Source organism: Sander vitreus, chromosome 5 (genome assembly GCF_031162955.1).
Source record: "Sander vitreus isolate 19-12246 chromosome 5, sanVit1, whole genome shotgun sequence".
Lineage (NCBI taxonomy): Eukaryota > Metazoa > Chordata > Actinopteri > Perciformes > Percidae > Sander > Sander vitreus.
The window spans coordinates 25,011,065-25,083,153 of NC_135859.1; the positions used below are offsets into that span (position 1 = coordinate 25,011,065).

At 38.8% G+C, this 72,089-nt stretch overlaps 1 protein-coding gene across 1 annotated transcript; it reads left to right on the forward strand.

The window, feature by feature from the left end:
- Positions 1-830: 830 nt before the first annotated feature.
- On the forward strand, positions 831-36,975 carry tmem8b (transmembrane protein 8B). The gene is given in 15 exon segments (XM_078249869.1): positions 831-915; positions 6,028-6,217; positions 6,793-7,000; positions 10,086-10,219; positions 11,064-11,332; positions 13,850-13,926; positions 13,961-14,035; positions 14,038-14,226; positions 21,417-21,513; positions 22,179-22,302; positions 25,208-25,350; positions 26,574-26,752; positions 27,387-27,533; positions 32,299-32,415; positions 36,310-36,975. Coding segments are annotated over 15 exon segments (2,370 nt in total). The 3' UTR covers positions 36,646-36,975.
- The last annotated feature ends 35,114 nt before the right edge of the window (positions 36,976-72,089 follow it).

Genomic DNA, 72,089 nt, shown 5'->3' on the forward strand with positions numbered 1-72,089 from the left:
AAGGTGACAAATATACAAACAATTGACTATAAATCATTGTTTTAACTCCAAATAAGGGCATATTTTAAAAGAAAAATGTTCAATATGTTATAGTGTAGTGAAATTAGGCTACTCAAAATGTGGGGTCAGTTCAACTGTTATTAAACAGTAACAGAAATCCAAGTCCAACTATCTAAGAATGAATTTGGAAGTGCTGGTGCGGTATAAAAAGTATTGCACCAATCACAGATACAGGATCATAGGTAACATAATGAAAATACAAAGACACAGCTTACTGATTGAAACGTAATAATTGATAGAAATCCTCTAAACAAAAGTTTTGTTGCAAAGGCAATACGCTGCAATGCAGAAGAAGCTGCAAATTCAATAAGATAAACAGTCGTATTTCTCAGGACACAGATGAGTCCAGAGGGGCTGCACAGGATCAGACCAGGTCAGATGCTTTTTACTCCCCCCCCCCACCCCCAACTTTCTATCCCGGCTCCTGGGTGAAGATGCAGTCTCCGGGGTGAAGCTGCCGCCTCTGTACTCCCCCACTCGGCCCTGTGTGCTGTGTGGTGGCCCGGACACCGAAGTGACGAGCCTTGTGGTGCAATGTAGGCTACGTCTACACCGTCCCCAGACTGACAGGGCCGGAGGTCCAATGAAATAAGTCGACATATTGAGGTTGTCAAATCAAAGCCAAAGGGAGGCGCTGTCCCGTCGTCGTCTGAATTACGTCATGCACAAACAGCTGGTCGTTGGCAAAAATCTGAAAAAATGTAGACCAGCACAGCGACTGAGAACTGCACCCGGGCTGTAGCCCTCCACTAAATATTTTGCTTTTAACAATGTGGCAACTGGAGCGTCTGGGCTCAGGATGTAGCCCTCCGAGGCTCCTCTTGCTTGTTTACACCTATCTGTGCGCTCTTGGAGGTGAGTGGTTTCCATTCAGTGAGAGTGTTGCTTTGATTCACGGGGAGCTGTTCCTTTTGTCGGGGGTGCTGAAATTCTCCCAGAGAGCAGCAGCGGCAGCAGCATCGGATCCCGTTTGTGGTTTGAATCTTTTGAGTCTTCTAAACATTCACAGCTGCTGCTTTTAGTCTCGGCCACCAAACAAAACCGTTTTCATGAACACAGACTGGCTTCAGTTACGTGACGCATGGGGAAGGTTGCAGCTAATTATGTCACGCAACACATTGACAGATGCTCCTATAGGTTGCACGTTACGATACTGAGGGCTGAATGTGGCCACAAGAAAACACATCAGGCTGGACGCTTTCATTGTTGTTGCCTTTGGTTGTTTGTTTATTTGTTTGTCTATGTTTTGCTTTGTTAAAGAAGGCAAAGACAATATGATCGGATTCATCGGACAATTGGTCAATGTTTAAGTTACTTGTTATTTCTAATGTTAATTTGGGCCTAATTGTAAAAAATAACAGATTTACTTAATAATCTTGCAACATTAAAGTGATACCTTTGAAATTCTTTAAATTTCAACTCATTTTATCATATGTGACCCAACAAGTTTTTCTCTTTCTGCATATTTATTGCCTTTAAAAAAGAAAACAAATCTTATGTAGACAGACATGAAGGGTGTTTTTCTCCTGTTTTTTGGTGTCCAACCACCAAGATGTCTTTGCAGCTTCAAGACAGAGGCAAACAAAGACCTCAGCGCTCAAATGTGAGACAACAATGAATCCATCCCTACAGCACACGCTGTACTGGTTGTTTAAGGATGTTGCAGTCCCATGACAGACTTGTTGCTGTTTCTCTCCAGTGGTTTTTGTAAATCACTGGACTTTGTTAAAGTCATGTCTCTCTTTACCCTTTTTGCGTGGATTACTGGGGTTATTTTTTTAGTATCACAGTGAGGAGGATCAAAGTGATATTTGACAATTGGGTCATGAATGCAGAATTCAGTGTTTAGCTTGTTTATTTAAATGCTCATTGTCTCGATGATCAGCTGGAAGTCAGTTTATCCTGTTGGGATATTGTGTTTGACCAAGAGTTGGAATTGATGGTCAGTTTGCGCCAAATTCTGTCTTTTAATCATTGTTCTTACAGATGGTTCTCCTTCTTTTATCTGTCTTTACTCCTACAAAATGATGCTAAAAGAGGAGGAATTTTGAGAAGCAGCCTTTACGCTGTTCCAAAAAATAAGGTTTAAAGACTATCCTGCTAAGCATTCAAGGATAAATCTCTAGTTGAGATGACAAAAAGCAGGATTATGCTTGTATTAAGCCTCTAACAGAGTAAAACAGTGGTTGGGAGGCGCTCATTGAAGATTACTGAATTCTGAACCGTGCTGTAAGAACAACTGTAAGCATTCTGCTGCCTTTATCTTTAAATGTCTTTATTTAGCTGGCAAACAAACAAGCATATCTAAATATTTTGCCGTGTTCCCACCTTCACATTGAGTGCAGTTACAGCGTGTGGCTGCTGGATTGTCACTGAGACAATTCCATCGCAGGTTCTTTTTTTCACATAGAAGGGGTTTAGAGATAGATTATTAAAGTTTATTATTCTAATTTTCTATAATAATACATAGCATGTTGGTTTTAGTCATGTACTTAATTTGTCAAAACAACCTAAGATGCTGACATGTTTGAGATGTAGTCTGTCAAGGCTAGTTACAAGTGTAACTGTAGCCACCTTTTTGTTCCTTACACATTACAAAACATTAGGAATCATAATTGTGACATGTGAAATCTGGCAAATACAAGGTTGTGGCAATTACCATTTTAATGCTATTTCAGAATATTGACCATTTACAGTCCATTGACATAAATAACAAGTAAAAGAAGTGTTTTTGCACACCTGTATACAGGCAGGTGTGTAGAAGAATAAATGATGACTAAAAATAATCTGCTGCACCCTGTCAACACTTGTGGTAAATGTAATAAATAGCTACGTTTTGGTACAGTGACCTTTGTCAGGCATTTCAACATACCAAAGTGTAGCTCGTTAGACCACTGGTTTCCAAAGTTTTCAATATGAAGCAAAGTCTACTTACTACTCAAACGTCTTTTAGTTGTGAGCAGTTCAATCCAAGAATGTTTTTTTTCCTTACTGAAATACCTGAATAATTTCTCTATTAATTAATCTGCTGATGAGGTAAAAAAAACAAAACTATATTGGATAAGTGTGAAAAAATAAACATAATTGTATGTAGCATGAATTAGATTTTCTTAGTAACCCCCCTTCATCCTCTCTTCAGTCATCTCACAACCTCTCTTGGAGATCCTGGTGGGGAAGCACTGATTTAGAGATTGTGTTAAAGCTTATTTTTTATGTAAAAATAGGGACTTCATCGTAAATGGGGTTATTTTGCCTGAAGAATGTGGCAATGCACAATTCATCTTAATTAAAGACTTTTGAATAGTGTAATCACAATTAACAACACGTCTAATATCCAGATGTGCCAAATTGTGGACTTTTTCCTCTCTAACATCTGTCCAATCAACAAGTAATCAACTGGTTACAGTATGTTATTAACTTTTAGTGGTCTTAGCTGTGAACTGAAGCTGGAAGAAGAAGTCTGTTCCTTTCTAATCAGACAAGGTGAACATACGGTGAGTTTACTGAAGACTCGAGCACTGTTAGTGCCACACTCTACCAGCACACTCAGTCTGTGACATGGAACCAGTTTCTCCTCAGCCTCAGTTACATAATAATACATTTTATTTAAAGGCGCCTTTCTCGGCACTCAAGGACACCATAGCCATGTAATGAAAGGGCAAAGAACATTGGTTCACCGTTTTAAATTTTTGTTTTATATCAGAAAATATTGGACGTAGAAATAAGTGCTGAAAATGTGTAGAAGAAAAATTAAAAAATGTAAAACGTTGGAAAAAGCAAAATGGGATTACATTTTAGCTCTTGACAGCAAGATTGCTTCATTCTTCTGAGTTTCTGCCTCCCTATTCTGCGTCTTTAGTATTCAAGGTTGCTTCCATAGGTGAGAGCCAGCGCGAGCTGGTAATAGTGTGGGGGAGAGAAGCAGAGCAGAGCAATTTTTCTCTTTTTCCTAACATACATTGTAACACACTGCACATTCAAGTAAACCGTTTTTCATTTTGCATCCACGCCTCAGCGCCTTGTCACTGTAGAGGGTCATATGTTTTTTGTTTTACTCTGTGTCATCATTAAGGTAAAAAGCAGAAGCAATAGCAAACCATGCAGCTGCAAATGACAGCATTATAATACTATAGTACAGGGAGCTCGCTAAAACTCTTAAATTAATTGGGCTCATGCTGTTTTAGAGGCACAGGCTTTGGTTGCATCCTCAAAACAGTTTTGTGAGATTTTACTGTTTTTGTACAAATTGCAGGTGAAATAAATTATCCCCACAACAAAACAAAAACGGTGAACGACATCACCACAGGTATTCCAAGTACAGATGGTAAAAAAGCTTGATATGCATAAACACAAAAGGAGTGTGCTACAAATGTAAAACATTCTCCTCCAGTAACACATCAAGACTTCACATTATTCTAATGAAACCACTGTCTTCGTTCATATCCACTTATGTTTGTATTTATGATAACACTTATCTAAGAGATGCATTACGTTCTAGTATAGCAATTAACTGACTCACACTCCATTTCCCCCTGATTTTGGCCACCCACTGGGTGTAGCTCGATGACTCATGTAGGTGTAATATGGCAGATTACACCTGTCACTTGTTCTGCTGCTTTTATATGCAGAGCCTTTGGTGGATGTAATCCAAAGATTTGACATTATGCAGGACGTGAGTGAGCCTGCATACAAACATCTCCCTCAGATGCTTTTAAAGGAGTTAAAGTCTGTGATCACATATTTAGATGATCTAGCTCTCTACAGTTTGTTGGGTTCAAGGAGAAGCTTGTCATTATGGACTTAAGACACGCTAGCTAGCAGCGTGGCTAGAGATGGCAATGTTGATCTGTCTTTCGGTCAAAGTTGTTTCCGTAGTGGTTCCCCCAGGCTGGAACAAGTGCACCTGGAATACACAACAATCAAAACAATCAAAAATATCAACAAAAGTTGCACCCAACATTGAATAGTTTGCTTTGGGGGCATTGAGAATAGAAGCTGATGTGGCTAAAATGTGACCTGCCTTCAATGACTCACTGTATAAATGGAAATAACATACCTTTTCCGCATTCTGCTTCCTGAAGCAATTTTTAAGCAACGAAAATGAGATGTTATCAGTTCAGAAAGGAAACATGGGTGGAAGCAATGCAAGCACAACAGGGGGAATGCACGGTACATTTATATCAATCTCAGTCAAATACTGAAGATAGCACACAGGATATAAGGATTTAACAACCAAAAACAAAGAGAGCAGTGATAAACTGTATTTTCTCCTTTCTTTTTTTGACTCGCAGAAATGTCCCCTGCATTGGTTACTGTCCAGATGGTTTTTCCATTGTTTGCTTATCAAGACCAGGTGTGTCATATCCTGATTACAAGTCAATACACATCATGCATGTTGATCTGTCTTTCGGTGGATCACTCCGCCACTTTGGTTCCGAATTGAAATCTCTCGACAACTACTGGTCTGGATGGGTTGCCATTCAATTTTGTACAGAAAACAATAGTCCCCAGAGGATGAATTCTAATAGCTTTGATAATCTCATTACTTTTTTTCTAGCTCAACCAGTAGGTCAAAGTTTTCCTCCTGTGAAATATCTCAACATCTACTAGATGAATTGGCACAAAATCTGGTACAGATACTCATGGTTCCCAAGAGATGAATCGTAATTACATTGATGATCCAACTTTTTATCTAACGCCATCTTCAGGTCAGAATTTCAATTAGTCTTATACTTTGGTTTATGACTACATTCCTGCAAAACTCTTCCGAAATGTTTGTGTAGTGCAAATTAGCAAAAATGGTAGCACGCTAATGCACTAAACTAAGATGGTAAACATCAGTGCGCTAACACATGGTGAACTCAAAGAAGAGCTGTGCAATTCTGTAAATATGGATATCCCATATGTTCCTTAAATCTATCCTCACAAATATTCAGGGACGCTTTCCTTTGGTTCTGTTCCCTACAGATTGCCTTTTTGTGACAGAATACTTCACCCGTACGCCTCGTAAGCTGAATGCTTTCAACTCCTTCGCCAGTGTGGAACTGTTCCACTTCAATGTGCCTGACGACACCATGATGGCCGTATGGAACCTCATCACCTTCAAGGAGCAAGGGGGCACGTTTGGAGACAGCTGCCCAAACCGCAATGTGACTGTGTAAGACAAGGACTTTATCCCAACATATTTTTCTCTTTCTGGAGTTGCTTGAGTTTAGCTTAAACCTTTCTTTTGTTCAAGTAAGACACTTAGAGGCTGAATTCTGCTCCTTCTCTAGGGTATAAATAGATAACAATAAGCATCTTATACATGTTACCTTTTGGGCAAAGGGTTATAGCAGCTGGTTCAACCTGAGCAATGTCATCTATTACTGGCAGCCTCGACATATGGAGGGAACTGCTGTCAAAGCATTAGCTGCAATTAACTTTTAATTTTACCTGTCTATATTGATCATATTGGTAAGCATGAGAGCTGGTATCTCAGGTGACTCTACTGTGTCCCTGTGATGTTGTGATTGACGTAGGCATGGTTATCACATTCAAATATGTAGTGCTGGATATGAATATTAATGTTTTGGATTTTAATTTTTCATATTTTAAAAATAAAGATGCCATCTGTGCTCATGCTGTCAGCTGTTCATATGCATGTGTTTTAGACGTATATGGCAGATGCCCCTGTCGTTTGTGGAAATATTAGGCCTAACAGTGATTGAATTTTGTCTTTGTGATTAACAGGTATTTCAGGTCTGGGGCTCCTCCAGTAATCAATCCCCTGTACACCCGCTTCCCTCGGGATACAGTCGTCCCAGGATCCTTTGCTGTGACTCTTACCTGGACTCTTCCAAACCGTACAACAGGAGCATTCAACGTGACCAGCCCGCTCCCTGGAGACTGGTTCCTGGCCGCACATTTACCCAAGGATGAAGGCAAGATCTCAGTGAAGGTGAGCCTGAACATTTATCACAAATAAACATAATTGTTTCATATTAGAATTTTAATCACAAAGTTGTGTTTTTGTCAACGTAGTTGGTGCTAACATTGGTCACTTTGTTGATTCTGCACTCCACCTCCCAGACATCCACTTATAAACAAACAGTGGACAAAACTGTCTTCTGTAGATGGTTCTCTTTTGTTTGTCTGTTCAGCCATGAGTCACTTTTATTGTTTAGGTTAACCACCAGATTCATCCTTTAACAAGAGTCTAGAGCCATGCTAGCAGCTCTGTGAGACCATACATTGGCATGGTGATGCTTTGAGCTAAATGCTAACATGAGCGTGCTATCATGCTCACAGTGTCAATGCTTACATGCAGGTATAATGTTCATTATTGTCGTTTGGCTGATGGTTGATGCGGATGTTGTTAGCTTTGCAGGTATTTAGTCAAATTAGAAACATGATATAGGCCGAAGTTATTTCACGAATGTTTGTACCAAGTTATATGGCAATCCATCCAATAGTTGTCAAGACATTTCACTCAAAACCACAAATGTCAACCTCCTGGTGGCACCTGTGGAGTTTTGTGTCAATCTATCTGGTAGTAGGATTTATCCTCTAGGTATCATGCATGTTTGGACCAAATTCCATGGCAATCTAACAGCTGTTAAGATATTACCAAAAAATGTCAACCTCATGCTAGCATTAGAGGAAAAGTCAGGGGATAACCAAAGTTCTTGAAATTCTTCCTCCTGAGGAACATCGATGTCTGTACAGAATTTGATTACAGTCCATCCAATAGTTGCTGAGATGTCAGTCCGGAACAAAGTGATGGACCGACCGTCCGACCAACATTGTCATCCCTAGAATCAGAGCTAGTGTGGAGATACAATCTCAACAAGCATCAGCCTTCCATGCAAATGCAGCAAATGAAAAGCTTCAGTCACTGATGTTATACATCACTCACCAATTGAGACTGGTAAAACGAAAGCAAATGTAAGTGTCATGTAGGATAATTTAAATGAGATCTACTGTACATCTAAAATATTTTCTTCATGGTAACTTAACTCCCTTTCATGATCTAAAAAAAATCTAATAAAAATGATGTAAGTGTTGTGATTAGTATTCCTGCGTGTGCTGCAGAGCTTAAAGAGGCAGAACAGTGTCAGAGTCTTTCTTCATCTCATCATGTTCTCCTATTTGGCCACATAAAAACACCTGCTGATTTCCTTTTCAGGCAATGTATTTGTCACTGGCATGGTGTTCAAAGTTGTTTCCGTAGTGGTTCCCCCAGGCTGGAACAAGTGCACCTGTAATACACAACAATCAAAACAATCAAAAATATCAACAAAAGTTGCACCCAACATTGAATAGTTTGCTTTGGGGGCACTGAGAATAGAAGCTGATGTGGCTAAAATGTGACCTGCCTTCAATGACTCACTGTATAAATGGAAATAACATACCTTTTCCACATTCTGCTTCCTGAAGCAATTTTTAAGCAACGAAAATGAGATGTTATCAGTTCAGAAAGGAAACATGGGTGGAAGCAATGCAAGCAGAACAGGGGGAATGCACGGTACATTTATATCAATCTCAGTCAAATACTGAAGATAGCACACAGGATATAAGGATTTAACAACCAAAAACAAAGAGAGCAGTGATAAACTGTATTTTCTCCTTTCTTTTTTTGACTCGCTGAAATGTCCCCTGCATTGGTTACTGTCCAGATGGTTTTTCCATTGTTTGCTTATCAAGACCAGGTGTGTCATATCCTGATTACAAGTCAATACACATCATGCAGATAGAGAAATACGGGAAATGAATGGGAAGTGATAAGAGAAATAATTTATATAAAATGTTTACCCATGCATCCAACTGTCTTTGTACTTTTAGACGTTTGTTAGTACGACTACATTAAAGTGTAGGGCAATAATACTGACTATATAAAATATAAAGACCAAACACAGAAAGTTATTTTAGCTGACAAAGGCTAATGGCATATTATGCCATATAAACTGTAATACATCCTATGTGAGCCTTAACATTTTATTGAGAGGTGTTCCTTTCTATCTCATTTTATTGTGCAACAATACTACTATAACACTAACGCTACTAACTACATACTCAAAAATGACCATAGAGTTCAATAAAGCTATACATACCCTCTCAAATGTTGCATTTATTGCAGCACTATTGTGGTGGATTGCATTAGATTGTTCAGGTGAACCTAATAAAGTGGAAGCTCAGTGTATACCCAAGAGATTTCCCTAAAATTGCATAGTCTCAGTGGTTCATTCTGACTGAAAGAGCTGAAGTAATGCAATTAGTCAGGGTTTCAATGTTTTTTTAGTGCTATGGCCTAAATCGGGTTTTAGAGGCTTTAAAATCTTGCCAAGACTGAAAAATAAATTAATGCCTATATCTTTTTTGGCATGAAAATGGTCAAATTTAAAGCTATTGAACACCATCAAAAGATGTGTGCACTTGTAGTGTAAAATCATTGGCCTTAAAAACCCCATATTGGTTGAGCCTTAATTAAAACACAACTTGCTCTACAAGACACATGTGCAGGTCCAACTGACAGGCTGTAATAAATCAAAGGGTCACCTCGGCAGCTCCCGGACTAATGACATGCCACAGTAATTGTGGCTCAAGCAGGCGGGGTCAGTGATCGGCTGACAGGAATGAAGGGCCTCATTTGGCATTCACACCTGTCCTTTCGAATCAGGTGCAAAAGGTGTCCCTGTTCCTTTTTAAAACAAATTTTAACAGCAGATCATGTGTAGAAACAATGCACGGCCTCCTGGCTCTGAGTCGTTCTGGCTGCCCGGCTCATCTCACAGAGTAATGTATATCAAGCATTAATGGTTCAGAACAACATGAGTGAAATAGTGTGTGCATGTTATGCTGTGTGGCAGGCAGAGGGAGGACAAAGTGATATTAATCCAGGAGGCTGACAAGCTTTATATACACAGTCCATTAGGAATTTTCAGCCAGTCTGAATGATATCTAATCTCCTCCTTAACAGCTTTTTAAAATATTGGTGAGTTAACCACTTAAATACCATTTAAACAACTGCTGTGTTATCTTTGTAGGGTCTGTCTGAAGAATGCCAGTATCTGTTTCAACCTCAGCTCATTGTCCAGAGGCTTATTGGGATTTCAGTGCTTTATCCTGGATACTTCATCGACCAGATGATCCCCGTCCATAACAGATCTGCACTTTATAAGTAAGTCTTCTAACTGAGCTTCCAAAAACCAAAAGTAAGGATGGGTTGGCTTTGAAATCAAGCACCTAATTGTAGACTATCTACTGTAAGAGAGTGGAGTATTCTTAAGCTTAAAGCTTATCTTGCATTTTCATTTTAAAAAGATGCCATTTCAAAGTGTGTGTTTATAGTCTGAGCATCTTTATTAACTATCTTCTCTAAAAGTCACCTCAGTCTTGTTAGCAGAGGAATATCAATTTTCAAGGTTTATGTTCTGTTATCCATGATCTTCTGAAGGCGCAGGCGCCTAAAGGAAGGAGAGTCAGTATTATGAGTTCTGCATGAAAAGAAATGATGTGAAGGGTGTTGAAATATGAGTATATTGTTTAAATATTATATTATTTACGATATAGTTACACCTAAAGTAAGTTGTTGGATGTGTTTTGTGTTTGATGTGTGTATGTACTGTATGAAAATAATATACATTTTTGATTTAAAGCACCAGTCTTTGCAGAATATCAGTATTCTTATTTAAGAACAGGCTAGCTATTACTTATGAAGTTGCTGCAAAGGTATGGGTTTACCTGCTCAAAAAAACCAGCAAATTATGTGTTACATTACCATAAAAATAATTCATTTAGAACAGTTTTTGTGTCTAATAAACATTAACTTGAATACATGTTATATACAGTACTGCTCTAAATTCTTCTTACTGATATAGTGTATAGATTAGCTTGGTATTATAACAGCCTGAAACATGTGTCTGTGTGTGTTTTGCTCTGTGTGTGTGTGTGTGTGTGTGTGTGTGTGTGTGTGTGTGTGTGTGTGTGTGTGTGTGTGTGTGTGTGTGTGTGTGTGTGTGCAGAGTGTTCATCCCCAATTATATATCAAAGGTGAAAGTTCAGCTGGTAAACTGCAGCACCAAGAACAAGAGTGGCGACAGTTGTCCCGTGGTGCTGAAGATAAGAGCGCGAGCTCCGCCGGTGCATAACTCAAGTGCCCTCGACTGCAGGGAGTGTAACCCTTGTGAATTAGAAACTCTCGTACCTGCCTGGGAACAATGGTACTACATCCTGGTGGAGAGATATCAAAGTAACTGCAACGTATACTTTCGCATCGGGGTGCAGGTCACAGGTGAGTGTGTTTTATGGGCAAAATGTGATTAATAAATCTTATGAAATTTATCTCTGGGTTGTTGTGATTTTCCGTTGGTTCAGAGCTCAATTTACTTTTCAAGACATACTTTACTTAATAAAGCAGCAACATGCATTCATTCTTTATATTAGAAAAATAAACAACATACGACTAGAAAACACTGAGATACTGATATGAAGAGAATACCCTCTCTCATCCATTCACCTTATCCTTAAAAGTCTTTAAAAAAATTCAAACTGAATCATTGCATTCAGCTTCACCCTTTTCCTCTGACCTTAGTACTGGCTCCCCAATATATATTTCAGATTATAGATAATATAATCCAACCATTTACACAATCCTTAGCTATAACAGAGACAGTATAGACCTGTATCTGCATACAGATGCAATAATAGTAGGCTAGATAAGACTTTTTTACATATCGCATCAAAAGAAGCAGAAATTCAATTTCAATGAGTTCCTGTGTCTTCTGAGTGGGTTATTCTGTTCATTGCTTAACTTTACAATCACTATAATGGCAAAAAAAAATCATCAGTAGGTTGTGCATTTTTTTTTATTGTTGTTTTATTACTGTTAAAGTCAAGCACGGTATTTGAGCCCACTGGTATTCTTGTCTTCTTGGTTTAATGAGAAAGTAACTTGCAATGTTTGTTTTATTTGTCCCATCAGGGGTTTGTGCAGACTGTTTGGTAAAATGTACTGAGTATTTTGCCAATTTAACAAAATAATTTAATTATCTATGAGAGGTGTTAGATACTTCTTTTCTCTCATCATTTTAAAATGAATTGTGATAATGTTCATTGCTACAACATGTGAGCTGTTTTCTTCCAGGGTTGTTCATCATTTGTCTTCCTGTTGCTTTTGATGTGCAATTCAAGATGATACCGGGGTGTTTTTCTTTTTTTTATATAAACCTGAGAACTCATAAATTAGGCCAAATAAAAGCCCAAAGTAGATCTCTGCAGCATATCATATCCAACATCCAAAATTATACTGTACAGTCAAAGTATAAAGGATTGTCGCTTTCTTTTGAACGGGCGCTCTTAAAAAAAAAGATTGATTCTGAGGTGTAATTTTGTCTATGGATCCACCCAAAAATCTCCGAATGTCTTTTTAAACGTATCCAGGATGCTCATGCTTCTGTGGCAGAAATTCATTTTGAAGATGTGTTTTGATGGGAAAAGGGAGGCCAGACACAGTCGGACCATTAAGAGGCTTGTTCAAATAAAGACCAGAGCCCAAACTGAGGGGATCCATATGGGATTTCTAAGAGGCCAGTGATACCATGCATAAGTGCTACATGCTGTTCTGGTGTTGTGGACAGCTGAGATATTTTTTATGCTCACTCCACAGGGATGGCTCACAAATCTGTGGGAAGTTCCCTCCCATGTAGCGATCCCCTCTCTCTGTTGGACACTGTACAGTGCACTTTGTCACTATGGCAACACAGACACTAATTATTCACACTCTGTCTCTCCCCCTGCCTGCCAGGCAGATCTTACTTGACCTTTTGTGGATTTAAATTGAAGACCTCAGGATCAGGGAAAAGACCATCTGGAGTCACCTTCTCATGCTTTCTCGCTTATATTGGTTATTGTTATGAGCCGTCTCAGAAATATGTGCCCTTATTTGAATTTAGTCCAATTTACAGACATCACAGTCGCTGGCTAGACCGGAAGTAGTGAAAGTAGGTTGCTCTTTATTATTTATTATTGTTGTTTATACAGTATTTTCACTGCAGGTGTCTTGCCCTCAATAGCTGATTGGGTACTGAAGAGAGTTTCTGTTGTGTTATTTAAAGCGAAAGAAAGTCAGTGCTTTAGATTGTGAATGTTATGTGTATATTTACACAGCCCCTCGACTCTCCCACCTACCCACACATATGCATAAAAATCTATATATATTTGGGTCTTTACTGATTTCTACATTTGCCTCAAGCCAGCATTTGGTATTTCACTATTTCTTACGAATGCTTCAGCTGCCTGAACGGACATCAAAATACTTCAAACCCTTTCAGAGACAACACTATGCAAACGAGGCTGAGCTAGAAAAGCCTTTGAAATCCTTTCCCCTTGGGGATTGGCAGTATGTGATGGTACTCAATGACCATTTTGCAGAGTTGCTTTGTGTTGAGTGAAAGCATACTGTTTGCAATTACTGTGAATCTTTGTCTCATTAAAAAGCAGTGTACAACGCTGAACCTCGCGGTTTACATTATGGAAGCCAGCCGAAGGGGATCGTTTCAAACATTTGCAAAAGACTTAGTTGCTTAGCATGCATAATAACCCAAGTAAAATAACTGACTTGGTTATTGCCTTTTGTTTGAGGCTTGCTGGGGATTGGTTGTTTGACTTTATGATAGGGATTATTACATTGAACAAGATGTTCCAAGGTGCATTTTTTTAAGCTTCTGCAACAAGCCAGGGAAAATCCATCATACTGGAATCAGTTTGATTAATTTCCTTTGTGAATTTGATATCTTTCTCCTCTGACTAGATTGCTCCAAGTCCAATTTGTCAAAGGACCAAGCACAGCCCAGCTCCTCTATGAACATGCCTCAGTCTTTTGGAACAGCGATGGGTTTCTCCCTGTCTGAGACGCTTTCAGTGGCCTCCCTGCCCAGCCAGAACGCCAGTCATCTGCACACCTCGGAGGATAGCATTATTTACCTCGCCCCCACAGCCGACACTAACAAGTGCTGGCCCATCCGTCCGACTCTGCGAAATGAGCTGGACACCTTCTCTGTGCACTTCTACGTCTTCTTTGGTCCGAATATATCGATCCCACCAGACAGGGCCGCTGTATTCGCCATCAACCTGATGCCTGTTTTAGACAGTGGAGGCGTCCTCAACATGGAGCTCAAACTCAACATGGTGAGTCGCTCTGATGATACTAATACTGCTTGTTTAAAGGCATAGTCTGTGATCCAATTGTAAATATACATTTAAAAGACAATTTGATATTATACAAATAGGTTGGAAGGCTTTTTTATAAAGATGTAAACACTACTCAAAACTAAAGTCAATGTTTTCTGATACAGTTTACTAAAATTTGTATACAAGAAAACAAGATTATGTTTTCATTTATGATCAGTTATGCTATTTATGATACAATATGCTTATTTTCATCATCAAGGGACTTTAATTAGGTATGCATTGTATGTAAAATTAGCTTCAAATATATGTCAAAAGAATTAAGGATTATGCAAGATTAAGTGTTTAATTAGATACTTGACATTGCTTGAGACATTTGTAGGCATGTACTACTACTATATTCCTGATATATCAGCCAAAAATAATGGTTACCAGACACCTTGAGGATTCTGAACTTGGTGTTGGACAGATGTTGGACCTGCTGTATGCTTTACTATCGCAAGGATCGAATAGTAATCAGTTAAATAAATATTAAACAGTGCAGGGAATTGTGTCTGGCAGAGCTAGCCTGAAAAATACGGATGCTGGTATAGTCATAGATTTTTCTGTGGGATCTGAAAAGGTTTTACAATGAAACAGGCGCCAGTGTTTGGGCTTGTGACATATGTCTCTAATTGAGAGCGAACAAAATGCAAATATCAGCCAGAAAACAGAAAAGTAACTTGAGGATGAAGCATACAGTAAAACCATCACAAATATCTTTGATTGTTCCGTTTAAAGAAATATGCTGACATTTTGGGAAATATGCTTTTCTTGCTATCTTCCTGGGAGTTAGATTGATATCAGTTTCATCTCTTTGAATTCAGAAAAGATATGTCTTCTAGCTTAGCACAAATGGCAGAGGCAGGAGGAAACAGAAGGAAAAATAAGCCAACAACTCTAAAATGAAAAAAACAATCTCACCACAAGCTGCTCTGGCTTTTCGATCCTATCATGTCATCTTCCTCAGCACTTTAAGTACAGACTTTCTGTGTGTTATTAGTCACTAAAAAAGCTTTAATATGTAAAAAGAGCTGAGAGGATCAGTCAGTTAATTGATTAGTTTTAAAACAATTTAAAAAAAAAAAATCAGCAGTTTTGTAATCATTTAAGTCATTTTTTAAGCAAAAACAACAAAAGATCTACTGGTTCAACCTTCTCAAATGTGAATGTATAAAAAAATATCAGATAAATATATCAGATAAAAAAATTAATGAAAATAACCGTATGTTTCAGCCTGACATGTAAAAAAGACAGGTTTGCAGTTGTTATCATGCAGCCTCTATGCTGTCTCTCCCTGTTTCCAGACTTTGTGATAAGCTAGGCAAAACACATCTTTCATCTCCACTGAACACCCAGAGATGAACTTGATAATCGGTCTTCTCATCTAACCCCCTGTAAAAAAAGCACACACCCTATTTCCCAAAATGTCAGCGAAAAACAGGAATAGTTTACTTTAAAGGAAAGGAAATACTCTAATTGACTGTAATTATTGTGATGGTTTATTGATTGATTGATTGATTGATTGATTGATTGATTGGTTGATGTGGCGACACAGTGGGTTAGTGGTTTTACTGTCACCTCACAGAGAGATCATCTTGGGTTTAAATGGCAATCCTGGTCCTTTCTCTGTGAAGTTTCCATGTTGTCCTTGTGTTTATGTGTGCTTCATCCTACAGTCGTCAGGAGAACCTCTGTTTGTGTCTGTGTTAGCGCTGTAATAGCGATCTCCTGGGTGTTTTCCTTCCTCATTCATACTGGGCTAGACCCTGACCCCTTCCAACCACTACCCCAAACCGCAGAAGTGTGTATAGTTGGTTGATTTTAACTTGGCAGATGTAACAGAGACAATATGCTGTGATGAAACCTGGCTGCTGTTGCTGTGTGAGCCACAAGATGTATTCTTCAGAGAGACTGTCATGCTATATTATTCTATGGACAGATTTATCCCCCCTCGGCAATGATCTGTCACTTGCTTGTCACAGGCACAGATTCCAGTCAGCCGCTGCCAGTGGGGGACTCTGGCAGATTTGCAGGGCTTTAGGAGACAATAGCTGGAGCTACTTGTCTGCTTTGCATCACTCTCTGTGAGAAAGTGTGAATGGGATGCATATGGCTTCTATTTGCACTGATACCTCAACTGGCTGTGGATCACTTTAATCGCTTTAGATCCATTTTTCAATGTGTTCTCCAGGTAGGACTTATGCAGAGAAAGAAATTGTAAGCACTGTAATGAGCATTAGTTCCTGAGACTGTCACTGTACGCCTTGTTAGCTTTTACATGTTAGTTTCAGGGGGCTCAAATAAATAAATAAATAAATGAGCATGATGGATTAAAAATAAATGAATAAATAGAAATGTTGCCAAAAACTAATACAAATAAATAGGCAATGGCAATAGATAAATAGTAATAATGAAAAATGATGTGTATGTATTGTGTAATGTATGTATTTATTTATTTATAGATTTATTTAAATATTTATTCACATCCACATTTATTGTCACATTTATTATCAAATATATCAAAATATAATATGCTTTATTTATGCCCATTCATCTATTCTTCTTTTGTTACAAAATTATGATTTGTCACCATGCTTATATATTCCTTCATTTACCTATTTATTCATCTTCCATGTCAAGTTTGGGGCCCCATCTGAGAACTTCTTTGTAACATGTATAATTTGATTAGAAATATTAGATATTGAACTGAAAAAACTAACATGTTAGCTGTCGCTTAGCAGCATTGGTATATTTGCAAAACCAATATGAGTCAAAACAGAAGACATTTTAATATTTCACTGAGCAAAATTAAAACTCATCATGGAGTTTATTTTAATTAGTTTGGGTACTGGGATGTGCAGCATATAGTGCACATGCCAGCTTCATCCATGCTCTTGCTATAGTTGACATTGTTGTCTTTCCTGGCACATGTCATCAGCATAACTCCTGGGAAATTTAGCAAAGCAGATGCCACATGAGTAAACAACAGAGATTAACTGGCATTCATCAAAAGTTTTTTTCATTTGCAGCATTTTTATGAAACTTGAAGTCAGAAATCTGTCCTGTTGTAGTAATTATTTTCTAGTTTTCTTAGTTCCTCCACAGTAGTTTGCATCAGTCAGTAACCTTGAGCATTGCATTGTTGGAAGGTTGCGCTCCTAATTGAATTATTCCTCTGCAACTCACGTTCCACAATCCTAACTAACAGCTGCATAATGGATCAGGCATATACATCACAATATTAAACGTGATTAATGTAGCAATGGTCACAACAATGTTACAAAGTGCTTTACAAGTAACAGCAATAAATAAAACCCCAAACAAAATTAACGTTAAAATTACAGGCATGAATTTAAAATGGGGCACAACAAAAAAAGAGGCAAGCACAACAAGAGCTGAACAATAATTCATCAACAATGCTCTGACAACAGCCCTTTTAAGAAGTGATTGAAATCATTTTTGAATCACTGGTTACAGGACAGCAAAGATGCAGGGTGCAGGGTCGGCATCCAGCTTGAGGGGACATCATTTGGAGCCTCCAAAGTTATCAGTAAATCTTAATTTGAGCTCCACACAGACAGGCAGAGTGGAGTCGAAAACAAATTAATTTCCTGGTTTCTACAGCACATGAGTGGTTCAGACGATATATTTGAGAAGAATCAAACATATCACAAAATAATCATCTGTATCTTGAGAGCATCTTGCTTCCTTAATTTGACATCCTGCTGAACCAAGGTGGTGGAGGGGCACGTTACATGTGGGGCCATCATTTAAAACCAACCATACGATATTATGGATTCTAATTCTGAAGGTTGAGCTTAAATGATTTGTGTCAACACAATGTAAATAACCTGAATTACAATATGTTATTGACTAAAGCTGAAGTATGAGGAAATAAACTCTTCAAAGTGGCAGTAGCCTGGCTTTAGCTTAGCCACCTAAATAAATGTTCATCATTGATAAGTAGTGGCCCAAATTGCATCCTGTTGAAGTCTCACTTAAGAACTATACATCATTTGAAAGCACACAGCCTCACGCTTTCATCTGTGTAAACCATTTTGAGTTCAGAAATGGGGCAATAGGCGGAAAAAAATATATTTTACCATGTTTTTGTGTCCATGAATTTGGGTCTTTATCACTTAGACTAAGTTTCTGAGAGTAAATGCCATGAGTTTTTTTTTTCAGAAGGGACTGCAATTATGACTGTAATCAAAAGACCATAAGAATTTTATTTTAGGTTGTTAATTACCTTATAGCCTGCCTATATTTTGGGGGCCTTAACTTTGGATTGAAATAGAAATGTTTTCAGGATATCATTTAGATTTTCTGAGAGGGAATGATATATAAATATGTATATATGAATAATCTACAAGAATTTTATCTAAACCGCTAGCATATCTAAGTGAGAATAGGATGTGTTATTTATTACTATTTCTTCATTTCAATTGCTTAAGGCAGAGTAAAACAAATTCAGAAACCGGTTTTATTTTTGGCTGGCCGTTCTTGCTGTGTTGCTCCTCATGCACAGTGATGTCATCACTTAAGATTTTCTGTGCCCAGAAGAACATGTAAAGAGATTTTTGGAACCACAACACAAGAAAATATTTTTCCTTTGGCTCAATTTTTCAATTTATCTGGGCCAGGGGTAAAGGGAACAAGTTTGGGGAAACTTATTTTCTCCAACAGCCTGTTGTTTGGACACAAACGCATTACTTGAAGCCTGAAAAGATGATTTTGTGTGATACGTGACCCTGCAATTCCTGCATGATCTCGTGATATCGCAAGAACCCAGCTGCCGTGCAAGCTAAGGAAAAGGGACCCCTGGGCACAGATGTGTACAATGCCCATCCCTTTCCTATTCGTTGAAAACTGCACCTGGAATTTTACTGTGTGGGATTTTCACTATGTAGCTACATTATGTGAACAAAATGAAAGGTCACAGGATCACACAAGTCATTAGTAAACATTGTCTGAGAACCATGAGTCTGTGCCAAATGTGCCAATTCATCAAATAGATGTTGAGCTATAACCCAGAATAAAATAAACTTTGACCTGCTGGTGGTGTTAGCGGAAAAGTCAGAGCATCACCAAAGTCGTTAGAAGTTATTTTCTATTATCTCCAAATGTCAACCTCGTAGTGGAGAAAAAGGAAAAGTCAGGGGTTCACCAAAGTCAGGAGGATTCATCCTCTGGGGTCCATGAATGTCTGTGAAAACTGCTGGCACTAGAGGAAAAGCCAGAGGATCACCAAAGTCACGCCCGCCGATAGGGGGGGACAAACGGGTCTGTTGTCCCGGGCCAATTTAAATTTTTTTTTAAATAGGCCTATTTGTGGAAAAAATAGCCTATGTAATATTTGAGTTACATAAAAGCTTTTATTTGTTTTCTTCCTAATTGTCTTTGAAATAGTGGTCAAGAACCCCCCACCCCCAACACAAAAATGGTTTGGCCACTCATCAAAATTTTATGTTGTCATTTGTTTTGAAGTTCAGTACGCTTAAAATGTCCGGTCAGCACAAGTCCGGTGCTCAGAAAAGGAAAGAAAAGAGAAGAAGAGAAGAATAAAATAGAGGCCTTAGAGATTTTCTAAACAAATATTTAAAAAAAGGTGGTGACGGTGAAGCTGGAACTAGTAAAGTCAACGTAGAGCAAGGTAAGAAACAGCGCAGCCACTGTTTACGAGCCTTGTAACGTAACCTAACAGGCCAGCTCTAATGTTAACGTCCATTAGCTTGTATAAAAGCCTAAGCTACCCCAAATAATAATATAATGTTTTATTTATATTTCACAAACTGTCAGCTGGAAAAGGCAGAGACAGAGGCTCAACAAGCGCCCGCGTGCACACCTAACGATTGTGGACGAGCGAGGTAGAGAGTGACTGAAGAGAGAGAGCGCCTGGCGGCATTAAAACAAAGCAGTAAATCAGAGAAATAAAACGTTTTCGCAGATTTCTCACTCGAAACGCAACTCTAGCAAGCATCTCACTATCGCTCACGTTATCCACATTCATATTTAGAAACAACACAAAAGTCGAAAGTTAGACAGCTAAGTACAAAGAGTAGATGAATATGAAGCTGATACACCGTCTTGTCTCGTCTCATTGGTGTAAACAGCGTTGCAAGTAGCTGCAGGATTCATCACATCGGGAATCTTTGGTCTGAACTTGCTACTGCGCACACAGTGAGTGATACAGAGTGAACAGGAGAGGAAGAGCAGAGGAGAGGAACAGGAGAGGAGAGGAAGAGCAGAGGAGAGGAAGAGCAGAGGAGAGGAAGAGCAAGGGAAAAGGAGAGATCTGGGCGCGGGTATAATATAATCTTAATCTAAGATTATCTCGTCCAGGCAAGACTGTCAGCTGGCCTGACGAAAGTCATTAGAATTTCACCTCTATGGACCTTGAATATCTGTCGTAAATGTCATAGCAATCCATTTCATAGCTGTCAAGATACAGTATTTCAGGACGAGAGGGGGGAGGGGCTATCTTGAAATGCCAGTGGGCCTGATTGAGTCTTACTACCAAGAGAGTACAGGCCAGATGGCGAGTTTAGGAAGTCTGAAATCTCAGCACCTGGCAAAGTGTTTGTTGAGTCATTGCATTAATCAACAACTTTGCCAACTCCCTGCATATACATTATGCTCATTTTGGGATGGGATGGGAGTGGGTGGGGGGATGGGAGTGGGTGGGTGGGTGTGGGGCGGGAATTTGATGCCTGAGTGCACACTGATACTTTATGAACAGATGCAGTAATTTATTGCTGCTATTTGTACTCCCATTGTCCTTTTACTTATACACCAAATTGGACTGTAGTGGTCTCCTTTCACCTCTCTGCGGAATGAGCCAATTTGTATAAGCAGATGCAGCTCCCAACGCTTGAATAATTCTCCAGGATTATTTTTTTTTTTATGCCTGAACGTGTTAATGTATAATTGATGCTTTAAGGAGATAAACTGCCAACATCTTCATTTAGGTGCCTCAGGCAGACAGACTGAGAGCAGTTTCACTTGATTTGTTAGTTTTAAAGTTTACTATCTGACGGCTGAAATGACACCTGAGGTAATCATGAAAAGTGTTAGCTCACCAGCATGATGGCAGCAGATGGTTGATGGTTGGATGGATGAATGACATTTGCTTGTGTTTCCTCCTGCAGTCTACACTGAAAGGAGCTAATGTCACAGTGTTTGGCTGCCTGAACCATGGGATGCCTCTCTTCTTATGGGAAAACTCCTCATTGAAATGTGAATCAGGTACGTCAAGTTTACCTTTGAAAATATAGCCCCAAATTAATAAACAGTATATTCCATTATATTATTATAGCATACTATAATTAATGTTTAATATTACAAATAATATATCTTTTTTTTTTTTTTATAAATGAGTGTGAGACTCTTCTAGTTCTTCACATTTGAGCAACAAAAACATTCTCCAGCTCCTCTAACTCCCAAAACTTTGACTATTCATACACAATTTACTCCAACTGTTTAGCTTAAACGTCAGCCAACCCTTCAACTGACATTATCTTAAGAACTGGCACTAATTTCTATCAGGACTTCCACTTTAATTAACACTTCAAGCTCAATTTATCACCTACACACGACTGACATTTCAACTCCTTTTAGTGATTCAGTGGTCAGGGGTTTCGTTGCAACTTATACTTCAACATCACCTCACTGCTTACTCCTAAATTAACACTTCAACTTCATTTAGCACATCCGTTTGAATTTCAGCTCCTTTCAGTATTTGTATTTCGACTGAAACTTCAACTCTTCCATTATTTCAACAATTTCAAATGTTTTAACTGCAAAATTTCAGAAGCAAATAAATGTAAATTTATGTAACTTGTTCTTGTTAATGCATTTTCTGTTTAAGCGTTTTAAAATATGTTTCTATCACTTTATTTCACCTGTTGCAGAATCGGGGGCTGGGTTTTTCCTTTCTGTGAATGCCTCTGTTAATATCACCAAATTGAGGATTCCCTATCCGCAAACAGGCACCTGGTACCTCAGTCTGCGCTCTCTATGTGCCACTGAACATGGGTAAAACAGGCAATACTAATTCTATATTTCATATATATAAGCTATAAGATAGCCCCTATATGGTTACACTGTGCTTCACTGGAAAACTTTACTCAAGTGCATTTAGAATTATACATGACAAGTAACTGCTGTTTTTTTTTAAGGTATATTATGCAGAGTTTTTTCAGAGAGGCCACAGTGGACAGTATGAAGCATGTGCACTTTGGCTGCATTCACACAAAATCTGGCAATGCAACACCTTACTCCAGGGTTGTGCAGATATCTGTGTGTGTGTGTGTGTGTGTGTGTGTGTGTGTGTTTATTTGTGGCCAACTTTGAATGTGTTTACAACAGCAACCGCCAAATCCTGCATTGTATGGCTTTAGAGGAAAGGTCTGACACTTAAACTATAATATACGCTTATTTGCGCTCTTGACGTGATTTAGATGACCAGTACTACTATCATGGCTGGAGGCCTATGCTAAATATGAAGCTACTGCCAGCAGCCAGCTAAATTAGCTTAGCATAAAGACTGGAAACAGGGGGAAACAGCTAGCACTGTTCAAATGTAAGAATCAGCAGAACAGCGCCTCTAAAGCTCACTGATCAACATGTTACAGTATATCTGGTTTGTTTAAACCGTACAAAAGCCAAACTATAACGACAATTCAATGTTTTACAGGGGGTTATGAGCCGGACTGCTTGGGACCAGTAACTTCCTAGAGTCTCTGCTGGTTTCCCTTACAAACACGTGTAAAAAATAAGAAATCCCCATTTTACGTATTAAGCAAAAATATTTAGTGTTAATAGTGAGCTTTAGAGGTGTCAGTAGGTGTTTTTTTACCTTTGGACAGAGCCAATTGTTTCTCCGTTCTCTACGCTAAGTTAGCCAGCTGCTAGTGCCATATTTAGCATACAGAAATTAAGAGTGGTAGCTATCTTCTCCTGGAGCTCTCGGCAAGAAAGTGAATGAGTGGATTTCACAAAATGTTAAACTATTTCCTTTATACCTTTAAAAAGGAAACAATTGTGTTAATTGTGTGCTCTGGAGTAGTCAACCCATAAAGTCTCCAAAACATAATTTATGAGCTTATACATTTTTGACAGTCTTATAATTAATTCTTTGGCTTAGTCCCAGTGGCCCCAAAGCAACCTCTGTGAGACAATATTTGCTGGCAATTATAGGAAGACAATTGCAAAAATAAGACATTCAGTATCTCTTAAAAACATCATTGTATAAAAATCCTATTTACCAAAATTATTAATTCAGTGCTCTAATGAAGACACCATGCTCACTGATTAAACAGTGCTGCCTCCCTCATCCAGCCACATTCTCTCCCATCTGTCACCCAGCAGATTCATTTGGGATTGGCTTCATAAATGTGCCTCTGGTGCACACCTAGCATATGACATGGAAGAGGGTTAGATTTTGAGGTTTAAAAAAGTAGATTTTTCATCTTCCACATTTGCATATTGGGAAATTTAGACAAAATGATCACCGTTCATACAGGAAGAAATGTTAAAATTAGGCCGAGACACTAGTTTTTTTTATCTTTAGTATGCTAAGCAGACCATAGTGCATTGCACCTACACGATATTTGGGGTTTTTAATTAAGGGCACAGCTCTTATCTTTTCTTGAATAGAAATATCTAGTTATCTATTCTCTGCACCTTCATTTACAGTTTAATCCACAGATGAGTGCAATAAGTACACACTCTTTTTCTGAGGGTTGTTTCAAGTCATTGTGAGATATGTTGTAAAGAGAAGGAGGGGAAAATGTTACTTTAAGTTGGCCAACGCATTGTATTAGCGTATTAGCTATTCAGCAGATTGAGCTGTATTGCCGAACCCTTAATGGCACGAAGATGTGAACGGAATGAAATTGAGCAGATTTAGTCACCGGCCACTTGGGAGTTCCAATTGAATTTCAATAACAAGTAATAGCAGATGGTACGGGACATGGTCTTATCCTCATATGAAAGGCATTGCTGAGGTATGAAAATGTGGAAAACATTCACGTAGCTATGTGTTAGATTTCCACAAATTTACACATGCTAAATTAATCAGGTGTTGTTGTGAATGATAGGTGCTCTTCAAGGCTACAATTAAGTTGAGTGTTGTAATTTAGGGATTAGGAAGTGAGCAGCTGTGCCAATTAAAGGAATGGGTTCTATGAAAAGGAAAAGAAACACATTTGTTACCTCCTGATTGAATGAGCAATTAGAAAGGATACAATGCAAGCAGAAATATGCAAGTTTCTTTCTAATCAATTATATATAGATTCATGTGCAGTTGTTAGTTTTTAAATGATGGCATAACAACAACTTCTATCAGTACATGAAATTCCTATAAAAATGTACATTTTTGTTGAAATGGTTCTCTAAAAGTACAAAAAAGAAAGTTTTGACATTAAAAATCGAGGTCTTTCTTATTATATTATTATAGGCATATATAGGAGTATTGTAAAGAAATCCAAGTGTGGTAACCAACTGAGATACTTAATGAAGGTTAAACTATCACAGTAGAACTCTAACTTCCTTGTTGGTCTATAAAGCACAGACATAATTTGTGGAAAACTACTTTTGTAAATGCTTTTAGAGTTTGCACAAGCTTAACAGAGTAAAGTTGTCTGACTTCTGACAACCCTAAAATGACCTTTTGATCTCCAACATAGTGCTGGAAAACATAAACCAATAAGACAGAGTCTACAGCCACACTGACTGAATCTGGGAGGTTTGGCAGTGGACTTTTCAGCTGGACTTATAGGCCGTTATATTGTTGGGTAGTTTAATTTATAATAAAACATTGCAGTTCACAGTTGCAGTTCACCACTGCACATTTTCTACCTTAATACTGACTACATTTACCAGTGATGTTTCTCATGCTCACCTCTATCTGCGTTCTGCCTGTCTGTGACATTTCCAGATTTGAGGCATGCACCAATGTCACCGCCGAGGTGTATATGCGTGCATACCTGACTCCATGCATCAATGACTGTGGGACGTATGGTCAGTGTAAGCTTCTGCGCACAAACAACTATCTCTATGCTGCCTGTGAATGCAAAGCAGGTAACAGTTTACTTATAAAATCTTTTTGCAATGCATGCCATTGTCAGTGTATTTTTCAGGCTCACATAGGAGCTTTTCCCTCCTCTTTGTTGATTTGAATTTGTGCACAATTTGAATGTGAACACAATTGAAATTAGGATGTCTATGTTATGTATGTATGTCTTAATTTGATTCTATTCGAACGTCCGCCTTTTTAAATTACATTTCCATTCACTAAACACGGTTATGGAAGCCTGTTACCAACAAAACAAAGAAAGTTTTTTTATAGAAATGGATACATGAATGAATACTTTGGTGTTGTTGTTGGAAGATCATGCAGATCATGCAGAGTGACAAGAAAACGAGAGAGCGCAAGGTGAGGTCTCTTTTCAGAATTGAAAGCAATTAAATTGTATGTGCTGCTGTACAATGAGTCATACAGCCGCCTGGTATTAATCTTCTAATATAAGCCAATAAAACACACTCTTAATTACGAACAGCTTTTTAATAAAAGATGAGCTTATGAAACTTAAAATCCTGCCTTTGATCTTCTTTTATCGGGACTGCTTTCTCTTTATTCATTGTCATACTTCACATGTGTAACTGCTTCCCGGCAGACGCTTTGCATTCAGCACTCGCCCTTGGCACGTCTCACACCGCAAACCCTCCGTTCAACAGTGCTCACGAATATTTCATTCTCACTGTCTTATCCAATCAACTACTTGATAAGGATCCAATTCAAGTGGCAAAGCGGGGGTGTTTTAACATAAGAGGGAGTTCACACCAGGTGCCTTTATTCCTTACAAGACAAACAACTTCACACAGATCTGTTTTTGATTTTTCACGGAGAAATGTGTGTTTATAAGAAAGGGCCGATGGAGCATTGATCTTGTCAAGAGATAAATATTTTATCCATTTTAAGAGATACTGAACATTCTAAAGGGATGAGCTTTTGAAACAACCCGATTCATTAACAGTAGAGCTCCTTCTCATCCATTCAGCTAAAAAGTTCAAGAAGATTTTCCTAAAGCCTTTTTTTTAGAGTTTCAGGAAGTCGAAACTCCTTTAACTCCAGTTCTTTCCAACGTATAAAGACTGTAGACACAAAAGCTCTCTACTCTCTTAGATCTCAACTTCCTTAGACCATCATACAGTACAGTACTGACTGTGTGTGTGTGTGTGTGTGTGTGTGTGTGTGTGTGTGTGTGTGTGTGTGTGTGTGTGTGTGTGTGTGTGTGTGTTAGGCTGGGATGGCTGGGGATGCACAGACAACTCGGAGGCCTATTCCTACAGTTTCCAGCTCCTCTCCACCCTGCTGCTCTGTCTCAGTAACCTGATGTTCGTCCCGCCTGTGGCCATCGCCATCCGAAGCCATTACTTGCTGGAGGCTTCAGTCTACATTTTCACCATGTTCTTCTCCACTGTGAGTGACTGCCACACTAACAAAGTAGTGCATGTTCTATCCTCTATAACAGTGGTCTTTAATGTCTTTTTAAGCCAAGGACTTCTTAACTAAAAGAGAGATGGAGCAGGGACCCCCTACTACATATATTGTATAAAATGAAGTTGCATAATAAACTGGGCCTTCAATAACATGTGCCTAAAGCCTTTATACATACCTTTTTAGTGCATAGAATACTAAGCCAGATAAAATATTAATTGTTGGCATGATTTTATAATTCATATTTTATCTGTCACAGTGAATCTTTAGGATGTATGTATTTTTTCTAATAATATGTGGGAATTATGTTTAGACATTTATATTTTTTGAAAAAAACTTTCAAAAATTGACAATAACTTTAAATTATTAAAACATGTACAAACACAAAAGCATTTGTTTCCAGAAAGTAATCAGGATGTAACAGTGGTGGATATGTATATATATAGACCAAACCAGACCATCACTTAATAGTGTGTATGTTAGTGTGTTGTCAGGTAAGAAAATACTCACCATTTTATTTTTATAATTAACAATTTTACTGAACCAATTTTTGATGCTTTTTCAGACATATCTGCTGGTTGGTCTGACCACTCACTGCCTTTTCCCTCTCTGACAGTTCTACCATGCATGTGACCAGCCGGGTATTGTGGTCTTTTGCATCATGGAGTATGACGTCCTGCAGTTCTGTGATTTCCTCGGGTCGCTCATGTCAGTGTGGGTCACTGTCATTGCGATGGCCAGGCTAAAGTCCATCATCAAACAGGTAGGCGCATACTGTAGTTCATCCTAAATATCCTTAAAGGAGAGTCAAGTGACATAGTTGAAGGAAAAATTACCATTTTAATGGAACTGTAGTTGTAGCTGAGTGTAGGCACATTTGTAATGACAGTCCAGCTGAATGACCATTTTGTTTCGACTGTGAACTTTTTGATATATATTATCTAAAATTATTTATAATTTAATATGAATAATTATAATAATATATAATTGAATATAAATACATTTGATGCAATGTAAACAGCGGCACATCGACAAGGCCATGTGGAGTGCAGCCCATGTCACCACCTTTAGATCTTCCCACAAAAGGTTCTGATTTATGGTGTCCGAGATGGTTTTTGCATTTGTGTTGAACCGTCTCCGCCACCGTCTGATTGGCTCGATTGTGTTTCTAAACAAAGAAGCCAGCCATTCACAAGAGCAACTCCAGAACAGTGTGATTTGCTTGGCAAAATATTAGAAGTGGGCAGTGGTACTGACATCTGGAACTAGACATCTTCTGATCTTAATGCCTGTCCACTGTCATATGTTGCAGTCTGGCAGCACCTTGGCTGAGAGTTCCATGTTAGTGGTCGACAACTTGAGATAAACCCTGAAGCAAAGAGGGATTAGAGGACTAAAAGGTAGAGCTGAAGAACTGTGAAGTAAAGATACAAATGAGTACAGCATATGCCTCAATTTGTAGTCAATAATTAAAAGCTCAATGTGTTAGAATCAGCGATGCCTGGTGCTAAATTCTCTGGTTGTTGACATATTGCGGTGGATAACAGTAAACACTAACAGGTGCACCTTCTCCCTGGGTCATTCCCTGGCTGCACACCAAGATGGCAGATCAAGATGCTTGAAGACACAAAGCAGTCTTAGGGAAAGTGTGTGTCTGTGGGTGTATGTGTAATGTGTGTGTGCCCATGTCCATAAATGAGACAGAGAGAGAGGGAGGGGGAGGGGCGGAGTAGTGGGAGGGAGGGAGAGTATACGAACATCTGCTGTCCTCTAGAGTTTTCATTTGTGCTGAGCTCTGCAGTACGCAGTCACTAATCAAATCGCACATGTCAGGACTGGGAAGTGGAGATGTGTGTGTTTGTGTACTAGCAAGACTCAGTGTGTGTGTGTGTGTGTGTGTGTGTGTGTGTGTGTGTGTGTTTGTTTGTGTGCGGTTGTTTGTTTGTGTATGTGTGTGTGTTTGTTTGTTTATGTCTATGACCGCAGCAGCAGTAGAGGGTGAAGGACCTAGGAGCACCTGATAGTGTGCACGTGTGTGTGTGTGTGTGTGTGTGTGTGTGTGTGTGTGTGTGTGTGTGTGTGTGTGTGTGTGTGTGTGTGTGTGTGTGAGACTTATGGACCTTCAAAGGTCTAGAAGTCATCGCAAATACGTCAGCAGAATATCTTGCAAGGGCATTTTTGCTCGTTTACGTATAGAAAGTTTCAACTCGCTAATGGTCACTCCGTCAGAATCATAAACATAAATTTAAAGGATAATTACATTTTATTACAACTTGGTTCTCATCTTTGTAGTTTTGGCCCTCTTTTACTGAGCGGTTATGATAACATTGTTCTCACCAAAATAAGTTGGGCACTCCTTGGAGATTTTAAAACCTGATTATCTGACTGCAGAATTTCCAAAGGCTCGTCTGTCACCAAGACAGATAATAATTCATTACAGCGAAACCCTTGCCTGTGAGCATCCATGCATTCATGCCCGCATACAACAATACATGTTTACATGCATTTTTGGGTGCCCCAGTTTGATCCAGCGGTGCAGTATGAGTGATGATTGTTGCTGCACAGAGTCCTCGGGCTGCACTACGCTGATCCTCTACCCCTTGGTCTGTGCCAATTAGTTCTGTTCTCCTGCAGCACAGGTCATCCCTTCCCCGCTCAAAAATCCCCAATTTCTCCTCTCGTTTCCTTCCAGACAGAAGATTGCAGACCTCTGACATCCTGCACAGGCTTAGGTTCTCCCAAAGCATGTGTGGCACATCTTATTGATTTTTCCCTCTCACTTTATCCATTTTATATCCTGTGGCTTTATGTCAAATTGTAAGCTTGACAAAAAAAAAGTTAAAATGGCATTATTTATAGCATGGGCCTCTATCAGCGTTTTGTTTTCTTTGTTATATTGTGGCTCTCACTTATATATAGGAAGTTCAGTTGGGGTATTACTCTGAGAGCACTTATTTATATATACACATATTTATTTTGACTTCAACAGACTTCAAAAGACAGTTATTTTTTGTACTGACCGTTCCCTCACTGATACATTAAACTGATGGCATATTTACATAATGGCAGGCTTCTCTTTTTTTAACACAAATTTGCATGATTTTTGTAAAAGCCAGCTGTAGTAGTGGCTGTTAACATTACATTATAAGTCTGGCATTATTTAATATTTCTTTCTTACAAACAACGTGTTGAACCGTCTCTCAATACTTTCTGACTTCACTGCCCTTGCTGTGGTACTTAACCCTAAGCCAATTGTTTTCAGAATATGTAAATCTTTAACAATGGATCACTAAGATATTGTTTACTTAAAAAAGCCTTATCTCCTAAAACATCTGGGCACTGCAGTTTTGTATTATTCAAACAGGAATAAATAGCATATTTGTGGAGGTCTATTTTCAGCTGAAGATTAAACCACATTTGTTGCTCTGGTGCATATTTACTACACTTGAGGCCTGTACTACGAATCAAGCTCAACATGCCCTGGATTTATTTCAGTTACACGGCTTCACCTAACCTAACAACCGTGGTCCCGCATAAGCTGTGTCACGATCGTGGTTAACAACTAGTTCAATCAACCCAGGGTTTCCCAATCCAGCGACGTGCGCATTAACATAAAAGAGGCGCTGTTTGCACAGCATGACTAATCTCAAACATCTACCAGAGCTGCATATTTTACATAAGAAGAGCAAACTATAGTTCTACATAAATATGAAGAACACAGACACGGTTTTACAGGCAAAACGCAGGAAGGAAAGCTGGCAAAAAAAGCTTATCAATATCACTTCCCCATCAGTCAGGCACAAGATCTGACCATAATTACACTTTTGCTTTTCATAAACTGCCGTTGCTTTAGCCTATAATATTATCAATTGCAACCCTGGCAGTGGTAAGAGAAAATCAAAAAAATATAAAAACATAATTCTAACTGATGTGTGGCATTGGCTACCCTGGAAATCCAGAGTTTTCGTGAGAGCACAATTTGAATTTGCTCAGCGAGTCACTCTGGCATTGAGTAATGATGCTCATTAACTATGCCCTTGTAGCCGAGCTGCACCAATCACATCGGTGTATCTGATATAGGCGGGCCACAGGGGAGCTAAACAGATGATGACAGTTTAATCTACCAGTTAGCTCCTCTGGTAGCTAAGCATATGGGGCTCTGGATACGTCACCCCGTGTATTGTTGTGATTGGTATTGTTGCAGTGAGATTTTCAAATGTATGCTTGGTGCTCCCCCTCGAGTTGGGCCATTTTCATTACTCAATGCCAGACCCTTAATCTTTCGGAATTTGGGTCTAGATTTCCAGGCAGGTATTGGCAACACACGGCTCAAGAAGCCGGCAAATAGCCTATACGTAATTCCCTCCGCTGAAAATATATATCTTTCATAAAAAATACCCATCAGAGAATGTTAATGGGGTTGTCGGTCTCTAAATGTTTTAACTTTTATGAGCGCACCTCTCTCTCTCTGCGCACCGCGCTCCACCGGATCTTCAAAGAACACTGTAACGTTGTTATCAATCGAGTATTGATTGGTCAGTAGGCGGTGCTTTTACACCGGTTGATCTCTAATCTCGAACATAACCTGCTCCCGAGCAGGTTAGGTGTTCAGCATAAGTTACCACGCCGATTTAACCCGGTAACAAGTGATCCACCGTCGTGATACACAAAACCCTGGGTTGAACCTGAACCTTCGTAGTACAGGCCTCAGGACAGTATGTGGGATTGAGTCAAAATTAACTACTGTGTGTGTGTGTGTGTGTGTGTGTGTGTGTGTGTGTGTGTGTGTGTGTGTGTGTGCGCAAGATAATGAAGGAACACGCCACCCAGTGCAATAGTGTGGCTCATTGATGTGTTTTTAAACAACAATGGAGGAAGCTGTATCAAGCTACACAAACAATACATGCTAGTAGGATCAATTTATTGTTGGTGTTGATCTCTTCATTAAATTGGTTAAAAATTTGAAAAATATAGAATATATCCAGCCCTAACCATTAATATACTGATATATAGTTTTCTAATTTAGCTTGCTGGCTATATCACAATGCCAACAAGAAACACTTTTCAAGCTAGAGTTCATATTGCATTACTATGGTGACCAGTACCAAATAACTACAGACAATATATTTAAATTCTTCTTCACTGTACTATTTATTTTTCTTAACCTTACTGAACTTGCACCCACAATACTACAGCACTATCTTTCTTCCTCCTGCCTGTTCGTGGTACATTCAAGCTTTTATTGCAGCAGCAACACAGTTCTACACTAGACCTCCATGAATGCCCCACCTGTGTTAGGAAAAGTAGAACTCTCACATGCCAAAAAAAAAAACAGGACACAGGTGCATGTAGTTCCACAATACATACAGTGACTAAAAGTTGTCTCGGCTTTTGTCACCATTTTTCTTACATGTAAAGCGAAAATATTTTTCTGACATCAGAAATATCCTGCTATTTACTGCGGATGTAACAGTGTCAACAATGTTTTAGGAAGTGCCGTTATTGATCCATGTGTTTTTTTTGTCAAGGTGCTGTATCTGCTGGGGGCGATGTCTCTCTCTATGGCTTTGCAGCTAGACCGTCACGGTCTGTGGAACCTGCTGGGGCCCAGCCTGTTTGCTTTGGGCATCATGGCCGTGGCATGGGTAAGGGAAACTCATATATTTACTGCACAGTAGACCTGTAGCCTAGAGCTAAAAGTGGGTTTATTCCATAATGAGTTTACTTGCATTTAGAAACAGTAGCCGTGTGGCCGGGTTAGCTCAGTTGGTGGAGTGGGCGCACATGTATAGGGGTTTGCTCCTCAGTGCGGTGGCTGCGGGTTCGGCTCCAACCTGCGTCCCTTTGCTGCATGTCATTCCCCCTCTCTCTCCCCTTTCATGTCTTCATCTGTCCTGTGGAAATAAAGGCCTAACATGATATATATATATATATATATATATATATATATATATATATATATATATAATAATAAAATTACCAAGTTAAACAGTTGATGGTAATATAGCAGAAAACGAAGTCATTTAATAAACCTATTTGTAGCATTCAGTATGTTTCTGTTTGACAAAATTATAACAACATTATATTTTTGATCTTGTATTTCCCCCAAAATATTACGTCTTACAGTGTGTGAACAACTGGTCTACAAGGGATTTCTACACAGAATAAAAGATGATTAATTTTAATACACGTGTGTTTGACATTCATAGACAAGCTTGTTCAAACATGCAGATGAAATGTGCCAGCACTGTCCCTCTATTGTTGCATATGCTAGTAAGTGTAAAATGATTTAATCCATTATTTGAGCTTAGAGCTGGAACATGGGGCTGGAACATGTGCATGGTTAAAAACAGTGGGTTTCTGACCAATGAAGCTATTTTACATTAGCATGAAAGGGGCTTTAAAAGTTTTGCAGCCTGCGGGTATTAGTCATGGGTTGTAGTTCCATTATAAGTCAGCTTGTACTTCCACTGACTCTTCTCCGAGTCATATTGTGCTCCCTGAACTGAAAAGATAAAAAATAATAGTCTTTCAGGCAAGGTTCTTGGAAAAAAAAGCCTTTAACACCAAACCTCTGACATGAGTTTGAAAACAAGAGTTGAGGCTGCCTTGGAGAAAGCTTTGCTTTGAATAAAGTGTGGGAGTTGTAGCTCTGAGAGTTATCTGTATGTGAGCTGGAGGATCCTACAGAAACTGTGGAAGATGATGTACTGTTTAATTCACCATGTAAACCCTCCAGTTTAAGCACCAGAGGTAGGACGGTATATATAAGCATATTGAAAGTCTTTTCTCCTGAGATTAACAACAGCGCTTCAGAATTCATGCAGGGCACTACTGTATCATTCAAATGTGAGTGTATTTGGAGGTTTACATAAAGCCATTGGCTTCCACTATTTGGCTGGTTGTAATTCAATTATAGATGGCTTGTTGACATATGTTATTTGACAAATTTGAAATATTATGGTCTGGTATACTGTGTCAATAGTAGTAAAGTAGTAAAGTATACACAGATTGTGTGCAGTGTCAAAATCACTGAAACAATAAGACACAATCGTCCTATGGCGATGAACCACACAGTAACTAGCCACAAAAGTAACTTGGATGTTATGCTAATGTTGCCATTTTTTTAAAGATAAATCTGTGCGCATGCTTTGATTACGTGACACTTCATAATTTATCAGCTGATAAATTATGAAGTGTCACGTAATCAAAGCATGCACACATAGCGTATGTCTGCATTTCAGCACTCTTTCCTCAGTGCTGCACCTCTGAGTTTGAGCGCCACACATTTTCTACAAGAGCCCTTTCATTTCAACTTGTCATGTTTCTGCAAAGCCTGGCATTCTGAATGTTCCCAGACACAACCGAATTAGATCAGTCAAGTGAAGGGCACGGAGCATCTTCTACTTTGCAGAGGTGTCATGAGCAGTAAGAAGAAAGGGGATAAGTTCAAATCTGTCAATGCCAAATATTCCTAACCCTCCAAAATAAATGAGGTCCTTATGCATGAAAACACCGTCCTAGTCTGAAATTGTTAGTCATAACCAGAAAAATGTACAGTTCCAAAGGTAGTGGAGCAGTAACAAAACATTTCATGTTTTCTTTTTTTAACTTGGCTTCATGTAAATTATTAGTCTTTATCCTAAAATGTATACATCATAATAACTCAATCAAAACCATTTATGTATTCATTATACATTCATAGAATACATTTAATTTGTGTCATTCATGAACAGCTTGCATTTCCCTTGACAAGGTCGGGATTCTTTATGGTAATTTTTAGGGAAAATAAATGTAATGCAAGCTATCAGTGTTTATGAACCGATAAAAATAGAGACTGAATCCAATAATGAAGCACTCTCTAAACACTGTTTAGAAAGAAATGAAATAAAATGTCTCTCTGTGCCACACGTTCAGCAAAGAATAAGCACATTCTCCGTATTAAACAAATAGAGACATCATATACAGTTACTGCCAAACAGAACACATAAATAGCAAAATAGCCAAAGTGGTGACGGGCCAATCACTGATGACCAATTTAAAACATCTGTCAGCTGATTATGATCATTGTGATGGACTTTATGCTGCAGCAGTAGGCATGAATGCAAATTTCAGACAATAAAACCAACGGAGATGTATTAAGAATCCCATCCTTCTGTTCTTCCAATGAAAGTAAACTGCCTGCTGCTCCCTCACTCAAATCCCATTGCGCTCCATTTTTGAATGACTGCTCCCTGTGTGATCTCCCAATTCAATATCCTATTTCGGCATGAAATGTGTTCATTAAATTAAGGAAAGGAGAGCATTAAACACGGGGGCCTTTGAGATCAATTGTAAAATAAATAAAATAATAATGTAAAATTATATGGGTCCCTTAGTTTGTAATCATTGAGACTAATTACAGAAAAACATTTTATTTTTCAGTTTCTTGCATAGCACACAACTGGAATTAAAGCTTTTTGTGCATACCTCCCAAATCTCAACAACATGTAGTGCTGACCTGCACTTTGTTTATTTCAGAAAAAGAGTTTGGTCATACGTTTTAGCATAGTACTGCCAGAAGTGATCTTCTAGCAGAGCATAGGAATCTAAATTCCTTTTTAATGTCACACGTTTTTTAGGCTACAACATTTTTTGTCACATACAGCAAACATCTCCTCACTATCCGCAAGCTGCCGGTCCCCTGAACACACGGGTCTCTGTAGACAGCCCAGGCTCCACAAACGGCAACAAAAACCAACTGGCCAACCTGCACCACCAAACATAACAAACAGTCTTCCAGTGTTCCAGCCAATAACCGACAAGAACGATTAGGGGGTGGGGGTTGAGGGGTTAGTGCGCGGAAGCACGGAAGGGAGGGAGAGGGGACGGGATGAGGAAGAGGGAGAGGCGAGCTAGCCTTGTTTTGTTTGAAAATACTTTGAACGTCAACAGAAGCGCTTAGAGCACCTTTAAGGTACTTAATAATGTTGCCCATCCTGTCATTGCTCCATCTTACAGTGCAATCCAAATTTCTTTCGTGTTTCGTGGATGTAGTGGTTTGTTTACACTGTTACCAGAGTGCAATTTGTTTCCATTTCCTGATTTCTTCTGCGTTGTCTTTACACAGTGGTTTGCTAAACGTGACACTTTAGACACGTATGTTATACCCCCAAACACACACACAAACGTGTCCGAACAACACCTGTACACATTCACTTACGTGCAGCCTGGAGAAGCATTGTGTAGTGAAGTAGTGACCAGGTCAGTATTTTAGGTTATTGGCATAGTGTTCAAATAAAGAAGCTCAAATAAATTAGTGGGTATTCATCAAATGGACCCATTTTCATCTTACATATGACCCAATTGTGCAGGCTTTTCCTAGAAAACCTAACAAAGGAGAGTTTGATATTCACTCCATTTAAGGAATGTAAAAACTAAAACTAGCTGTTACCACATAAACTATGAAATAGATTTGGACTTTAGTTTGTTATTTTAAACTTACTTAAAGAAAATAGGTCTAAATGGTTAAGTTGAAAACATTGTTTTATGTCTGTCAGACGGTGCGCACCATCCGTCGGCGGCGTTGCTACCCGCCGACCTGGAAGCGGTGGGTGTTCTTCCTCTTCCCGGGAACCATGATTGCCACGTCTGCCGTGGCCCTCTATGCCTTCGTGGAGACAGAGGAGAACTACTTCTACATCCACAGCATCTGGCACATGCTGATCGCGGGGAGCGTTGGCTTCCTCCTGCCGCCACGCGCCAAGCCCGACGCCAAGGTGACCCCGCTGAAGCGTAGGCGGGGCTGCGGCTATCAGCTGTGTGTTAACGAGCACGAGGAGCTGGGACTGGTGGACCCCGCCATCATCTCCATCAACAGCATCTGTACCAGCTAATAAACTCCCCACTCCCAGCCTTTTACCTTAGAGACACTTCATTGCCTTCTTTTACTTGGGAAATTCACACACGGGAAATTAAGCCACAGAACTTGAAAAAGCAATGTAAATACTTTAATGCAGATGTGACACTTTTTTTTTTGGTTGTTATTGTTCATGGTAATTACTATCAATACAACTGTAATTATTATTATCTATAGTTAAAGTTGTTCTGATGAATTGTGGGTGTACAGTGACACACTGTGTTTGTGAATATGTATTTAAAGTCAAAGCTGAAACACTGCTGCTATCTGACGGTGACTGTAATACTGCTTCTGTTGGTTATTTATTGGTGGTCTTGTGAATAGGCCAATTATTTTACTGTTGGGGCACAGATCAGGGGGAGACGTGGGGGGATGTTTATCAAGGGCACGGCTTTTCTGAAATTCTTTTCGAATATATCTTTTGCACTGAGACACAAAAATGTTATTCTGTACATTTTTATAACAATATAAACTACAGTGGGCATCACAAATGTAAAACCTAGTTGTTATGTGGAATGTTAGACTGTCTTTTGCAATTGCAATGTATTGCTTTTACACGAATGTGCAGATTGTTCTTGATGGGAACAATTCCAAAGTCCAGCTGCCTGTTGAAAGAGAAGAGGGGAGGCAGGATTATTTCAAAGACCTCATACAAAGACCTCACCTCCCTGTTCTTTTTCTGACAGGACATGTGTGACACCACATTCATAAACAATAAATGTTTCCTTTCTTGCCTCAGTATTACTTCTGCTGTTCAAAGCTTTTGAATATAGTGTAACTGGTGAACCTCCAACAAAGACATCACATTGCAATTCCTGCCCTAATGGAAGCCAGTGGTATTCAGACAGTGAGATGAGACACTGTCAACAACATCCTCCAGGAATAGAGCAAGAGATAAATAATTCTCCTACAGAGCAGCAGTATGAGGGCAGCTTCGGAGCATACTGTCGATATATGTAGCCTCTCTCTTATATAAGTAAAGAGAGAGTTATATTGCTCTTTGCTTTATGCCTTATTAGGCGTGATCCATTCGCAGCACCTCAGTATTTATCATCATGTGTGCACGCTCTGTCTTTTTCAAACAAATTATGAGAAAAGAAAAATGAAGAAGGTGAAGAATTCATTATTTTATTACAATTCATATTCAGGGGACCATGAATGTGTGTAACAGACATTTTAATAAAAAATAAATCTTTCAAGCTCTAAGGGCATAGTTTTGGGAAACACGCTACTATCATTTTCTTTCTTACCAAGCGTTGGATGAGAGGATTGATACTCCTCATATTTGTCTGCTAAATATGAAGCGACAGTCAGGAAACAGTTAGCTTAGCTTAGCAAAAAAAATGAAAACAGGGAAACAGCTAGCCTGTCTGTCCAGCACAGACCCCTCTGTAAAACCATAACGTTTTCATACGATGTCAATTGTACAGATTCAACAAACTAGATATCATGTGTTAATTAGTGAGCTGTATAGGTGCTTGTATGTTTTTTTTTTTTAAATCTTTGGACAGCTGTCAGTCTTTGTGCAAATTCATTCAACTCACAGCACAAAAGAGTTTAGGCTAGGTGTATTTAATTTTAAGGTTTCTAGTGATACAGAATAAACACACACGCCTGCATACACCCTCATTCTAGTGACCTAATCAACATTTTTCCATTGAAGTTTTGCAAGCAAAGCATTTATTTACAGGGCAAGATTGAGGAGGAAAAAAGTAATTCCTCATTTTTACCAGAGCTGCCACTGCTGCAGCTAATTATGCATCAATTCTTTACACAAAGTGTTTCTGTTGAGCTTTGAAAATGTGATGGAATGAGTTCATTGGGGGCATTTAAAAGCTTTACATGAACTTTTCTTCTATTCTCTGTCCAAAAGGGGGGGAAAGCACAGTTTAGTGGTGTTTCTAAATAAGAAAGAGCAATATGACTAATGCACAGTAACATTGCTTCATGATTTTATCTTAATCTTGTCGAATGTCATGTATGCCTTTCATATGCTTTTCTTAAAGATTATTAACCTGAACAAGGTACAACCTACACAACCTACAGTATATATTAAAAAGAGTCTAGCTCTTTTTATCTCATCAAAAAGAAATGTAAATTGGCCCTCTTCCCTTTTTGTAGTTCTAGCAGATCATTTAAAAAGCAGTATTCTGAAAGGATTCAGTTGATATTGAAAGGAGAAAAAAAGTGCCATTCAAATGCAAAATAAAACACTGGTTAAATCAACACAAAACTTAGTGGCGCTGTATATATTTCAGGGCATTTCTCCATTACTCCCTTGCCACTTCAATGAAAAGCAAAGTAATGGAAATTTGTGTAAAAAGAGACTCAATATTCCAAGTGGAGATTGCACCCTTTGGCGGGAATAAAAGACTGTACTTAATGAGACAAATAACACCAAAATGACAAGGTCTTCGATATTGAAATTTCAAACAGTGGATATCCCTGTCCTTTCACCACACATGAAATCAAAGAGAGTGCCTTCTTTGTATTCATGGATGCTTGGCTAACATATCTAATAGGATTATTACTCACACACCATAACCTACAGCAGTAGAGCAATTTCAGCTCAGCTTACAGTATTTGCATGGCTTTTTTTTCCTTGGGTAAATCCTGCAGTCTGAGTACAGAGCTACATTACCAGGCTAAAACATGATGAGCCGCAAAGTGCCAAATTTCTTTTGCCAAAAATCTTTTGTTTTGCCCCTTTTGTTACCTTACATGTTGCTGGCCCACATCATTCTTCAAAGTCTATATGCTAGCAGCTCTGTGAAGCTATACTTTGGCACAGAGATGGTTTGAGCTAAATCAGCATGCTATCATGTTAACAACAATAGTAACATGCTAATGCCAAGCAGCTATAACGTTAGCATATTAGCATGATAACATTGGCTAATTAGAACTAAATGCGCAGTATACAGTAAAGCTGAAGCTGATGGGAATGTCATTTAGTTGATGCAGCTATTTAGGTTTAATTACTAAACCAAAGTGCTGGACAAATTCAATTTTGAGCTGACAATGGGGCTGGAGGGAAAGATGGGGTTGCCAAAATCCAGCAGGATTTTTCCTCTGGGAAACATGAATGTCTGTACAAAATTTTATGGCAATCCACTGAATATCTGTTGAGATATTTCAGTCTGGACCAAAGTGGTGGACAGACCAACCGACAGACAGACATTACCATTCCAGTCATGCTGCTATTGTCGCTAAAGAACTGTTATTAAACAGAGACATCAATATTCCCAAACTATCATCAAGAACAGTTTTTTGTAAAATCTTTAAGAACATTTCCATCTAACTATTTTTTATGGTGTTTATTCAGGATATATAATAATAAGAGTTTGCAGTGATTCAAATCAGGCATTCACATTCAAAAAACCCTTTAATGGGAACATTTTGCATGAAGTGTGATTCTTAACACTTTTATAAAATGTCAAACACCTATTACAGCTACAGTTTGCAGCATATTTATGAATATTCAGGCTCACCTTACAAATGTGCCAGCTTTCAGCATTACAAAAAAAATAATCCCTTCAGAAAGGTGGAAAACAAATGTAAATTAAAAATTTTAATTTAAATGAACTAAAGCACAATTACTAAGCCGTCGCACAGACAAGCCATTCATTTAAATAATAATTAGCAGTACGTGGAAGCATTACAAGAGTTCAGAGAATGTGAGTTTTCAATCATTAAAATCGTATGTGCATCTGTCAGAAAAATTTAGAGCTATTTAATGTTGGAGAAGCAACACTCAAGATATCTACAGTTTGGCCTCCAATTTACTCAGTTTAGAATTTCCACTTCAGTGTCAACAAAACTGCACATCACAAGCATCCATCTGGTGAGAGTCATCAGGTCCAATGTTTGTTCTGCACGATTGCTTAGCAACCAGAACATATAAGGCCATTTAATAGGACCAGATACACTCTAGGGTGCAAACCCTGGTCCATAATGATGATAGGTTAGTTTAGGTTGGACAGGCCAATTTTTATTACCCGGAAAAAAAAATAGTTGTTTATTTCTGTTAACATCACGGACAGGTCAAAGCTTGTCAACTGTGTTCCAACACAACCATCACAGGCAAAACATTGGCTTTTCCTGCGTCTCCATCATGCCATCACTCACTTAAATTGAGCTTGAAACAGTAGAATGCCTCATTTGCCTTATAAGTCAGACATTCTGCATGAAGTTGTGATTTTAATACAAATGAGAGATTAGTAAATGTCCATGGGGGAGATTAGAAGTTAGGAAAGAGAGCAAAACCAGCAAAGAAGTTGTTACAGCTACTGTAGCTCTATCAGTTAGAGGAGGCAGAGAAGCTCTTCTTTCACTGCAACAGCAAACAGTTCAGGGATAGAGGGGAAAGGGGAGACTTCCAAGTTTTATCTGAGATTCTGAACTGGGGGCAGCAGGTTAAATACTGTACTGGCGAACAAACCCAGCAACGGACATAGCAGGTTTATTGTTTATTGTTAAAAGGATCCCCATTAGCTGTCACCAAAGTGGGACGAGCTAGTCTTCCTGGGGTCCAAATAATAAAAAAATAAAATCCAATCATTTAACAATGATAATCTAAAAGCAGTAAAACATTGTAGACATCATTATAAACATCAGCAGAAATTATTCAGAATAAGTTATTACAGTATTACGTTCATTATTACATTCATACAGTAAATATGTCCATTCCCTACTCACAATTTTAAATGAAAAGAGACTTTGCTATTCATTTTACGTATATTCAGTGGGCAATTATTCCAATGATTGATGGCACGATAAATAACTGTTCTCTTTAAAGCATTTGATTTTGGGCGTGGTAACATCATCTGGCCATCATCAGCTGACCTAGTCAAATGAGAATGAACCTGATCACACCTAACAATTTGGTTATATTTGGGTTGAGAAAAAAAGACAGTGTTTCTGAAAAATTTCGTTGTATTGAAAACCAGCCTGTTCTCTACCGTTAACCATGAGAGTCAACTGTGCATACTGATAGTGTTTGTTCTTATGGGACAATGTAATACTAACCTGGCAGCTCTGTTTTGGGCAGTTTGTAATTTCTTTAGTTGACCTTTAGATGTAGATGACCATACAGGTGCACAATAATCCAGGTGACATAAAATTAAAGATTTAGCCACCTGTCCCACGATGTGTGTAGGGACATAAGAAAGACATTTCCTCACCATAGAGATACCACAACCCAGCTTCTTCACTATGGTATCAATATGTTCTGCCCATGACAGCTGACTATCTATTATTGTGCCTAGTAATTTTACTTTATCTACCTATTCTGTAGGTTCCCCAGACAAGTTCAAACTCATCTTTGGTGTAAATGACAGTTTATGACTCGATCCCAAGATAATTGATTTGGTTTTCGAGATGTTCAGTACCAACTTATTTTGTTTTATCAAATCGAAAACCATATTTAACTCAGCTGATAAAACATTGTCCAGTTCACTGACAGTTTTTGCAGCATAATACAATGTGGAATCATCCGCATACATTTGTACAGTTGCTTTACACAATACTGATGGTAAATCATTTGTAAAGATGGCGTATAAGAGTGGTCCCAGGCAGCTCCCTTGCAGGACCCTGCAGTCCAAGACCTTAGAGTGAGACCAGCTGCCAGTGTAATAAACCCGTTGCGTCCTACTTGTGAGATAACTCTTCATAAATTGGATGGCGGTTGGACTCAATCCATAGCATTCTAGATTACCGATGAGTAGATTGTGATCTATGACATCAAATGCCGCACTAAAATCAAGTAATACTACACCAGTCATCTTTAAATTATCCATTTCCTTGAGCCAGTCATCTGTCATTAATGTAAGGGCGGAACAAGTTGAATGGTTATGTCTATAAGCATGTTGGAAATCTGTGTTCAAGCCGTTACAGTCAAAGTATTCCTGTATTTGTGAGTGGTCTATTCTCTGCATCAGTTTACGAAGAACTGGGAGAATAGTGATAGTGAGTGCTAGTCTGCCATCTTTAGGTAAGGGAATAATTTTACCTTCTGTCCAGATAGTGGGAATAACACCTTTCATTAAGCATGCATTTAATATTTGACATAACAGACCGCAAACATAGTCAGCTGCCAGGCCAAGTACTTTACCGTCCAGCATGTCAATACCCACTGAGCTGTGTTCAGGCAGGGACTTCAACAACTTCCTTACTTCCCGCTCCTCCACACTATTAAACTGGAAAGTGCACCTCTTGTCTAACATCACATTATTTTTTATGAGCTTTAGATAATTAGAATCAGTATTGTCCATATTCTGCCTTAGTGCATGGACCTTATTTATGAAGAAATCATTAAAATAATTCCCCTATATCAGATGGTTTGGTCAGAAACATACCTTCTGATTCCACAAAGGAAGCCCAAAGTTGTCCGTCTTTATTTCATTAAGGGTTTTCCAGAGCTCTTTACCATCTTGTTTTACAGCATTTATTCTTTGCATATAATATTATTTTTTCATTGATCTATTCAGTTTTGTAACCTGATTTCTCAGTTGACAGTACTTGAATCTGTCCTCCACTAATCCAGACTTTACTAATGTAGATTTGGCTTCATCTCCTTCCTTCATGAGTCTCTTTATAGTCTCATTCAGCCATGGAGCTGGTCTCGCTTTTACAATACACTTTCTCATAGGGGCATGCCTATCAACAATCTTCATGAAGCTATCCATAAATACATTTAAGGAGGCCTCAGGCTCCTCAGCAGCATACACATCAGTCCAGTCAATATCACCAACATCTGAATTTTAGTTTTCCTGGTAATTGCTATAATATTATGGTCACTAAAACCCACAGATCGAGAAACTGGTTTAGTGCAGCATTCAGGAATATTTGTGTAAATATGGTCTATGCAAGTGGCAGAAATATGGCCAGCACTGTTAGTAAAGACTGGTTGGTTGAGAGATCATCTGAGACAGATTACAAGCATCGATCAATTAAACTATCTTTTGTTTCATTGGACATTGATTCGCAAACCAGTCTATTTTCATATCCCCAAGTAAAAAAATCTGTCTCTTCTGAAAATATTATAGCCATCAATGGAAATGTCTGTGTCAAGAACAGTACCATCCAGATGTTTCTCCAATACGGCCAATATATGAATGGTGTTTTCTGTAAATCAGATAGTTAAGTTCATGTACCTTATTTCTGATGCTGCAGAAATTAAAATGGGCCATAACAAGATGCTTTGAAAGAGGAAAGAGATGCTGATTATCAATGGGCCTACTATCCATAAAAATGTAGTTCAGTTCAGTCTATATGAGCTCAAGTTAAGGAAACCAGAGAACTAGTCTCTCGCTCCAGCTCCTGGCTCCAGCTCCAGCTCCTGGCTCCTGCTCCAGCTCCTGGCCGTTGATGCCTTTCTAATCCTTATGCTTTTGGGCAGGGGGATGGACAATAAGCTTGTCATGTCGGATGTAGGCTATGTCACCTCGTTCTCTGGCAGCTTTCATGGCTGGAATGAGTTCCTTACGCTTTTGCCTGACAGCTTCAGTGTAGTCCTCATTCACATATATGTTGGTGCCTTTCACATCCTTAGCCTTTCCCAGAACAGCCATTTTATCTTTGTATATCCGGATGGTCCTATGTGCACGTTCAATCACCATCTGACTACTGTCCAGGTGAAGTTTCTCATTGATCACACACCTGACTTTGTCCTCAGTCTCCTTCCAGCTTTCATTCTGGGCCTCAGGAATGCCATCCACAACAAGGTTATTCCTTCTTGTTTGACCCTCCAAATAATCCGCTTTCTCAGTCATCTCTGCCAATTTCCCCTGCATTGTTTTAGTTTCAGCACAAGCAATTGTTCTCTCTGACTCAGTTTTCTCATTATTCTTTGTTAGATCATCAATGTCCTTCTGGGAGAATTGCAGGCTGCTTCTCAGCTCCTGTGTCTCCCTGGTCAATTTGTCAATTCGAGTGTTCACATTGTTCACAAGTAATTCCACAACAGTCTTGAAGTTGCTTTCTTGCTGCTGCAGAAGTTGCATGAACAAATCCCTCTGTTGACTCATTAGATCTCGTACCTGTGAAAGCGACACCAACTCCTCTCCATTACTTTGGTTTCTGCTTTGGTCCTTCTTGGGTTTCATGGTGTGCTGAGATTCTCTGCTAGGCAGGTAACAGGAAGAGAAGGAGGTAGTCAACTAAGTTTCAAACATGGAATATCATTTTGCCAATGGTCTTATGTATGCTATTACTGCTTTTGATTTAGTGGGGGTGTAACGTCAAAGTACAGGAAATGCACATCTTTACATCTTTACGGATCATTGTTTACCAAGACACTGTCCTGTCTAGTTATCCCTAATGGCAGCCAGTTCAAACTGTATGGCCTGATTACACAGTATGCAGCCAATCTTTTTATTGAAGTTATTTGCTTGTTGCCTTTTTTTATTTACTTAGTTTTTTGCCACGATGGCAGCATGGCTCTAAGGATGGCATTTCGGTCGGCCAGTTGTTCCACCACTTTAGTTCTAAATATATCAGCAGCTGTTAGATGGATTGGTATTCAATTTGGTTCAGACATTCCTGGTACCCAGAGGATGAATCCTATTGACCCTTGGTGCTCCACTGACATTTCTTCCATGAGGTTGACATTTGTTGTTTTGAGTGAAATCTTTCAATAATTATTGATTGGATTACCATAAATGTGGTACACAAGAACTGCATTGACTTTGATGATCATCTGACTGTTCATCTAGTGCTATCATCAGGTCGAAATTCCAACACTTTGGTGAAATACCTGCCAAACTAAAGACATTACCATAAGCCTCAGCTACATTGTATTTAGTGCTTATTAGCTGATGTTAGCATGCTAACATGCTAAACTAAGCTGGTGAACATGGTTACCATTATACCTGATTTACATCAGCATAGTATTATCATTGTGAGCATGAAAGCATGCAGACTTTAGCATTTAGCTCAAACCACCACTGTGCCTACAGCTGCGACCACGACTGTAGACTCTCTTGTTTGTAGACCGAATGTGCAGATAAAAATGAATTAAATGTAACTTTTAACACAATAAATATATTAATCTTGATCATCAAAAAGAGATGAAGGGCCACCAAATCATATAAACTACTATGTGACTAAAAACACAGCTGGAATTATTTCCCAAATTACATCTTGGATGCTGATATTAATAATTCACACAGCCTGAGGATTTTGATTATAAGAACCTGAAGCAGACTGACTTCTCAAATAAGACCAGGACACAATTATCATCAGGTTACAAAGGAAATCATATGTGATGAGAAAGTTTTGCACAAAACTACAGAGCACAAATTCATTATAAATAGCATGTGAGCTATCAGCCCAGTACTAAAAACTGAAATTAAATAAATTAAACACACATCAGAGTTTGTGCAGTCATCCATTACATTCATACATAAAAAGGAAGCAGGGGTTTAATTATGTAGTCTTGTTTGACATGTGTGCATGCTGCATGCAGATTATTGAACTTCCTTGTACAATGAGAAGTTTGGTCCTGTGTCCTGAAATAGAAATTAAAGTGTTATACCAGAGTATTGCTGGCAACTTATAGATCATCATCTATGAATATTTATTGTAAATTCTTTATAAAACAGTACGGTTATGTCTAGTCTGAATCTTTTACATACTGCTCATTCATCGTAACATGAAATTTAAGCTCAGGAGGGTTTTAAATGAGTCCTAAAAAGAAAGGTATGGAAGGGTGTAAAAACTGTCATAATAGGGCAGATCTGAATAAGCTTCACATCCCGGATTTGGCTGCGCTCTGCTCCTCTTCCGGTTTCCTGTCACCACATACTGGACCCAAACACATCAAACAGACAGCCTATCAGTCTGATGGGACCAGAGAGGTCATGCTACATTTCAGATGCTGTGTAGAGAGGGATCGGCCGAATGTTTGAGCTTGGTCATGGGTATATACTGTGTGTAGACCCGCACAGACATCTGTCATACAGGACTAAATGTTGGCTGGCTTTCAAAACTGAAAAGCCTTGGGGTTTGTAGAGTGCTAATGATGCTTGCCGTTTAAAATGTTATAGTGTTGCGGCTTCAAGAAGGGTCCTTGTCCTTGTAGTTTAGTCTCAGATTTGACTGCTCCCGGTCAGAGGGACGGGGGCTTTAATTAGAACTCCTCAATGTCAACACTCTGTTGTGAGTGTTGAGATGCCAAATCTTTTTAGTGTCTTATAAAGTCTGTCAAAGTTTTATGCAAGGAAACGGAAACTAAAAATGCAGTAAGAGCCTTCATAAAAATCACTATCCATGATTTTTTAACAGGAATTATGTTTGCATAAAATCTCATGTCCTATAAAACTGACAAACTTTAATGATGTGCAGTGGTGGAAAAGGTACTTAGATCTTTAACTTGATGCAGCTATAATTGATATCTTTATAACGACAATGTATCAAATGTCAATGTGAGAACAAAATGTATAGGTTCATGGTGATGAAGCATATAGTGATGAACCTGTTTAGTTTTCTGCCCTACAATTTTACTATTTTGGTTCACTATCACCACTTCAGTTGTTTTCAGCTGAAGCAGATTGTTAAAAAGGCCGTATCAATTAGCTGTCGATTAAGCATTTAGCTAAAGTGCCACATATTTCCCTCAGTAGTTGGTAGAGACCAAAAACAGAGTTAAAAGAGAGTGAATGTTGGACTACATCCCTTATGTGGACAGAAACACGGCGCTAAATAAAAATCCTGCGCAATAACAGCAGGATGTGTAAAAAAGCTATTGTTTGCTAACAAGTTTGCAAACCTAAAAATATATGTCAATGTTGTGTTCACAATTTGTTTTGCTGCCCCCAAGTGGCCAAAAAAATCTGTTAAAGTAAAAGACTAAAAGATTTTTCAAATGCCCCAATCTTTACAATATCTTCTTCTTTGACTTTACCAAATCTTCCATTTTGTGGAGGGTTACATGTTTAGACTCAGAGCAACATCATCAAACAGTTTTTCAAAAGATTTTCAAACAAGTAAAAATGGCCACAATATTTGCAGACTTATTTGAAATCTTCTGATACCTCTCATTTTCTCTCGGTTTTGGAAAACACATAAAATCTAAAGATTTGTTGACATGAACAAAGACCATGAGATACGGTTGAAGCTCCAAAACTACTAAGTGAACCTCTGAGCTGAGAATCCTTTGTTACACTTGTTTCCAACAATAAACTTCCATGGCCAAACGGACAAAGCAGCTCTTACCTGTGCTGCAACATGCTGTTGTACAGTAAGATATAATTTACTCCACTACATCTCCACTTTCCATTTTTGTCAAAGCTTTGTTGCTGTAAACCATGTAGTTTTCCCAAAAGTTCTCCCACTTTATCATTGCAGGAGAGCTGAAAGCATTTTCCCCTGGTTGGTGATAGTTATTTCATATCATGAGACACATCTGGCCCCCCTGTTGCCTCCAGGGGCTTATGAATTATGCTAAACATTCAAACCTATCAGCACACCACATGTAGGCTTCTGCCAGCTGCTGAATGTTATGAAATTATGAAAATCACTTTAAATGGCGTGATTCATTTCAACAAACTTTGTACCTGCTGAGGTCATTTAATAGTGATCAGTTTGTATCTTACATAGTCTGTGAAGTTTGCAGATATAATTAAAGCATTACATTTTTTCATCTGCCTGTCATTTCTCCTATAAGAAGCTGTAGCCAAATCCTGTGGAGTTATTGTGTAGCCACCATTGTTTTTATTATTTTGCCTGGTGGATGCAGTGCCTGTTACAGGAGTCATAAAAACAAGCACTCCTGAAGATTAAAGTTGATATGACAGAAGTTTTTTTTCTGGCGCTCATCATTCACTGTCTTGTTTTGGACAGCAAGGTCTGATGTGACCTGTGCTGTGATCTTTTCAGAGGGTGTCCGTCACTCATGTCAGGCTCATATCTCAAGATTGCGGTCACTGACGGTGCACTCATGCTGCAGGCATTCAAAATTCTGCACATCCCAAATATATATATTTTTGTGACTGTGGGTGAGGCTGAAATACTTTAACAGCCTTTGGGTGGATTGCCATCAACGTTTGGACACACATTCATATCCCCCAGAGGATGAATCCTAAGTATTTTAGTGATCCTTTGCCTTTTCCTATAGTGCCACCATGCAGCAGGTCAAAGTATTCACTAATCCAGTGAACTATCTCAGCAACTAGTGGATGGATTGGCACATTTTGTACAGACATTTATGGTCCCCAGATATGTATCTTAATGACTTTGGTGATCCCCTGACTTTCCTCTAGTTTTGTTATCTTGTCTCTTAATTTGTGTCTTAAAATTAATTTGATGGATTGCCATGAATTTTGTTACAGACATGCATGCATGGGCTGATCAGTCTCCCCAAATTGGTCAAAAAAGTGCCTCGGAACACACCAAAGCGACGAGCTGTAATACGTCTCCATAACAGCAGGCGGCACTAATCTGTATTTCCGCCCAAAAATGAAAACCGGCAGCTGATTGGACAAACTATTCAAAAACAGACTGTCATGGCGGCTTGTTCAGAATACGATCTCATATTGTACTAAAATAGTTCACCGAAACGTGTTTCTGAAAACATTTTAAGCGAGAAATAGGCCATGCAGTTGCTGAATCTGTCTTCATTTCAGATCAACAAAGGTCAGTTTAAAAGATTTTCGTCAAAAGTTACATAGTGTTGCTTTAATTAGTCGTTTTGGTGCCTACAATTTACTGTCATCGCTGCTAACTTTTTCTGGCTAAACTCCACTGCCATGACCCCTGAAAGGACCATCATCTGGCAGCGCCTTTACCTGTCTCGCAGTCACCTATTGGCGGCTAAACAACTGCCGCTGGTAGCCTTTGTCCCAGAGCTCTGTAGTGGCTAAATACAACCAGCAACTGCCGCTCGGATTTTATCGTTCTATGGCACTGTTTTTACGTTACAGCCCTTTACTTAGTTTAAAATACTTCTATTTTAGATATATAATATATCATAAAATTGGCATTGATCACTTTGATGGGGGGATACATTTTGGAATACAAATAATTCAGCAGAGGAAGGGATATGTAGACCAAAAAGGGGGGAATCCCACACATCCCCCCTGGCAAATCACACCCTGCCATAAGCCATATCCATTTCTCACATGAACTGATGGTGGTGGTAAAATAACAACAGACAACATCTCATACCGATATGATTGGAATCTAACAGCACAATTTGATCAATTGTGCTGTTAGATGCCAGCTATTTTACTTTCTTTCCTTCATTGTGTCTTATTGTCTTCCTGTCACCCTGATACAGTTTGCTTGACTCAGCCAAATGCCAGTAATTTGGAAGGTTTGGAAGGCAATATGATTAACTACAAAATGTTTGACTATGATGTTATGTACCTTCCTCAAATAAAAATGTACCACGTACATTTTCTACTTGGCGTTTTCCGAGGTGTAGAGCAGGGTGGTGATTTGAGTAACTGTGCTGTATGTCTGCTGTGTGCTGCTGCTCCCATGATGCTACAAGTAACTATGCCTTAACAAGCTCCACAGCCAGCATGCAGTTCCAGTCCTGTGGAGAGGGAGAAATCCTGGTTGGCTTATGTTTTGCTATAAGCACACAGTCTTCCCAATTAAGGACTCAGAGTATTGCTTTGGGAGGTGAAGGACAGGGAGCCCAGCAAGTTGGGTCAATCACTGGGTCGAGTCTGGCCATCCCTGAACAGCTTCTTGGGTTTCTCAATGGAGAAGATGGTAGGTCGTTGTAACTCGGGAAATGTACAGTGTTTTGTAAAGCACATTTCTTCTTAGTTTTTACAGTTAGGGTTGTGCTGCTATCCTGGAAATCATTGAGCTGAGAAAAGTGCAAATGTGCCAATGCTGAGCCAGTAGCAACATTTGCTTAAGCTGCAGTATATAGCTTTTTGGTATTAAAATAGCAACATATTAAAAAATGTAGTCAATTCCACATTATCAACCCATGCAGGTCTTGATCTTCTTGTTCACTTGGAATTGGCTCTTAGTGATGTTTTGTGGCAGAGACATTTCCTGAGGGGCTGACATTTGGTGAGAATGAGCAGGTGGAAATGATTTTCGGAAGGCAGCCAGAAAAAAGAAGAAGAAGAAGAAGTGGGTGGCAAAGATAAAAATGGAGACAAAACATGTTCATTAACAGCTTATCGAGATGATGTTTTCACTCACATGACACTCTTTATAAGCTGCAGGTGACACACGTCAAGTTTTTACAGCTTTGGTTAGCCAGCCTGTACACTCTGTTTCCTTTTTCATTACTAACCTGTCATTTGCTTGTGTGAATGAGAACATGTACTGTGAGCCAAAGATTTCCAACCCTTATAATAAAGTAGTGTCCAACAGAGTTTACTGCTTCACACAAACATTGAATTGGCATTGAAGGCAGTTTAAGGGTGATCATCCCTTCTTAGAGCGACTCATTTGAATAGATTTTAGAGTTCTGAAGATGTAAAACACCATCCATGAATTCCATCAAGTCCTCCTTTTGTAACTCTCCTCCAGAACGACAAACAGAAGCGATTTCTGATGCCCCTAACTGGCAGGACAACATCATTTGACAGTGTCTTCACAACTGTTAAAAAGTCACTGTTGAAAAATTGTTTCACTTTGGTTAGATTCCGGCACAAACACAATTTTGAAACATCATGGTTTGGGTTAGAAAACAATTATGTTAAGGTAAGGGAACCTTTGTCACCATGGCTACAATAATAACTAATTTGTTAAGGATAAGGGAATGATCACAGTCATGGTTAAAAGAAACCAAAGTATAGGAAACTGAAATGAACATCGGCCCCCTATGGCAAAGTTGCAGGAATGCATGAGAAAAAGCAACAATTAGAGAACAAATTGCCAAAAAAATTAATTTTATGTAGCAGGGAAGGGGTTCCTTCAGTCTTATGCCTATAATAAACTTGTAACCCTTTAGATTTATCTTATCATTATTATTTTACTTCAGTTGGAACATCACAGTGAGGACTTGAACATCTGCTAAAAGACTTTGAATGAATATGTATACTAGGGAGAGATTAAAAATATGTTTTTTGATGACGAGGCAGCAGTACTCCTTACTGTGCCAGTCAAGTAAGACAGAAGGTGTACTGGAGTTATAGAAGTGATATAAAATCACAAGTAATTCTCACAAGACTAACCTAATCTTTGTCTTGTTGTCAAGCTGTTAAAAGTCTCGTTTGATCCAGTTTTTTTAGACCGTTCTGCATCATGTTCAACCATTGTCAAAGCAACGAAAAGAAATGTTACGTTAAAAATATATTTTACTTGAGGGTTGAAAGAATGTGCTTCAACACGATCTGTTCAAAACTTGGGATGTGTTAGAAAATGTGTTTTCCAGTGTGGAGTGCTTCAACCAAAAATATACTGTCTAGATAAACAGAAATAGAAAGTTAGCAGGTATAGGTAACATTGCAATGTTCCACTACTTTGATTTACTTTGTGCAGAAGCACACATCAGCATTATATTTAAACTGCCTTCTTCAGAGCATCTTCCTCCCAATTACATAGTAAAACTATGTAAAAGGTCATAAAAACACAATATAGACTCCCTTAATTAACCACTACCATCAACCGACATGTACATTAAAAACCAACCAGTACATCCCAGCATGCAGACATTCTCATAGCCTGGATTTCATTCTCTTTTAGTGGGAGAGAAAAAGCAGTAAGAATAGATAATTTCACTTCATCTGCAGAGGTAATGAACGTAGGTGCACACCAGAGGCGCATCCTTAGTTCACTTCTGTATTCACATTTCATTCATGACTGCATTGCAAAATATGATAGGAACCGCATCATTAAATTAGCGAGCAGCAAAACTGATAGAGGGAATTCAGAATAATGATGAGGCCTTTTTTTACAGAGAGGAGTTTGTCTGACTCAGCGTGGTGAAGTGAAAGTAAAGTTGATTTAAATGCCACCAAGATGAAGGAAATCATTCCTGACTTAAAGGCAAACAGCAGAAAGCCCACTCCTATTAGTGTGAATGGTGCTGGTTTAAAGAAAGTCCGTTTTTCACATTATCAGAAGTTCAAATGTCCAAGGACATTGCATGTCTCCACTGGAAAACAGGCTCAGCACTGAGACATAACAAGAAATGTCCATATTATAATCTAGTAAGAAAACTGCACTGATGAGTGGGAGGCTTACAGACAAGGCCATAAAAACAGCACATTAAACATCTCTGGAACACAGTTGCCATCTGTGGGTGTCATTTAGGTGCTGTGATGGGGAGATAGCCACAGATGCAAAATCAACAGGGCGACATCAGATAGATGCTATCACTTGAAATGCAAAGTACTTGGTTTTGAATTTGTACAATTTGTATCTTACATAATTTGTGAACAAGCTATTGAACTCATATTATTATTTATTACATTTGCTTCATCAAGCGCTATTTATTCTCTTATGCGTTTTCTTCCTGTTGAATGTATCTTTCCTGGTATGTGTCCTGTATTCTTATTTTCTTGTCATGTCTTGAGTGATGATCGATGAATCAATTCAGTTGTTTTAAAATGCAACAATGGCAAGTATTTTGTGATATACCTTCTGAAATGTGAAGATTTGCTTTTTTTCAGTGTGGTTTTTTTTTCTTCTTAACCCTCCTGTTGTCCTCGGATCAAATTTGACCCATTTTCAAAAAGTTTCTTTATCAGAAATTTGGGTTTCTTTCAACCAAATTTTCAAAAAAAATAAATAACGTGGACGGCTCCCTACAACGCTCTTCACAAGTGTTATCCAATTTCATAGCATTTCAATTTTTTTTTATAAAAGAACATTGAAAAAATGTCGGGAAAAGCTTCAAAACCGTGGGGAAAAAACACACACAAAAACGTCAAAAGGTGCAGAAAAAACGTTGGGAAAAAGTGACAAAAACATCTGTGGAAAAGCAACAAGAGTCATCCTAAACGTTGAAAAAAAAGTTTTAATTATGACCCCGAAAAACAAAAAAGCTTGTGTTGGGCATTTGTAACTTGTATTTTGAGATTTCATAGAACCAACAGATTGATGAATTCATCAAAACAAAAATGGGTGATGAAAATCTGTTGCTGCAGTTGTCTTGTTTTTATGTTATTGGCAAATTACCAAATGTATATGATGTATAATACATCAAGTAGATGCAGATATTTTATCTATATTTCCAGTACTCATATGTCACTACAATCAATTGACACATAATCGGACCCATAAAACAATTCGATAAGAATAAGAAATGAATAATACAGTAAGTATAACTTGTACAAGTATGATGTAAATATACAATGATTAGATGTGTTGCATGTATTTATGTATAATAAGTTATGTAAATTGTGTTGATCTTTTGGATAACGTTTTGGAAAATTACAATATAATGGGAAAGGAACATTCATTTTCAAAAAAAGAGTAAAAGTCATCACTCAGCTCATTAGGGATCACTTTTGAGTGATGAGTGAAGTGAATGGATCCTCATCGCTGTTTGAGCAGATTTTTAATGTGTTTCTTGCCTAAGGTGCCAGGTTGATTGTAAAACCGGTCAGCCTCTTTCTTGTAATACTCCGTGTTTTCAGTTCTTGTACTGAGCTCAGACAGTCTCCACTGACCCTGCAACCCTGCACAAAATAAGCAGATAGAGATAATGAACAAATCCTAAAATGAAGAACCAGTTCACAGCACATATCTACAATTAGGAAACATGATCAGTAATGTGAAAGCCTGTGCTTGTGCCGAGAAGCATTACATTGAAGTGACCACTCACAAAACAGCAGCTCCACACTGCGGTAAATTTATGCAGCATTTTTATCTCCTATCTTTATTTGTTATATAACCTGATCAAACTGGATTTTCTTTCTGTGTCCCAGAGGACTTTAACTTTGAAAGCAAGTGTATGTTGCTGTTCTGAAAAGAGAAACCTTGCATGCTTCACTGGGGACTGCATTACATAAGGGTGATTGAGTCAAATCAAGCTATTGTAACTCTACAGCCTGTCACAATCAAATAGGTAAAAGCCAATAATCTTCTTCACAGGAAAGAGTCTTTTAAATTGCTTTCCCCAAACTCACAGACTGAACTAGCATTTCCAACAGGAGCAGACAGGAAAAGAACACACCGTTTTCATAATGGCAGCATAATTACATACAGTACATTTCCATCCAATATGGCAGTTTATCTAATTCCTAAAGCATCCACTGTCATTTGAAGCATAATGGTAAATCTGTTTTTTTGTGTTGGGAGTGATATATTGCAGCAAGTAATACTGGACTTATCATTTATCATTGACATTAACTTAACTAACTTAAAGGAACACACAGACTTATTGGGACTTTAGCCTATTTACCGTATCCCCCAGAGTTAGATAAGTCCATACATACCCTTCTCATCTCCGTGCATGTTGTAACTCTGTCTGACGCCCCCACCACTAGCCTAGTTAGCACAGATCCTGGAAGTAACTGGCTCAATCTAGCCTACTGCTTCCAATAAGTGATAAAATAACGTCAACATTTTCCTATTTACAGGTTGTGATTTGTATAGTCACAGCGTGTACAAATAACAACGTCACATGAGACACAGCCGTCTTCTAACCGTATATATACTGGGAACTATATTCTCAGAAAGCCGAAGCACTGCTACTGTTACCGGCACCAGACCTAGGGGGAATCTGGACCGGCAGCAATGGCTACACAGGCTAGGAAGCACTGCGTAGCTTAAGAAAACGGTGAATCAACAGAGAGCACGTTAGCGTGTTGCTCACAGCAAAGCTTGTTTGTCTGTTTAAACAAAAACTAAACATATAGCCTTTTCAACCTACTACACTACTCTCTGCTCCTCACCACGGGGCTTCTCAGGTGCTGCAAGCAAATCACTCCACCCAAGTAGCAGTGCTTCGCCTTTCTGAGAATAGTTATGCCCGGATTTCATAATGGCGGCTCGTTCAGAATACAATCTCATATTTTACAAAGATAGTTCACCGAAACGTGTTTCTGAAAACATTTTAAGCGAGAAATAGGCCATGCAGTTGCTGAATCTGTCTTCATTTCAGATCGACAAAGGTCAGTTTAAAAGATTTTCGTCAGATTTTGAGAGGCTTAGTCACGCTCATCCCGCTCATCATTTCCAGGTTAGCACTCCACCAATCAGATTGGTCATGGAGTCTGACGCAACATGTCAGGTCGGCCAAAATGAAGGCCGACAGCTCCTCGGACGGACGACGGCACGGAACACACAGAACAGACTCGAGTCACTGACCTCGCCAGACTGTTCGACGGCCGATTATCGGGTTGGTGTGTCACTGCCTTAAAACACTAATCACCTCCAGCCTGAACTGAGCCGTCCCAGTAATATAACAGTTCTGCTATTTATGACCCTTGTGAAATTCTTGATGGGATAAAAGTAGCTACATACTGTATAGTAATAAAAAAACTCTTAAGTGTTGGGTTCCTTGTGGACAGTATAGGACCTGCTTCCTCGGAGCATAACTAACGTGTTACTAAACCATCTCATAGGGAAATAAGTGCGTGTATGAGTGGGAGTGATGGGACTTTCTAGGTCAAGGAAAGTGAATCCCAGGAAAGCTTTTACTTAGAGTAACACAACACGATTTGCTTATCTTGACTTGCCAAAGCCATAATCACATTGTCACTCTGCAGGGCTGCACTATTTATAGGCTTTCCTATTTATATAAACAGCAAATTACCACGAAAAGTAATCCTTCTCCAAAGTCAGAAAGCTAACAGGCCATTAACCTTGTTGCTGTCCTTTGAAGACAGCTTATGTTTTGGGGGATTTTTAACATAATTTTGACTGCTGGATTTGTTTTTAAAAACAATCACAGATCTCAAAATTTTGAATGGCCTATATGGAAATAGGTAACATAGTGGCTCAGTTGTTAGTGCATTTGCATATTTTTACCACATTTGTGTGGTTTTCTTTTGGATGTTGTCCAAATACATGCAGGCTGTTTGGATTGGAAAAACTATTTCATCCATAAATGAGAGTGTGAGTGACTGTCAATCTGTGTCAACCCTGTTATTAACTCCTGCCTGGTGCATGTTGGGAAATACTTCAGGCCCTGCAGACAAACAAGACAATGAATGATTTACCACATGAAAAGTTGTACCAGTCATGACACTCGTATTAGCTGAATACCATCACAGCCATTCTTCATTTTCTTTTCTCTGATATACTTCCTGCATTTTGTATTTCATAGCAATACAAAATTTCTGCAGGATGTTTGCATTTGCTCACTCATACATTCTCTTAGTCTTAACATTATTATTAATTAAATTACACCTCCTAAGCCCTCTTTTATTAGACAGCATGCACATATTCCACTTCAGTGTGTTTTGTTTTGAGACTCCTGGTCAACTAGTCTGTGGCAAATAATTGCAATCGTATCACAGTATCTATTGTATATGCTGTCGAAGTGCAGTACTGTATATACAACTGTACATCTCAACGATAGATACCAAGATGATATGAGTCATATGATATTTTATAACATGGGTCTTATTATTCCTTTGCACTCACCACCTTAATTGTAGAGGTTTTGCTGCGACCCCAGCAAAACAACTTATATCAAGGCAAGCAGCACAAGCATATGTTATTGTGGTGACCCATAAAACATGGCCACAAGAGAATAAGAGCCAGGTTGAATAATACTGTAATATCTTAAGCTACTGGCTGCTTCAGACATGTAGAGCCTAATTTCCGGCAGTGAACCTGGGGTGGAGTTCCTCAAAAACACATAATAAATTTAGCATAATTTATAAATGTGATAAGGCATTTTTCTGAGCTAATTTTGTGGAGCTTTTAGGCTCTATTACAGTAAAACAAACAGCTGTTCTCATATTTTAGGACTGTCAGATCAGTTGGAGTTTTCTGGGGTCTCAGCAAGATTTCACATAGCACTTAGTCTATACCACCGACATTTAATTTCCAGGATTGTGCAGGTGCTGCCGGAAATTCCGCCGGACGTCCCTCATTTTCAGCCGGATGTCCATCACCTTCCACTTTCTTTGTGTTGCTATTCTAAACTCTGGACTTGCCAGACCCTCCTCCGAAACGCTGTGGAGTAAGGTCTGGCAATGCAAGACTACATAGCACTTAAAGCTTTAGTGCGTAACTTTTTTATAATAAAGTACGTCCGTTACATTCAAGCCATTAGTTGATACAAAGCTGTCGTCAGGTGACTTTTGCGCGCAGAAACTCGATTAAAGATAATTACCTCTTCTGAAGAGTTCATAATGGTTTTTTTAATCCATTTGCATTCACACTGGCCAAGTGGCCATAGGAACTGACCTTTTGTCATTATAACACAGCCATCTAACCACCACTATGCGGAAAAAGGAAAAGGGAAAAGACCCTGCCCTGAAGTAGGAGCTGAAAGAGTTACAGGAACTGTGGCCAGAGGAACTTAATAATCCCCAAATTGGTCCAGTCGGAACATGAGAAAAAAAGGGTTTTCGGAATGCTATGTTCTAGGAACTGCAAAAATCCCAGCTATAGACTTGAATGAACAGCCTGTAACCTTGTGCTTCATTGAATTCTGCGACTGCCTATGCCAGGCATTTGGTTAAATGACTTCTATTTCCCCCAAAACACTGTGATAGTGTTTAAGGCCCTCTATTCACCAAAGGTCAGTATCTGTCAAAGACATTGGCAGTTAAATTAGAAATACGCGAGTCTTACTCTAGCTGGACTGCTTGTGGTGGCAGTCCCATCAGGTATATTAGCCAAAGTGCAGGTACAGAGTTTGTTCCTCAAAAGATTTTGAGTTTGTAATAGCATTTTCTCTTCATACATCAGGGGCTTATTCGTGGACAAAGATTCTGACCTTGTCTCATGTCTGTGTAAACTTGACAGTTAAAGAGAATTTATAGGTAGAAAGTTTTAGTGTTGTCTCCATCAGGTAGAACAGGAAAGGAAATGTAATTTGTCATACTTTGTGTCTGATATTGAACGGAGAATGTCATGGTCCTTAGGGCAGTGCACTCCAAAGGTCCTAAAAAAAAATAGAAAAAACTTTAAATTAGAAATGAAAGCCCACATTTTCTATATAGGCAAGTAATGATGATGTGTTACCGGCTCCAGAAGAAGGCTGAGGGTAGAAGAGAAGGTGAGACTCAAGGGTGGCTGGGAGGCAGGAGGTTGTAGAATGCTATGGCTAAATGCAATGCAACAGGTGATTTTAACATGGAGAGAATTAAAAGGATTTCTAGCACTGTTTCTGCACCACAAATGGTGGTGAGTACTTGCAAAGTGTATAAAAGGGGTGATTGAATGCAAAACCGATTTTACAGTTTAGTGGGTAACTAGGACATACATAGAACCTCAAAATCCCATTGACACCTCTTTCCTCTGCAAATCTCACAATTTGAAACTGCCTCTGAAAACGGGCAAATCTCATTCTCAATCCTCATTTGGCTCTCGTCTCTATCTTTGTCATGTTCAAACATTTACATAGGCTACACCACTGATCTGAGGTCAGCTTAGTCTTCTGAATAGGTCGCGCAGACCTCCGAAATTTTATACATTGTTAATCTGCTATTTTACCACTAAATTCACTTCTGAGACTTTTTTATGCGAGAAATCAACTGTGTAGAGGTCAAATATGGGCCGTTTTACGAAAATTGATGTCTAATTGCAAATTTTGTCCAACTGTGTGTCGGAGTTCAGCGGCCGGTGCTGCCTGTGTTGCTGCCTCGCCGTCCGGCCTGCCTTCCTTCACAGACCCCGACCTGCTGTGAGGTAGATGGAGCTCCATCACGGCTGGCAGCCCACGGCACGGTGTGTGTGAGTGAGAGCGTGGTCAGCGAGCTTGCTACGCCAGCAATCTCTTACCACAGGTTCCAGTTAATCTTATAATGTGTGTAATTATAATGTGTTGAGTTATTTAAATAAACGCCTCTTGTCCGTGAGTCTCATTGATAGAGCCTACGACTGGATGGAGCTCTATCAATGAGAGCTAGCTAGCCTCCATTGTTAGCTTTATAAGACCTTGGGGTAGCTGTAATATAAGTGGTGTTACGAAATTCAAACTGTAAATATAGTTACTCTAATTTCGCGAAAATAAAGCTAACTAGCCGCGATCTGTACACATAGGATTGAGGGGACAGTAGCAGCTAACGAAACCCCTAATGTTCACAAAAATGCATTAAATTGAAATCGGACACCATTGTTAGCTTTATAAGACCTTGGGGTAGATGTTATATAAATGGCGTGATGAAATTCAAACTGTAAATATACTTTAGTTATGCCGGCAGCTGGCAGCCAGCCAGCTCCGTGAGCCCCGAGTATTCCAGTAGTCCAGTACCCAGGGAAACGGTGACTTTTACTGGATATGGAGGTTGCCGCTTTCTCGTCAGACTGTGTGGAGCTCCTAGCTAAAGTCCGACACGTCTTACCAAATTTGCAATTAGCCATCAATTTTCGTAAAACAGCCCATATTTGAGCTTTATATAGTTGATTTCTCGCTTAAAAAAGTCTCAGAAGTGAATTTAATAACGAAATAGCCCGACAAACAATGTATAACTTTGCAGTGTCTGAAATATGAGACCTGTCATATTCACAGGGTAGTTAAGGGCCTAATAAAATAGCATTCAGGCAATTTTCAGCCCAACCAATGTTACATACCCTATTAGGAGACCTTAAAGAACAGTGTAAAATACCCTATATAATCACTTAATCACCCCTTAAAAGGAGTCAGACAGTGAGTACCCTACATTATCTGTTACATAAAAATTATGTAGCAAGAAGTTTTAGCCTAAATCTAATCCCAATTTTTCAAATCATATCAAATGTGTCGCACAAATTAAAAGAGTACTTAGCATTGCTCTCCTATAACATCGATGGACAGCTTAAAAAACGAAAAGTAACAATCAATGCAGTAGAACCAGAAATATCATCATTATTTTTATTCAAGGTCAGTGTTTTAACCCATTAAGGAAATTCCCTTACTATGCGTAGTTTATTTTGTAATGGGGCACATGCAATACTACTATATCAGGGCCTGTGCAATATCCTTTCAACTAGTGGATAATCTCTATTTTTTTTCTTGTCCTGAAGTACATTGTTGTCTTGTTATATATTGTCATGTACTACTGTCTGTAACAAACTGTATGATTGATAATTAATGCATGTGTGTGTATGCAGCTGTTGTCAGCGCTTCTTGCCCAAGACAAATTTCCTTCAAGACCAAAACGTTTATCTTATCTTATAAAGGAGATAGGGGTGGTGTGTATGGGGTTGAAAGCTTAAGCCACTTTGGACAAAAGCGGTGACCAAATAAATGCAATGTACAATACCTGCACACCTTGTAATCCTACCAAGACTTTCCAACTGACTAAAACTGAACTTGCAGAGCTACGTTGCATGAAGGTGTTCTTTGATCTGGAGCGGCTGTCAAACTCCTTATCAGACAATGGTGTGACAAGAGCGGAAAAGCTCTGAGGTAATCTTTGTTATTCTGCTAGAAGTAGTGTTGCCCACAGGGAGAGGATTCCCAGACTGTTTAATCAGCCATATTAATCATACATTATTTATTACAATTACAAGAGCTGCTCTGTGTGCAGCAGTAGTCTCAGCCCTCGAAGGCAACAGCATGAAAAAGAGTGTGTGAATAGATTAAACTGAGCCTTTGGCACTTCTCAAAGAACAAAACGTATGGTTCAGGACCGAGTGAAGAGACATCTTTCTATCAGCCCTACATGATGTTAGTCCAGAGGCAAAAAGGAATGACACGCACATTACTGCTGTGTGGTGTTTCACACAAAATGTCAGCTGTGTCTGTACTTCACGGCACTAGGTTTGAGCATTAAAGTTGATCATCTTTAAATACAAATAAGGCACAGTGGGTGAGAATTCAGTTATTTACATGGTGAAACAATTAAAAAGTACATGCCTCTGTTGTCGCTATCAGTCGCTTGGTTCATTACCATACTTTTTGAGAGCCAGCTGCTGCTTTGCCAAACACAAAGCATTGCAGAGAGCTTGCCATTACAGGTATTTCTCCAGGCCATCCATCATCGTGGCATGGCTGCGCTGAGGTATGCTTAGGTGAGCCTGATTAAAGCCAAGGATGCCTCCCAACCTGCTCCAAAAGAAATGGGAGGGGAGGGAGGACCTGAGCCCCTGCTCCATCCATCTCCCTACTGCTTTATTCATGTGCTATCTGGTTCACTGGCTTTTGCTTCGTGTTCCCTCTCCATTACTTGAATTCTACAGCAGGTGCCGGTGAATTGTGCATGTGTCATTATATGTTCCACAGTGCCTTCCTGTAACTGCTTTTTTGTGTGTGGATGATTGTGCCTGGAAATATTATTGCCAACCATCTATTCACAAAATCTACCTTTTCAGATAATAAGACGGCATATTAAAATTCTAAAAGGTTAAAATGAATAAACATACAACACTTAAATTTTAAACCTCTGTGGATCTCAGGCTTGCAGAATCTTTTCAAATTAATTTTTAAATGTTACCCCTAAGCTTTATTTTAGGTATTACCTGTTTGTTTATTTCAATCTTTCTTTAGCTCCTTTTATTGTGGTTTATTTTATTTTATTTCAATTTGTATAATCAAATCAGTGGTGGAAGAAACACTCAGAAAATTATAATAGCAATACCACAGTGTGGAAATACACTGTTACTGTACATCCTGCATTCAAAATATTACTCAAAATTACAAAATAATCAGCATTAAAATATATTTAAAGTACCAAAGGTAAAAGTACTCATTATGCAGAATGACCCATTTCAGAATAATGTATATTTTGTAATGAGATTATAATTATTATTGCGTTATTGTGTACATTACTTTAATGTTGGAGCTGGTAAAGGTTGCGCTAATTTATACTTTACAGCAGGGGTCTTCAACTTCTTTTAGGCCAGGGACCCCTTAGCTGAAAGAGAGACGGAGTAGGGGCCCCCTACCGAATATATTGAGTTGCATATTAAACTGGGCAGAATGTATGAAAAGAAATGGATATTATTTGTGCATCATGTTTTAATGTTAAACATACGATCCGAATGGCACAGTGACTCCTTAAGCTTACATGTAACTGTGTGGCTACCATAGTGGCTACCTTACCGATAATGAGCTTATCTTCAATGTGTGAATCATTTTTTTTCACAAACAGGCCAATTTATCTTTGCTATTAAAAGTTTCCATTCATATTAATGTATATTTTCAGACTCATTTTAATTTTTTAAAACAAGATACTTTCAAAAATAAATATTTGTTACACAATTTGGCAGCCCCCCTGCACTAACTATGAGGACCCCCTGTTGAAGATCTCTGCTTTACAGTATATGCTGCTGGGTAGCTTGTAAATTTCCCCCGGGATTAATAATATGAAGTCTTATCTTATCTCAACCTATAATATTACATACTTTATTAATTAATTAATTATATTTTGTTTTCTTGATCTAAATTTGCAAAATAACTACTTAAGTTATCAAAATAGTGTAGTTAAGTAAAGAGTACAATATTTGCCTCTGAATTGTAATGTAATGAAATTCAAAATTCGAAATTTAGTAGCAGAAAGTGGAAATACACACGTAAAGTACAAGTACCTCAAAATTGTACTTGAGTACAGTACTTGAATAAATGTACTTAGTTCCTTTCCACCACTGACTCTAATTCACTGATTTTAATTAACTGTAGTGTTTGAATGTTTTAATCTTGTTTTTTTCTAAGTAAAGCACTTTGTAACTTTGTTTTGAAAAGTGCAATCTGAATAAAGTGTATTAATATTATTGTTATTATTATCAGTAGTAGTTGTATTATTAACGAAACACACACAAGTATTACAGAAAAAATGTGGAAAATCTCTATGATCTTCAGTTTTAAGCGAAACTGATTCAAAATCATCATGTGTGGTTTCTGAGGACAAAGAACAGGTTGAATAGAGGGTTAAAGAATTACAATGTTTATTATGCGTCCCTGGACTAGATTTAACCGTGCTTTAAAAGTGATCAGTAAAAATGTAAAGATCAATTCTAAACGGTTAATACGTGAGGAGATGCCTGAATTGAAATGGTGTGATTTTGTTTGCTTTCACCAATTAGGATCTGAGGTGCTGCATTCAGAGCAAAGTGTGAATGTGAGAGATGTGTGACTTGATTGCAAAATAGAGAGCTACAGTAGTGTAGTCTTTTTTTTGGGAAGGATTACTTTACATATTATACCTTTATGTCGAATTCATATCTCTGTGACACAAGAAACAAGAAAACTAGAAGCTTCACAATGGTATGCTTTGTTGCCTTTCATGTTGTAAGGCCAAATGGGAACGAGTATATGAACAGGACTGGGCCTAAGACTGAACCTTGAGGAACTTGAGGAAAATTTCTGTAGCGAGGATGAATGTTGTAGTGATATGAGCTGAGGCAGTTTAGAGCTCCCCTTTGATTTCAACCCACAATCTAAGTCAGCCCATGAAAGTATGTGTTGTCAATGGTCTAATAAAATTAAAATTAAACTTTCAACCCCAATTAGCTGCAAAAATGAAATCACTGGCACTGCTTCTGTACTATGTGTTGCTCTAAAAGCTAGATGTAATCTTTGTTGCTTTGAACAAATACCATACCATCTATAAAGTGAAGGGTTGCTTAACATTTTGTTTAGTTTTGCTGCTCTTATAAGATAGAAAATCAGATATTCAATGTTATGCTCGCTGTAAGACTGTATGAGCTTTCTGGATCTTGTTGGATGCTTTTCAATTTGTAAAATGAAATGAGAATTTGTGAGATTAATGCAGCTTACCTGCGTAGATCACTAATACTTTCTTGTACAGCACTCACCAAAGATGTGGGAATGACTCAGAGAAAGTCGTGCTGAAGTCTAGGTCGATTAACTTTCGTTTTTTGTGCTACTAATGAGCTGTTTTATCTCAAGGGGCTTATCCTGCTACTGAAGTGAGTAAACCTAGTGTAATGTATGTTTGGAATTCAAAATGAGTTTAATTTTCTTTCCCTATTGTGTAATACAGTACCTTTTGTTCAAGGATCAAATTGTGCAGCAAAGGTGACAAAGTATTTAGTAGAATAAGAGTGAAGTGTACGGTGGCCGACAGGGGCAAACGCCCTGCAACTTAAGAAAACACACGCAAATAGACAAAACACAAGCAAATTAAGAAAACAACTTCATTAATTTGACAACACATGCGCAGCATTCAGCAAACACGCTGCAAATGCACACAACACAACCAAATACATAAACGCACTGCAAATAAAAAACGATGCAAAAAGAAAAGCACACAAACCCCGAAAACAACGGAAGTTCTCCATACCTCTAGAGGGAGCAGCTAGTGGAACAGCTTGATATTTGACCCCACGGGGAGGGGGGGAGAGAGAGAGAGAGAGAGAGAGAGAGAGAGAGCAACTGCATAGACTGTAAATATTAAGTCTATGTTTGAGATATGTTTTCTCTTGTTTGGTGGGTGTGTCTCGGCTCAGGTCACAGGTGATACTCAATCAGCAGAGACGTCTGTAAACTCGTAGTAATAAAACATTTAAAACTGCATCAGCGTTTAATGTTGACGTTTGTTTAAGCCATATTACATGAGAGGGTTTAATTTCGAGGTCCGAAAGGCGCATTACTGAAGTATAGGCCTCCTCAAGTGTAATATTGTGATTATACAACGGTTACATAACGGTTACCAACAAAATAAGTGATCAATCTGTATTCATATTGTGGAGCAATTCGCTCTTGAAATACAAAAAACAGACAGGATTTATAGTCCCTCCCTGTTTAGTAAACCAGCCAATTTACCGTGGGATTTATCAATCTGAATAAATCCCGCTCGCACATATAAACACAAAACTGCTTTGCTAACTCCAACGTGTTGTAACTAAGACATCTGCTGAAAAAGTTATTGTATTCATTAGCATGATTTCCGTACTGTTTAGTTCACAAACATCCAAAACACAAAAGTACGAACACATAGCGGACCAGACGCCAGCTTTTATTTTGAAAAGCCGAAGCTCGGGGACGGCACCAGCCAGGAGGGCATGAGACGGGAGCATAGACTTTATATTATTAATATATTATGTTATTAATAATAATATGAATTTAATATACAGTCTATGGAGTTCTCCAGGCTGCAGCCATACCCGACTCTAATAAAAAGGCAGAGCGCTCTCTCCCCGTGGGGTCGAAAATCAAGCTGTTCCACTGGCTGCCCCCCCCCCCTTTGAGGTCTGGAGAACTTCCGTTGTGTAATCTGGATGCTGCGTTTTTTTGTTGCATTTGTTTTCTGGGTTTGTGTGCTTTTCTTTTTGCATCGTTTCATATTTGCAGCGCGTTTATGTATTTGGTTGCGTTGTGTGCATTTGCAGCGTGTTTGCTGAATGCTGCGCATGTGTTGTCAAATTAATGAAGTTGTTTTCTTAATTTGCTTGTGTTTTGTCTATTTGCGTGTTTTCTTAAGTTGCAGGGCGTTTGCCCCTGTCGGCCACCGTAGAAGTGTCCCTGATTCTATCAGCTCTTGCATTAAGAGGCACTACATACAAAATAGCCTTTGACATGCAATGGTTGTAAAAATGGACAGGTCAGTGATACTAAACGTATGCGTGCACAGTGATGCTATCAACTGAATGCATGTCAAAATGAATTTTAAAGACATTAGTACAGTACCCATTTCCTAATGGATGTCTTTTCAAGTTCCAACCTCCACTACTATAATAAATAATTGCTAAAGTTCAAAACAAAAACATTGCCCTTCTCCTGAAAAAAAGATCACAATCGAGATTCTTGGCTTCTTTCAGAGGAGGCATCCTCAGATTAACAAATGTTTAATGTGATTTTTGTTTTCAGGGTGGAGGCACTTTAAGTACACCAGGATTCTTTTGGCAGTAGCAGAGGACATAAAGTGTAATCCTCTAATGACAGTCAGGCCCGGCTTGGCTCACAGTACTGTGAAGAGGTTCTAGCTACAGCAGATCCTGTTAGTTAGCTTTTCTTACTGCTGCTGAGCCAGCAGACTGAACTGAATGATAAGGGACCAGAATCAAGCCTAATCCTTCAATCTTACTTCCTCTATGTCTTCTTTATGTCTCTCTTTTTCAAACTAACCACATCCAGTTGATCTGCCATCACCCCTGGCAGTGGGAAGAAGCCAATAAATGTTCCTCTAGGTGTGATGTGATGTAAATTTTATTGTCTTCCACACATCAAAAGATTCTTATTTCTTACTAAGATGAAAGCACGGGGACATCTATCTTCATTTTTTCCCATTCTACTTTTGCCTTCTACCTTCTCCCTTGGCAGCACAGAAGGTTAGGAAAGGCTACCTTTCTAAAGCCTTCCTTGGTGTATTCGACATGTGGCAATGCAGAGATGGCAGTCTAAGCAGCATAATCTGGATGCCCTACCATCCGCCTGGGATGTGACCCATGCTAATGCTTTAAAGAAACAGAAATGTGACTACTATTTCAATGCTATAGCATATGATTTATTTATAAGTTTTGGGTCAGACTGTCATACCTGATTTCTCATATGTTGTGGGTGCATCTACTCTTAAATGCATGTGAATGGGTAAGCTTTACTTTAATATAGCAGTGCACTTCGTAACTTCATGCCACTTCACTGTTAAGCAGGGAAACATATTTTAGTGATTCACTTTAGATAAAAAACAAGCCAAGTCAGAACATATTTCTTGTTTCTCCTTTGAAAAAGTTTTTTTTTTTCCCTGTTTATTGTACTTCATTTAAGATGCTGTCAGAGCTGTTTCATGTGCATCAGCATTTGAATTTTCACTCAAAGGGAGCACCTCTGTGTGAACCAGAAACTCTGCAGGAGATCAGCAGAGGAAGGCAAGCGACCCAGAAACAGATCTGCGTGCGTGTGTTTGCGTGTGTTGTGGAGAGGAGTGGGTAACAATGGGTCAATGTAGATCAGGAAAGCCATCTCCAAGTACGTTATTTGTATTCATGCAGTATGAAGAGCTTTGAGGGTTATTCTTCAGGAAAGAGGGCTACACAACTGTATTACCATGATATGATAAGATAACTTTTTACATGGATTATTTTTTACATGGATTGCCATAATCATACAAGTTCTAAGTCTACTGAAATAAACTGAAAGCATGGGAGAACTGGTACCTGAAAACACAGAAAAAACACATTTACTGATATCGTTGTTTGCTTTGGAAAATGTTCCAATAATATGAAGAATATGTGTTTTGTCAGGCTACTAATGCAAAGAGATTTTTCTCTGCACTATCCTTATTGGCATCTGAATAGAAATAATACTCAAAATGTTTGGAAAATGGTATAAAATTCAAATTTTGTTAACTTCCATGTAAGAAACACAGTCACTTGAAGCACTCGGTGGCATTTCTGTAGCGACATATTGCTGACTCTGAAGTCCCTAGGACAAAGAGACATACGCAGGTGCCTTACAATTAGCAAAGTTCCATGAGACAAAGGAAATAAATAAATAAAAACCTTTGACATAATGTGCAGCCAAAAAAAGTCCTAATTAGAAAGGTTTACATTTTCATTATGATAATGTATACATTATGAGAAAATGCTTTGGGCAATAATACATAATGATGAAAGACTAGAACTAGTAGCAGGATTTACACCCCATGCTCAGGACCATCTCATAAAGGATTTTGCAGCAGATGGTTGTCTGCCTGGTCGGGGTGATTCTCCCTGCCCTTGTCTCTGACCTGGTGTCATCCTTTTCCAGTACGGAGGGGAGCTGAAGGCCAGTGATTTTTCATATTGGAGCTTATGCTTGGAGTAGGAAACCAGCAGGCTTACTCAGACATGTAAGAATGCTTCCCCTTCATCAAAGTGGGATTGTGGGCACTTGGGTAGCTCACCTGGTAGAGCAGGTGCCCATATATAAAGGTTTACTCCTTGATGCAGTGCCCGCAGGTTGTTGCATGCCATTCCCCCTCTCGCTCCCCTCTCATGTCTTCAGCTGTCCTATATAAATAAAGGCCTAAAAAATGCCCAAAAAATTATCTTGAAGATTGTGAGGTGTTGATGAGTCTCATTAAGTGCTCTAGAGATCTATTATTAGCTCTGATCTTGAAAAACATGCTTGCTACTCTCATCATCTGTCTTCATCCATTCTTTACAACTCCAGATTTTACTTTGTTGCCTCACAGTTTCAACACTTTGTTTTGTGGGTGTTGGCTTTGGGAGGCTTTAGTGAGGCTGTTTTCATTTGGGCCACCCTAAGATTTATACATTTTCTAATCAAGAGGTAATTCCCCAATATTGTTTAGAGAAGTGTTTCATGGGACACAGACAATAGCATTGAATGATGATCTCATACACTCTGCATTGAAAAAAATTACCATGGAGGGATAAAATATTTATGATCCATTTGGAACAAATCCCATCATGTATTCGCCTCTGCAATTTCCTTTGAATGTGGAGCAGAGTAAAAGAGGCAGAGGCAGGAGCTCTGCGGTGCTCTTTCCATAGATGCCTGTAGACAAAATGCGGGCTATATCAAAACTTCAGAGAGGGAGGTGACAATGTCAGCTGCTGAACTGTGGGGGAGTGCAAAATGCAGGCAGAAAACAGTGTTTGAGACTGGCTGGTATTGGCTTCTAGCTTTAGGTTTGTCCTTTGCAAGGTTTCTCTACTGACACCTAATGGTTATAGTGATATAAAATATTCAAAAAATCTCGAAAACAATTAGAGAATAAATATTGAAATGATACATACATCTTATCCTCACAACACCAGGGGCTCCCTGAATAAATCCACTTTTATGTTTGCCTCTGCCACATTTATTTTTCACTTTCTCGCTATAAATTATGAGCATCCTCTTTTCTCCTCTTTTTTTTCCCACACACCTTTTATGCACCAAGTTATTTATAGAAAAATGGAGCAGAGGGTATTTTACCACATTTTGTGACATAACAATGACTAGTTCTCATAATACATTCTAAAGATTATTTTTTGGGCTTTTCCGCCTTTAATTGATAGGACAGCTAGGTGAGAAAGGGGAGAGAGAGGGGGAAGACATGCAGTCTTGAATCAGTAACCTAGCAACATCTATTTGTTTTACACCCTCAACCTACTTTTAGAATGTGAAATTAAATACTAAGGGGTGGCCTCTTAAAAAAAAGAATAAGAAATTAAATACTAAAATAGCATTAGAAAATGTAATGATTATTGATTACCATGCCCATAATGAAAAAAATTCAAAATATATTATTAAACATATTGCTGTAGTTCTATTGCATGTACTGAAAACTACTTTGTTGTATATATACATCAACCACACTAACAGGCCCATTACAGAGCCAAACAAAATAAAACATGGTGCCTGAAGTTCTTAAAGGTTAATTATTCAAGAATTCCCTCTTCTCACAATAAGCCAAGAACAGCAGGATAGCACAGCTTCTTCCTTATTCCCTTGGAGAGTGGCAGGAGTTTAAAACCACTGTTCGACTCAATTGAAATGCACACGTCTGAAGTCTGATGCCTTAAAGCAAGGCAGAAAGAAAATGTAGTACAACATAACCTCAGGTACTTTCTCTGTTAGCAGAGCAATCAGCGATATGGTTCTAATCAGCGATATGGTTCTAATCAGTGACAGGACGAATCTGCTCTTTCTTATTTTGATTATGCATACATTGTGAGTAGGAATTATGTGTGTAGATTAGTTGGTTCATTTGATTAGATTAAAAGACATACCAGTATTCTATATTGGACATGTAAATAACAACACAACAAGTATAAGGTTTTCATAGTTAGGTTACAGTTTAAAACAAAAAATAATTAAGATCCATATAAGGAGCTGACATTTTGTAACATTTGCATAAAAGAGAAAGATGTAGGCTATAAAAAATAAAAAAGGGAATATAGGCAAATGTCAAACAGACATGTTGAAATCTCCACCAAATGTATGTATAATATTTTAGTATTCCTTCATGACAATTTCCCAAACCCAATCTTTTATCGTCTATAACAGTCAAAACTGTGAATGACTCTGTGAACCATCAAGCCACATTGTCAACAACAGGCCCTAACAGCATTTTCATTTCCAATCCAAAATTAGCTAAACCGATAATCTACAGAAAATACATAAACATAAGCTGATCTTGTTTTCTGAGCACCTTAAAAATATAATGCTAAACATTATTTATCCAAACATACTGTGGTCTCCTGAAATGTGAGACTAAGCACTGTGTGTTTTAAGTTTTGTTCAAGCCAAACATAACAGCAGGTTATTTCACTGATTTAAGATAGCTCTCTGGTTGAGGGTCTGTTAAACAGTGAAATTAGATGCTACAAGTGTTTACTTGTAGGCTAATAAAACTGGCTCCACCAATTCAGAGTACTACCCGTTGAAAATGTGCCTGTTTGGAACGGGCAATTGCATGGCCTTTGGTATTGCTGCTTGTAGAATTCTTCAAAACCAAATTGTACCACAAAATTACTTACAGAAGGACCCCAAACCACATAATATGCAACTCCACTGTATAGCCTACTACTGACTTACAGTGTATCAACCACCAGAACCGGACCGTTTGTACGCGCGTGCAGAGAGAGAGAGAGAGAGAGAGACAGAGAGAGAGAGAGAGAGAGAGAGAGACGTGCCATTAACGACTTTAACACTTCAGCAGAAGTTTTCATTTCCATACAGGTTTAGTGGCTTGACAGGTAACGGTGAAGTAGGGGATTTGATTCTCGGGGTATTTTGGCGACGGTAATGTGTTGTAAGTTAGCAGTAGACTTAATTAACCTGACCCAGGGTGAGTCTGATGAAAACTGATGTGTTTGCCCGGTTCAACTCTGAGATTTTATCGCATTGCACAGTGCTCTGAAGGAATAATCTCAGAGATTACATTATGTTCTGCCAGCTCACAGCAATTTAATAGGCCTAAACAATAGCAGGAAAAGAGTCCCCCCGCTGTTCTAAAGCGTTCTGCAAGTGGCATCTGCGTGTGATGTGCGGGTTACCTTCCCCCCAAACACGCCCCCAAACACGGACACACATATACAGATATGTCTCGCTTTATAAGATAGATAGCCATGCCGTGGCATGGCATGCTCTGTCTGCACTTGTTGTCTGTATCTGGTTGCGCTTTGCATGTGTGGAATTCTGAAACGTCCTTAAATTCGGGAATTGTCGTTTGAATTCAAAGTCAAAGACCCACAAAATGTTTGTGGGTCTGAGGTGTATGCATAGATATATACACGAGGTGTAGGCTATGTCACATTTTAGCTGCCAAAGCTCCGCTGTTCTCTCTGTCTCTGGTCGTCAGTGCGAGAGGGGGAGTGGCCAGCGGCTAGAGCAGGCAAAAGCCAATGTGTGTAAAACTTGGCACTGCACTTACTCGTGCCCGTAGCAAGACACATGTCAAGTTTGAAATCCATCGGACTAACGGTTCGAGAGATATGCGCATAACACACACACAGACAGACAGACGTTCCTGCAATTTATAGATAGATGATAACCATGTTGTGCAG